At 38.8% G+C, this 72,089-nt stretch overlaps 2 protein-coding genes across 3 annotated transcripts; both read right to left on the minus strand.

Moving 5' to 3' along the window:
* Nucleotides 1-4,062: 4,062 nt before the first annotated feature.
* On the minus strand, nucleotides 4,063-11,946 carry LOC149844600 (reactive Intermediate Deaminase A, chloroplastic-like). Its single transcript, XM_089994915.1, has 6 exons — nucleotides 11,697-11,946; nucleotides 10,889-11,004; nucleotides 10,749-10,793; nucleotides 10,067-10,140; nucleotides 9,935-9,984; nucleotides 4,063-4,311 (listed from the first exon to the last, which is right to left on the minus strand). The coding sequence occupies exons 1-6, from the start codon at nucleotides 11,884-11,886 to the stop codon at nucleotides 4,217-4,219; spliced, it is 570 nt and encodes a 189-aa protein (XP_089851041.1). The 5' UTR covers nucleotides 11,887-11,946; the 3' UTR covers nucleotides 4,063-4,216.
* A 12,311-nt stretch (nucleotides 11,947-24,257) lies between these two features.
* Nucleotides 24,258-29,112, minus strand: LOC149844601 (NEP1-interacting protein 1-like). 2 transcript variants are annotated; one of them, XM_089997257.1, is made up of 5 exons: nucleotides 28,722-29,112; nucleotides 27,461-27,612; nucleotides 26,912-26,998; nucleotides 25,327-25,494; nucleotides 24,258-24,790 (listed from the first exon to the last, which is right to left on the minus strand). In XM_089997257.1, exons 1-5 carry the CDS (start codon nucleotides 28,825-28,827, stop codon nucleotides 24,665-24,667), a joined length of 639 nt encoding a protein of 212 aa, XP_089853383.1. In that variant the 5' UTR covers nucleotides 28,828-29,112; the 3' UTR covers nucleotides 24,258-24,664. The 2 variants fall into 2 exon arrangements, with proteins under 2 accessions (XP_089853383.1, XP_089853385.1); XM_089997259.1 differs by having other exon boundaries at nucleotides 27,461-27,644.
* Between the last annotated feature and the right edge of the window lie 42,977 nt (nucleotides 29,113-72,089).

The raw sequence follows: 72,089 nt of genomic DNA on the forward strand, positions 1-72,089 counted from the left end.
GTTTATTTGGCAAGAGTTGTCAGTGCACTTCACCCTGTGTTGGGGCGCTGCAAGTTTAAAACCTAATGGTAGCTTGTAGCAATTTGCTATTGAAAAAAAATAATGATGATGAATAATGATCTAGTAATCGAGCCTGACTGGTTTAATGGTACTGGGGCACTCGTGCTTGACAGTTTAAAGGTACCTGAGCACTCTGAGTGGGTCTGCAAAATTAATTAAAAAAAGTTTGGTTAACATACCTATTTGAGGTATGAATGATTAGATGTCCACTCCTAATGTGGTATGATTTAAAATTTTTTGAGAACTTGAGTGTCTTTGTGTACTGGGTTCAAATCAGGGGAAAACCCTGACACATCGAGAAATACAAATTAATAAAAGAGCAACCCACTCAGATTCGAGCTTACCTTGGAGAGGGTAGGTGGTATAAAACTCTGAGCGACAACGGCTCGTTGGTCCCCAGTTCTCCAAGTTAGAAGACTCAGACTACCAAATTTGTCCTAAGCGGTAGCTCCATGTTCTTCCGCAGAAGTTAGGGATGCATCATATTTGTGTTGGGCCTTTGGAAGGTTCTCTCGCTTACTGATCGCTCTCTTAGGATTACAGTTTCAGTTAGAACATTCGGGTTAATAAAACACTAATGCATAATAAACCCCCAAATATTCTCTTATGTTACGGTTGCCTTGACCCACGTGTACCTGCGAGATAATTAAAGAAAAACACTAACTCAAAACATCTTGTGTACATAAGTTGAGTAGGGAATTGACAGGTTTGCACTTTAACATATTAATAGTTACTTTTAGCATGTGATTATTTAAATTAGCCTAAAATAAATTTAGTATATTCATGAGTTTGATTTGAATCTGCTATTGTTCACATATGTTAGTTAGATTCTAGAAGTTGTTGTGGTAATACTTTAGTTCATGTTATTTACTTTGCGTTTTTACTTGTCATTAGTTAACTTAACATGAATTAAATTCTTTATTCTTGTGATTGTTGATTTAATCATGTTAGTGCTCATGTATACTAGTTAAAAACTTAAATTGACAATATGCAGTAGTTTAGTCATGTTCAGATTCTCATGCTATGCCTAGTATCATGCCTTATTGTTTGTAATTAAACAAACCCCTTGCATACTTATTACTTAGTATATTTGTTAAATTGATAATATTTACCTACTTAGGTAGTTGTAGTCTAATTCTAATTATCTTACTATTTTTTAAGTGATGAGTAGAGTATTATGAGCGATTGCGGGATGAAGTGCTGGTCGAGATGTTTGATTTATTGTGTTCCCGGGATATCTCAGATTAAATTTCAATGTATTAGAATTTCTGTTACTTGAAAACTCTGATGTCATTATTTATTTAGAATAAAATAAATGTTGTTGCTTGATCATTCCTGTAATGTGCCTGACTGTTTAACTCAATGAAATTGTTGTTTTCGTTGTTACAAAAAAAAATCTCTAAAAATTTGGGTTAAAATTTTGGGGCATTACATACTAAGATGCTGATTTTGAAGGTTCTACTAAGGATTGTCTCTTCGTTTTAGGATTATGTGTTTTTCTTGAATCTTCATTAATCTCTTGAAAGAGTAGAAAACAATGAAGAGTTGCTTTATCTACAGCTGAGATAAAGTATAGAGCAATGATTCAAGATACAACAGAGATTACATGGATTAGATGGCTTCTAGGAAAACTTGATATTTCAATATGTGGGAAAACTATATTGTACTATGACAATATGAGTGTTATTCATACTGCCAAGAATCCAAAGTTTCATTAGAGAACCATGCATATTGAAATAGATTGTCACTTTACTTGGAAAGCATATGAAGATGGAATTATTTTGCTTGAACATGTTGGTTGTAATAATAAATTTTTCGATGGATTTACCAAGAGCCTTTCATTAACGCATTTCAAGACATTCCTCTCCAAACTTGGAATGATTCATCTAGCATCATTCCAAGTTTGAGGGGGAGTATTGAAAAATGAATCTCATGTAATGTTTCTTGTATTTGAGGCCCTTCTTGGGGGTCCGAATGAGCGTCACGCTGGCGCTCATTCGGCTTTTGTGTATGGAAAAATATCTTGGGACCCATGATATTCCTCCGTACACACCCGAACAGCCGAATGAGCGCCAAAATGGTGCTCATTCGGACCCCGAACACGCACCCCGGTGTTCCGGGGGAACATACAACCTGCTCTCAAATCAAAGAGTACTAAGACCACTTATGGGTCAAATACAAGAACACAAAACCTCAAATGGACAAAAAACACATAAAAATATAAATCTTTATTGAGGATATGTGTTTGAGGCAAGCATACCTTGAGAGGGGGAGATCCCCTTTATATGCAAGGAGGCTCAATGGAAATAGAGCTGTTGGGAGCTCCCAACATCTCTATTTGGTCATTTACCAAATCACCTCTATGAAAAGGAGAAATGAAAAAGTATAAAAAAAAATGTGTCCTTAATGGGCTACCCTATTGGGTATTAACCTATATATATATATATATATATATATATATATATATATATATATATATATTCATCCCATACGTATGTGCATCCATGTATGTGAGTACACACATGAATAGACACGCATAACACATACGTATGGGATGAATATTAAGACCTTGCCTAAGCTAATTATGTATCAGCCACGCGCATATATTGTGAATATTAAAGCCCTTGCCTGGGTCAGCTCATTGTGTATCAGCCACTTACATTAAAGCTCTTGTCTAGTCAGTTACCTTTCTCCGTATTTGTTGCTTCTAGACATCATTTCAAAAAAGGGAAAAGAAAAAAATCTTTCCAAAGCATTTCGATCTTAATCCTATAAATTATGTTCATGCAAAAGTTTTTCTGAAAAATTTATGGTCTTACCACTGCTAATTCATGTAAAGTTAGATTTCTGTTACCATGTCAAGCTTACAAATGGATGGACTTGGCTGCTTGCAGGAGGTTGTCTTTTATGAGGAGCCTATAATAGATGGAGAATTTGGTGACGTGAAGGTTGGTATTGCATAACTGCTTGGTAGGAAGGGAATGACCCACATGACTGTGAAGACGGTTACCCTGGTAAGTACGTTTTTAGTGAGATTATTTCTGCTTTTCCATCCCCTTGTTATGGCAACTATTTGTTGTGAGGTCCTTTTGGACGTGAGCAGGAAAATATTTAAGTGGCTAATCACTAAAACATGCATCTTAAATGTTGCAGATGCAGAAACAGAGATTCCTAATGTTTCCCTGAAAGTGAAGCTCCTGATGATAAATGCAAGGAGAAAGAAGGTGCTAATTCTGCAGCTTAGCGACAAGTTACTGATTGTAAAGTCAAAGACACATACTTTGCCCACATTGCCACTGATGGTATAATTAAAGAAACAGGCACTGCCATTGCTATCATTGACATAAAATCTCCTGAAGGTGAAAGCGAAAGTTCAATTTCACTTTATTTTCTTTTACAACTCCAGTGCCCGAAATTTTTGTTACTCTGGAAACAGCTATTTTTCATATTTCTTTTTTGTTTTGATCTCTCCAGGCTTTGACAACAGTTACACATAATAACCAAAAAGTTGAAAGTCATTCTGTCAATAGCTAATAAATTGGGCAGTTTTTATAATTTACTAAAAAATAATATAATAATAATGATCATAATAAAAGATCAAATAGCTAAAAGAGTTCCTGAAAAAGATCACCTACTTGTTGCAATAATGTCTTTCAAACCAATTCTTCTGAAGCACTTTTTTCGATTTATTACTCGAAGAACCCACATATGGGATCGAAGAAGACCTGGTCGTGCTGGCTCAGCTTGCCATACCTACGGTTGTCATCCCAGAGGCACAAAACTCTGAGGCTAGGACCCTCGCCGCCAGGGCCTGTGCTGGGCGTCAGGTTGCACAGGGTGATGCCCACAAGAATCAAACCATGGCTGCCCGTCTGACAGCCAAGGCCCAACCCCACTATGCAAACCTCCTTGGGCTAATTCTTCTGAATCGCTCATGGAGTTTTTTTCCACCAAGACCATGCACGACTGGGACCGTTTTAACCATCCAAAGCTTTCACATGAACAGTATAAAGGTGATGATTACTGGAATTGGTAAATCTAAACACTAGGTACCATAAATGAAGGTGAAAATTCAACAAGACATTGCTAGCTTGTTCATACAGAATTATTAGAACCATGTTTTATAGAACAAGCAACCCAAATTTAAAGCATACTCCTAGAGGGCAGCAATGCACTCAATCTCAATCCTAGCATCCATCGGCAGAGCAGCAACCTGGTATGTTGAACGGGCCGGTGCAGGTGACAGAAAATCTGCATGCATGAAACCATCAACATGTTGACATCAGTGTTCTTTTTCATAACAAGTGGAAGAGGAGGGTCAGAGGAGTTCGAGACAAAATGCACACCGAGTAACTAGGATTGAAGACAAAGCAGCACCAGGATATTCTAGAGCACAAGGAACAACCATAAGCTACTCGAGAAAATAATCTTCCTACATGATCATTCTCATGCAAAGCTGAAGCTGCATAACTGCAGTAGAAATCTTTGACTGTTTCTTATTATAATTGCTACTGCTGATTATCAAATGCTCCTAGTACGGTCTGTTGAGAGAGAATATTTATAGCAAAAGCACATAGAAAGAAAAGGGCAGAAACAATTTGAGTGAATTTATTGTTCTAAATCCCCTACGAGTGCTTCAGTTGATTCTACCCTTCTTATTAAAGACCACTCAAAGTACATCACACACGCACAATTACAGAAGCCTATGGTCATAAAATAAACAGGAAATGAATAAAATACCATGTGAACAAGGTCCGAAAAAATACAACAAATTAAGATACACTACCAAGAAGCTACCAAAAATCTAGACTTATGACAAGAACAAACACTTCAACGCCAGGAAATTCCAATGTTAAATGATGAACCGTCAGTTCATTGGTCATACAACACTATCAAATGGAAGTTCATTTCAGTCGACAACCTGTCTAGATTTTGATAGTATTTTACATAACCTAAAGAACAAAGGAAAGGATTGACTCCCAATAGGATAGAGAAAAGCAGTACAAATTCATTGAGGGTTCTCATATCACGACACGCAGCTCTATGGCCATATATAGACATATAGGAATTAGGTTAAGCTGCTATTTTATTAATGTTGAATTCCTGGTGCACTTGGTGAAAATTTTTCTTCTGCCCGTCTAAATAGACTCGTTCACTTAACCAAAACAAAACTCCTACACTGGCACCTATGTTACAGGGACAGGCCATTTTGGTGGTGTGTCTCCCATGACACGAGTGGACACGTGGGCACGGACATTGACACATACAGATTATTTTAATATTTTTAATGATCTTAAGTATTATTTCAATAAAAACCCAATTTTTAATATTAAAGTATCAAAAAATATAGTTTTTATTTATTAAAAAATTCAAAAATTCCGTATCCTCGTGTCCAGTTTTTCAAAAGAAAATCAAACTTGCATGTCAAGTCCGCGTCACGTGCCCTCGTGTCAATGTGTCTTTGTGACATAGAATGACACTAATGTCAAAGACATGATTTTTGGCCAACTAGGCTTGATATTATAATTTAGCCATGCCTCTCATAATTCTCAAGTTAGCAAACAAGTGTATCTTTCAACAGAAAAAAACATAAACATACTTGTAATTGGTAGCAAGCAACATGAGCTTGTAGATAGCTTCCCATCTAACTTATAAGAACCTTTCTAATGTGTGAAACTAAATCATATTTGCAAAGATGACAATACAAGATGTAAAGCATATGCATACACATTGATGTGATCGGATTGATAAGAACCAAACACACTATTTAAAACTAAATAATAGATAAATTCTATGAATTTGCTTCAACGTATGCAGATCTGCACACCCGATAGTAACAAACTACTCTTACAACACAAGTTGAGCACTAGGGGTGTATTTTCTTCTCACGGAAGAGGGTGCTGCGCTATGTCACACGGACTCGGCTAGGAAGATGCCGCACCCGAGTCGACACGCCCCGACACGGGTGCGGCTTAGGATACGACCCAGACTCGGTCAACGTTAAGTCGGACTCGATCAACGAGTTGAGGCCAATTCTGTCCTCATTTGGACTCGGTCAATGTTGACCGAGTCCAAAAATGTCCATTTTTAAAATATGTTTTGGATCTGGGTTGGGTCTGGATCTGGACCCGACCTAGATCCAAATTTTCTTTCGAACCCTAAAAGGGGTTTACGACAGGGGGAGGGGCTTACCCTGTCGATTTTGCCTCCCCCCATCCCCTGCAGCTTCCTCACACCTGCGATCCACTCTGACGACCGTAGCCGCAGGCGATGCCAGCCATTGTCTCCCCCTTTTCTCCGTCAACAGGTATGCCCCCCATTCCCACTCTCTCCTCTTCATCCGGCAGGAGGCTCCCCCTTCCATAGTTTCTGACAGGTGGTGGAGCCCCTTGCCTCCGCCCCCTGTCGGAAAAAAAAAATGAGGCAGGGTGCTCCGCCCCTGCCTCGTTCTCATTTTTCGGCAGCCCCCCCCCTTCCCTGAACCCTCTGCTCGCAGAAGAGGGGTCCCTGTGCCTCCGATTCACAGAGGAGGGGCTCGGCCCCTCCTCGTTTCCCATTTGTCTGGTAGGGGTAAGAAGGAGGAGTGGGGGTAGGAGGGGCTCGGCTGACAGGCCGAGCCTTGCCCCATCGGACAGAAGGGAAACGAGGAGGGGCTCGACCTCTCCTCGTTTCCATTTTGTTCGGCAGGTGTAAGAAGGAGGAGTGGGGGAAGGAGGGGGGTCGACTGACAGGCCGAGCCGAGCCCCTCCTCGTTTCCCTTCTGTCCGGCGGGGCAAGGCTCGACTCGACTCAGCCTGTCAGTCGAGGCCCCTCCTTCCCCCACTCCTCCTTCTTACACCTGCTGGGCACCCCTACCATAAAAAATAACGAGGCAGCGGGCTCTGCCCCTGCCTCGTTCTTATTTTTCGACAGCCCCCCCCCCCCCTCCCTGCACCCTCTGCTCGCAGAAGAGGGGCTCGGCAAGGTTCAGCAGGGGCTTGAATTAGAAGATTCTATTTTATTTACTTATTTTCTTTTCAGTTTTCACTTTTCAGATATAATGGCAAGTTCTAGCAGTAGTGTCAATACATTTGGTTCAAGTTTTAACCCTGAAATAGAAGATTCTCAACCACTTTGGAGGCTTGTGGCAAAAGGGCTAAAAGCTAGTGGTGGTGGTGGGAATGTGCAGTTTCATTGTAATCTATGTAAGACTGTTTTCACAGGTTCTTATACGCGTGTGAAAGCACATCTTTTACATATTCGTGGTTAAGGAATTAGGGCATGTTCTGGGGTTGACAAAGACATGTTAAAGCAATTAAAGAAAGAACAAGAGGAAGCTAAAAAGAAGAAAATTGCAAAGATCAGAAATGATTCGATTAATTTGTCTTTTCCTATTGCTAGTGATATACAAGAAGAGCTTTTAAAAAAAAGAAAGATGGAAAGCAATAAAAAAATACAAGCGTCATTCAAAAACATGGCAAGAGTAGAAATTGATAAAAATATTGGTCGATTCTTTTACTCAAGCTCAATTCCTTTTAATGTAGCTAGAAGTTCATACTGAAAAGATATGATTACATCTTTGGCTAATTGTAATTTGAGTGGTTATGTGCCTCCTAGTTCAGAAAAACTAAGAACAATCATTCTTGCAGAGGAAAAAAATAGAATTTAAGACTTGTTAGAGACCCAAAAATTTGCATGGAAACGACATGGAGTGTCGATTGTTTTTTATGGGTGACTGATATACAAAGGCGACCACTGATAAACTTCATTGCTTACTCACTTAATGGGCCAATCTTTTTGAAAACTGTTGATGCATCTAGAGAGTATAAAGATGCTGAATATTTAAAGAGATTATTTGTCGAAGTGGTAAAAGAAGTGGGTGAAGAAAGTGTGGTGCAAATCATTACTGACAATGCTTTAGTTTGCAGTCGTGCAGGAATGAATTTGGCAAGTGAAGATATATATTCACATATTTTTTGGACTCCTTATGCAACACACAGTTTAAATTTGACACTTAAGAGTATATGCAATCCATCAAAAGATGATGCACATGCACATGAAATGTGCTTATGGATTGAGGAAATAGAGCATGATGTTCGAAATATTAGAAATTTTGTTGTAAACCATCATCATGCCCTTTTATATTTAATAGGCATTCTGATCTCAAGTTACTGAAAGTTGCTGAAATTTGTTTTGCTTCTCTTATTGTTATGATGAAAATAATTAAGCAACTCAAGAATGCATTGATGATGATGGTGGCTGATCAAGATTGAGATTTTTATCGTACTGAAGATGATGTCAAGGCTCAAGCTATCAAAAAATGCATCTGTGATGATTTTTGGTGGGATAAAATTACATATTTTGTTGAATTTACAGAGCCTATTTGGGATATGTTGACAGAGATGTACCCATGCTTCATAGAATTTATGAAATGTGGGACAATATGATTGAAAAAGTTCAAAGTATCATTTTTAAACATAAGAAGAAAGTTATTGCACTTGATGATTCAGAATTTTACAATCATGTACATTCAGTTTTAGTGAGAAGATGAGATAAAAGCAATACACCTTTGCATTGCATGTTGCACTCTCTCAATCCAAAATACTACGCAAAAAAATGGTTGACAACAGGTGTTGGTCGTGTTTCTCCAAATGAAGATCCTGAGATATCAAAAAATAGAATGATATGTTTGAGAAGACTTTTTAATGATCCTCACATGTTTAAGGTTGTAAATAGTGAGTTTGACAAGTTTTCTACTGGGATATTTGATTCTTTAGCAGCACTCGTGGCAAGGGACGAGGAAAATCCCCTTAATTGGTGGGCAACATATGGATAAGAGACACCAAATCTGCAACGTCTTGCAATGAAGTTGTTATCCCAACCTGCTACATCATCTTGTTGTGAAAGAAATTGGAGTACATATGCTCAAATTCACAACATTAAAAGAAACAAACTCACTAGTAAAAGAGCAGAGGATTTGGTTTATGTTCACTCTAATCTGCGATTAATTTCTCGCCGCACCAAAGAAGAGTATAAGTACTTTTTTTTCTTTGTATTCAAAGTTTGTATTTAAATATTTGTATTCAAAGTTTTAAGTTAGATACTATTATAGTCATTTTTTGATGCAATTGTGGACCATCCAAGAATTGGGATGTAAATCCAGAAGATTTTGACTTGGAGGGAGAACATAATTTGCATACTCTCAACATGGACTACATCGATCCTGTTCTTCCCTCAAATTCAGACGATGAGGCAAATTTATGATAAGTTTTGTTGTTTATCACACTCATAAGCTTCTTTATGTGTTATATTTTGGTAAGTTTGTGTTGTTAAAAATTGTTTTTTTATTTTTTTTTTAAAATTTACAATCTTTATGTGTTAATTTATTGTTATATATATATATAGCCGAGTCCCCGTGTCCGAATTTTTTGAAATTGCGCCGCACCCGTGTCGCACCCGCACCCATGTGACATAGGTGTTGCGGCTTCTGCTGAAAAGGAATTGGACCCCCCCCCCCCCCAAACCGAAACCGTTTCCGCTGAAAAGGGGGGCCCAGCGTGTATTTCGGGCTCCCTTTCCTCGCGGAAAGGGACCCGATGTTTTTTTTATCACTATGGGCCCCACAGAAACACATGCCCATCAATGTGTTTCCGCAGAAAGCTCCCACTTTCTGTGACAAGCAAACACACCCTAGAGCTACGTCAGAGTTTAATGAGGAAACTACTTTATACTAGAGCTTCCATGTATTTATTTCACGCATACAGAAATTACATAAACTGATCCATCATCTAACTGAAAGCTATATGCATTTGAAAATGAAGTTCGGTAATACAAACCATAACATATAAAAAATGTAATCAAAGAATGCACATCTGATATCACCATATATACTCACATCTTGCATAGATTTCATTAACTTTCTTAAAGTCCTTCAAATCAGCCAACCTGCCAAGGAAATGATTCTAAGTTAAAATTTGAGCTTTATCCTGCTGAATCTAATTAACAAACATCCTATGCATAAACATACATAATTGTTGTCTTAACAACAGAAGAATAGTTGATGCCACTTGCTTCTAATATTGCACCCATATTCTTTAATACCTGCAAAAATTTAGAATGTTTTGTGTTATAGTCCCAACTGCACCCAGCAAACAGGAGAAAACCATAATTTCTAGTAAATGAATGCTACAAACTTTTCACACCTTATCCACTATCAAACTTACAAACTTTTCAAATCTTTCTTTTTTGTCCCTTCTCTTTTGCAAGAAAAAACAGAGTAATAGATACCTGATTCCAGTTTATACAACTACTAAAGTATGAAAATGAACACAAATGCTTTAGTCTGAATTTTCACTAAGTGGTTTAATGCAAGAATGATGCCACTGAAATGCATGCAGTAAGGATTCACAATGTATTATTCTGTTGGGAGCTGTAGATATAGGAACAATCTTGAAACAAGGCTTTTCCCATGCTTCATCTTCTTCATGAATCAAACAAAAGTTTCCCCACACATTAGAAATGGAGAAGTTTAAACCAACAGTAGCCTAAACATTATCAAAGCACACATAAATCAACTACAACAACAACAACAACTACAACTACGCCTTCATCCCAAAACAATTGGGGTCAGCGATAGCACACATAAATCAACTGTTATCAGAAAATTGACAGATTGGTTTCCATCATTGGGTTTGTTGGCAATGATTCACCTGCTCTGTTTGATCTTCAATGCTATCAGATACAAACTTCCCCGTCTGCACCCATGTATTAAACTCATTAATGCAGCTAAAAGATGATAATAACATAGTAACTTATTTTTCGCCTCCATTGAGGACAAGTGCAAACAAACCTCAGGGACAAGTCCCAAGACCCCAGATACAAAAAGAAGGTTATTAGCCTTGATCGCTTGAGAATATGGGCCAAGGGCTGCAGGTGCCTTTTCTGTTTGAACAGCCTCCTTTTTACCTGGCAGCAAGATCAGCACGAAAAATTTATTACCACAATATGGGAACAATTTTTTGCCAAAATATATCTAATTTGAAACTGTCACACTAGCATGATGCAGAACAACTCCTTTCAAAACTAAAGACGAGAGAGAGAGACGCGAAGGTCACAAATCATTAGATTTTCCCGTAACTAAGACAGAATCCATCCAACATTTTAAGCTAGCAAGTAGCAACCAAAGATTGATCTTCAACCGCAGCGTCTAACATGTATCACCTTCCATGAGCCTCAATCAAAGGCAAGCAAAAACCTAGAAAATTTGGGAGCAGAAAATCCCCCATCATAGTTGGCGTTGACGATGATTGTTATATGATTTCCTCCAAAAGTACCAAAACCATGTATAGAAACAAGCAAGAGGCCGATTGCACTTCCCTTTATATACGCTTTAATATAAAAGGTCACCCCATGAGCAAAAATCAATGGCACGGCCAAATTAATCAAAAACAACGCATACCCATTTCACAATCACGGGAATAATCAAGAACTAACGCACACCCATTTCACAACCACGGGAATAATCAAGAACGCATACCCATTTCACAATAAGGGAAATAATCAACATCTAACGCATACCCATTTCACAATAATGGGAATAATCAACATCTAACGCATAGCCATGTGATAAAAAAGGGTGGAGAGAGAGAGGGGCAAACCGCTGGCTACGGATGTGCTAAGAGAAGCAAATGGGGTCCTCTGAGATGGGGATTTGGCCAAGAACTTGCCGCCGGCGACGGAGATACAGCACAGGCCGGCGCAACGAGCAACGCCGAGAGGTGACTTCCGGCACAACCCTCTCAGGTCGATTGCAGGCATAGTCATGGACCTCCCCACACACCACGCCATGACTCTCTCTCTCTCTCTCTCTAGTCCAAACTGCCAGTCATCGGATTCTTTTCTCTTGGGAGACGAAGGCCCCCCAGGCCCCAGTCACGCCCTGATTGGCTGCTTCCTACGTGACAAATATCGCCAATATCTTGAAATTATCGCGAGGCCAATACATTAACTAGCTACTTGTTATTTTTAAATATCGCCCATTTTAAGAAGATCGTATTCCCTTAGCTTTATATTAACACCAGGAAAGTACCTTATTATATTTTCCTACTTTTCATATACCAATATTTTCCCAGGATTTTACATAGAAAAGGAAATTTTAATTTATCGCGAGATTTTCTGAAGAACGGGATTTTATGATACTGCTGACCACTGAGAAATAGTGATGTCAATGAATCGGATTTTATCTGATATTCGAATTCGATTCCGTTTAGTTGCATTTGGTATGCCAAAACCATATCCCATTACAATCGGATGTGGATATGTTTTGAATTTTAGCTACCAAATTTGATAATTATCCAAATTTGATGGATATCCGAATCCATTTACATGTAAAAAAATGGATCTGGCATGAGATTTTCACCATCCGAATTTGAATCCGTTTAACCAACATCTTAGTCCAAAATGGTACTGGCCACATCCAATCTGAATCCGAACCGTTTACATCCCTACTGAGAAATAAAAGGACTGTGCCCCCACCAAACCGTGGGGTCCGGGGTCCGTCAGAGTCACACGTTGACTCGGTTGAGTTGAATTGCTAGGTCTGCCAAGACTTGATTGAGCAGACCAAAGTCGGTTCTCAAGCCTTGGATGGGTCGGTCTCCGTCTTGACTTGGGTTAGCCCATGCAAACTGTGCCGATCTGACCCAAGCTAGTCCCTCCTTGGATTTGACAGGTACAACCATTTTAAAGCGTCGATTCACTCACCCAAGCTCTTGTTTAACTTGATTGGAAGTGGAAGCAAGCCTGAACTTAATCGAAACCAATGCCACAAATCTAGTCCAAGGAAAATCTTACCATATTTTAAAAAAAAACTGTTTTTTCTCAAAAAAATACAAAACTGTATAGCTAATATAAAAAAACAAAAAATGGTCATACTGTCCTCTAAAAATGGTGCGTTATCGCAACCCATAAATATGCAAAAGTTCTCCCATGTCCAAAATTATTGATTATTGACTTGTTTAGGACCATTTCACCATTCACAACATATTTGTGCATACTTCTTGACGTTTACACAAATATATTGTGAACCTTCTGATGTTTGGGAAAATATGTTGCGAACCTCTTGATGTTTGTACAAATATTTGTGTGGACTACTTGACATTCACACAAATATATTGCAATATAGTGTGAACCTTCAAATATATTTGTTTGGACCTCGTAACGTTTGCACAGATATGTTGTGAAACTTCGAATATAGTTAAAATCACTAAAGATATTTACAATATATTTGTGTGGATCTCTTGACGTTCACATAAATATGTTGTGAACCTCCGAATATGGTTAAAATCACCCAGGCGATTAACAACATATTTGCGCAGACTTCCTCAAGTGCGCATAAATATATTGCGAACCTCTGACTGCTATTAAAATCACTTAAGAGATTTGCATAATATTTGCATAGACCTCTTGGCGTTCACACAAATATGTTGTGAACCTCCGAATATGGTCAAAATTATCGAGGAGATTCACAACATATTTGTGTAAACCTCTTCACATTCGCTTAAATATGTTGCAAACCTTCAAATATGGTCTAAATCACTGAGGAGATTCACAACATATTTGTGCAAGCCTTCTCACGTTCACATAATTTTGTTGTGAACATCTGAATATGGTCAAAATTATCGAAAAGATTCGCAATATATTTGCACATAGCTCTTCATGTTCGCACAAATATGTTGTGAACCTCCGAAAGATGAGACTCACTGAGAAGATTTGCACTTGCTATAACCTTTTATTCTTATTTGTGTAGATCTTCCAATATTTTCACAATTATCATGTGAACCTCTGAATATGATAAAAATCAGTGAGAAGATTCACATGATTATTGTGCAGACATGTCGACATTCACTCAAATCACCCAAAAATCACAAAGAACTAAAGGAGATTCATAATATATTTGTGCAGATCTCTTGGCGTTCACACAAATATGTTGTGAACCTTTAAATATGGTTAAAATCACTTAGGAGATTCACAACATATTTGTGCAGACCTTCTCAAGTGCGCATAAATATATTGTAAACCTTCGAATGCTATTAAAATCATTTAAGAGATTTGCATAATATCTGCGCAGACCTCTTGATGTTCACACAAATATGTTATAAACCTTTGAATACGGTTAAAATTATCAAGGTGATTCACAACATATTTACACAGACATCATCATGTTCGCTTAAATATGTTGCAAACCATCAAATATGGTCTAAATCACATAGGAGATTTACAACATATTTGTGTAGGCCTTCTCACGTTCACACAAATATGTTGTGAACCTCCGAATATGGTCAAAATTATCGAAAAGATTCACCACATATTGCCCCAGACCTCTTCATGTTCGCACAAATATGTTGTGAACCTCCGAAAGATGAAACTCGAGAAGATTTGCACTAGCTAGCTACAACCTTTTGTTTTCATTTGTGCAGATCTCCCAACATTTGCATAATTATTATGTGAACCCCCAAATATGGTAAAAATCATTGCGAAGATTTGATCTGCCATGTTGACATTCATATAAATCACCCAAGAATCATAAATAATTGGAGGATAAAACACAATTAGGGTTCTCTCGATGAGCAAGGAGAGTCAAAAAATAAAAAAATACAAGTATTTATACGAGTTTGAAATCATGCGACTATAAACTTTTATAGGTTCATAAGATATTGTATGAGAATGTCAAAAGGTTCCCGTAAATATCATGTGAATCTCCTTTGAAAACTATCATTGGTGGGCAGGGAAGAGTACTCGTGAACTTTTTACAATGCAAACACTGAAACAACCACGGTTAACACAACACCTCTCGGCCGTAACAGGATATCTAAACCCGAACAGTGGGTTTTCATCGTGATGAAAATATCTAAACCGGAACAGTGGGCTTTCATCGTGATTAAAAAAAGAAGAAAAAATGGTACCACAATTTGAGAGCAAAACTCAATTCGAAGTTCAAATGTGTCAATATAATAGATCCATAGACAGAGATCGAAGATTCCCCATTCGAGAGGCTTATCAAAATTAGGAAGCTTATTAGAATTAAGATCGTTTACCAACGGACTGCCTTTTATGAGATAACTTTTCGTTATTATTTCTTTTTATTTTATTTTTATATAATTGATGCTTAATTTTCATAATTTTTTCACATATTCTCATTTTGTTGTTGTGTTTTGGTATCCCTATGCAAGCTTCAAGAGTTACGTTTGGCAGCCTCATCAGCAACACAGAGATGATTCAAACTGTACTCCATCTCGACGTTAAACCCAACTCCCATACCCCTTTTTTCATAACAAGGCGAAATCACTTTATGGTTCAGACTACCCATTATAGGCTAAGAGATGTCACCTTGACCATGACCCTGTTTTGATGTCCACAAAGCAAAGCTCCACGAGTACTCTTAATCATAAAATATTTGCCTTGGTCTACTTACAGAATATGATTCTGCAATTGAATGTATTATACTTTATGCTCTAGCTGAAAGATCCCTACCCCAAATCAGTCTGGCTTGAAATGGTTGAGTTGGTGGTTGACATAAACTTTACCTAGCAATGTAGGTTGCTTAGAGTTCAGAGCCATAAATCAATCAAACTTGTTGACTCATTGACTTTGCAGGACTTAAATTTTTTTTATAGGCAAGCTAGGATTAGAACAACACCCCGCCCCATGTGGCAGAGGGATTTGATCATGGGCCTTCAGCTTGACACAAGACCCTGCTTACCACATGGGATACCACCTCGATGGTTTGCAAGACTTAATTCTTTCATCAAGAATCTTCTAATATTTAGACAAGAAAAAAAACAATATCTCTCTTTTGTTATGTCTGTGTTTTGCTAATTGTGAAGTGGAGAGCCAAGAATGTGAGAGGCAGAGAATTCTCGATGTGCATTAGGAAAACTCTATCTGGTACATATACACAAGTGCCTCTGTATTGGGACTGGCTCTTGATAAGGAATACACAGACAATTCCTAAAAATATGACGTGCATACTATATAATGTAACAACATTTGACTCTATCCTAATGAGAGAGGCTATCATCATGAGAGATTATCTAAGCCACACAACTCAACACTCCTCCTCAAACTGGAGAGTGAAGGTCAAGAACACCCAGTTTGCTCGTCAAGTATGAAAACTGATCTTTACCCAAAGCTTTTGTAAAGAGGTCAGCGACCTGGTCCTTCGACTCGATGAACTTCATTTTAATGACCCCTTTGAGTAATTTTTCTCGAACAAGATGACAATCAATGCCAATGTGTTTTGTCTTCCCCTGAAAGACAGGGTTGGCAGCAATTGCATTGTTGCCTGATTATCACACATAAGGTCTGCAAAAAGTGATACATTTACTTTAAGATCTTTAAGCAGATAAGTCAGCTAGATTATCTCACATGTTGCATTAGTCATTACACGGTACTCAACCCCTGTGGAGGATCGTGAAACAACATTTTGCTTTTCCCAAAACTGGACTATCTTCCAAGTAAATACAATACTCGGTGGCTGCTTTTCGAGTCTCTGAGCAACCCACCCTATCTGAGTCACAGTATCCTCCGATGTGTAGCTCTAACATAGCAGACAAAGATCACTCTTAAGGCTGCCTCTAAATGTGGTTTTCTCGGTGTCTGCATGAATCTACTAAGCATGTGAACTGCATACATAGTCGGGGCAAGTGACGGTCAGGTATATCAGTCAATCAACAAGTCTCCTGTAGACTGACAGATCCCGTAACAACTCACCATCAGTGGTTGTCAATGTAGTTTGTGAATCAAATTGTTTGTCAAATTTGTTTCAAATTAAATTATTCTGCTTTGAAATGTTATCACAGGTTTAACCAGATGTATCAAGCAGGAGATGTTTCACAAGTTCTTGCTGCAATGGCTATCTCCAACAATCAGGACCATGCTTGGTTTGGTTTTCTGACACGGGTGCGAACTCTCACATAACTACTGATCCATGTAACCTCAAAAATCTCATTAGATACACTACAAGAAACCTGTGGATTAACGACGACCTAAATCTGCCGCTAATCCGACGCTAAATAATTTTAAGACAGATTAACGTCAGATTAGCGATGAATAACTTTCATCGTGAATTTTTCGATGCTAAGTAGTGCCAGAACTTATCCGACGTTACTTTCGTCGCTAATTTGTGATGGATTAACGACGTACATGATCCATCGCGAGTCCTTTGCTATTTTAAATTAGAGATGGATAATATTTGTTGCTTTTAAAAAAAAATAAAAAAAAATTGCTCTCTGTCGGTGCGTTCTCCGACAGGGAGCAATTTTTTTTTGCACAGAACCGTCACGTTCCTGCGTCAGGACACTCTTCCGCAACGAGCCAGTCACGACTGGAGAAGGGGTCGTAGTGGAGACGGGATCCAGCGACGGAGAGACGGGACGGGCAGTGGAGACTGGCGAGGGGCACCGCCAGGAGGAGCGGTCAAGGCAGGCGGCGTAGCCAGGGTTGACAGGGGAGAACTTCTAGGAGGCATCGAGCTGGACGACGACGCGGAGGATGGAGGTGTCGTTGATGCCCGAGCAGGAGGAGACGGGGATGAAGGGATCGCTGCAAAGCGGAACGCAATCCGAGATGGAGCAGGGACCGCCAGAGTCGGTAAGGATGCTGGCATTAATGGCGAGGATGTAGGCCATGGTGAGGAACATGGTCGTCCCCACTCTGATCTCGGTGGTGAAGCTGGACCTGTGCTCCTCGAGCTTGAAGTAGCGGCCCACCCTGCTCCTGCCCACGCCGTGGTTCAGCCGGCTCAATGCCCTCTTCCAACTGCCCTCTGTGGTGCGAGAGGCCACTGCGCGTCGTCAGAGGAAGGACGGGGCTTCTGGCATCCTGAGAAGCGCCTCAGGTGGGGACGATTTAAATCGAACGGGGGGGGGGAAATGGAGGGAGGGAAAATTTTGAACGAGGGGAGGGAAAATTCCATGCCTTAGGTGGGACGGTTTAAATTGAAAATTAGCGACAAAATTAGCGAGGGAATTTTTCTGTCGCTAATTAGCGACAGATTAACAATTGAAAAATTCCTTCATTAATTCCGTCGCTAATTAGCATTTTTGTAGTGTTTTAGCGACGAAAAAATGTTGTCGCTAATCCATCACTGATTCGCAATGGATTTAGCGATGAAGATGTTTTCGTCGCTAATTTTGCAAATATTTCGAATGTTAGCGACAAATAGTTTTCTCTCGCTAATCTATTGCAAATTTGCGATGAAAAAAATCCGTCGCAAGTTGCCGTCGCTAATTAGCATTTTTCTTGTAGTGATATAAGGGTCTTGAAAAATTATGGCTGGGAATGAAAATAAGTTAGATATAACTCATATTGGTTCAGCTACTATTAAGGTTAATAACAACAAGCTCAACCATGATAATGTTTTGGTAGTTTCAGAAATTAAAAAGAATTTATTGTCTGTGAGTCAGCTAACAATAAACCAGTTATTGATTTTTGAGTTCTATGTTGATCATTTTGTGATAAAAGACAGGGAAACTAGATAACATCAAGGTATAGGAGTAGTGATTTATTTGTGTTTGGACCATCAAATAAGGAGGTTTTCTTCTCCAATAGACAAAGAGTCACCAACAAGAAAATATGGCATCAACCTTTGGGACACCCAAACATAAATACTATTGACTTTTTTCATAGAAAGAATCTCATTTCAGTTTCTACTTGTTTGAATAATGGCATTTACACCAGTTGTGCTATGGCAAAATCTAGTAAACTTTCATTTCATGCTTCTAATTCTATTGGTGTCGATCCATTTGAGAAAATCCATTGTGATTTATGGGGGCTTGCTCTAAAAAACTCTATTCAGGGATTTAAATATTATGCCATCCTCATTGACGATTGTACACATTTTATATGGTTATACCCATTAAAACAAAAAAACTGAATTTTCTTAAAAATTCATGGAATTTCATAAGATGATGTCAAACAGATTTTAGAAAAATATAAAGGTGTTTCAATCTAATGGTGGGGAGTTCTTTGGTGATATATTTTAAAAGTATTTAATGGATCACGAGATCCATCATAGCATCTCATATCCATGAATGCTCGAACAAAATGTACGGGTTGAAAGGAAACATTATAGCACAATTGAATTGGGATTAGCCATGATGTTTCATGCTAGAGTTTCACAAAAATATTGGCTTCAAGCTTTCGGGACTGTTGTTTGCCTCTTGAACATATTACCAACCACATCTCTAAATATGACATCGCCCTATAAAAAACTTGTTGACAAACATCCTAACTATACCTATCTGCGTATATTTAGCTCTCATTGTTTTCCCCATCTCCGAGATTATAACAAAACCAAATTTGATGACAGGTCATTGACTTGCATATTTATGGGATATAGTGAAAGTTCTAAAGGGTATCAATGTTTGTATCCTGAAACAAGGTGCTTCTATATCAGCTGACATGTCATATTTGATGAATATTTGTTTCCATTTAGTGAAATATGAACTCTGAAAAAAATGGCGAGTTGTTTTTTTATCAAATTTTAGATTCAAATTTGATGGATGATGATGGGTATGAGCACTAGCTTTCTTTGATTCCAGCTAAATTGGACTATAAAATCTTGACATCTGTAACTGAACCACAAGAACTTTCACAATCTTTCATACGAAACTGCTGACTCAAATATTTTTTCAATTCTAAAATGGTTGTATCATTGTTTTCTGCTATCACCAGATCATATACATATACCAATATTGCTACAAATATGTTCCCTTTGGATTATGTGACCAAAGAATAATCGGCCTTGGATTGAGAAAATTAGTATTGGATAAGAGTGGTGGAAAGCTTAGAGAACCATTTTTTGGGAGCTTGCTTGAGGTCATATAGAGATTTATTTAGTTTGCAAACTATGTTCTCCCCCTATTTTGCAATTTCTGAAGGAAAATCTATGTAGGCATCTTCATTTAAATCACCATAAAGGAATGCATTATGCACATCTATTTGATGAAGAGCCAGCCCAATTATTTACTGTTGCAATATCTAGTAGACACCTGGCAAAGATCAACTTAGCCATAGGAGCAAAAATCTCATGATAATCAAAGCCTTATTGTTAGGAGTAACCTTTTGCAACAAGGTGAGCCTTATATCGTTGAACGAAGCCATCAAATCAATATTTCACTTTGTATATCCATTTGCATCCAACCAGTTTCACTCCTGCAGGAAGTAAAGTAACTGACCAGGTATTGTTCTCTTCTAAAGCTTGCATTTTCACACTCATGACATCATGCCAACAGTCCTTTTGTATAGCTTGTTGGAAGGAGGTGGGCTCAGTGATAACATAAATGTCTAACAAGAATTTTTGATGAGAGGATGAGAACTTTTGAAAAGAGACACAATTGATCAATGGAAACTGTGTACCTTTTAGATCTTATGTCGAAGAGAGGACAAAACGGGATTCAGATTGAGCATTTGTACAGTAAAATTCTCTAAACATGATGGATGGACGTTTTTCTTTTACAGACCATCGAAGAGAGCTTTCTGTGGTGTCCAAATTTAAGACAAGTTGTTTGTTTTCTTCTGAGAAAGTCAGGTTTTCAGGAATAGGGTTAGGATGTTGGTGAGGTTCAGATTCTTGTTCCATGGAAGAATCATGTATTGGTGCAGGGATTAGCAAAACAACTTAATTGGTTTCCTCATTTATCATATGGTAAGGAAAGATTGACTCATGAAAAATAACATGTTGATTGGTGAACACCGAATTAGATTCTAAATCAAACATTGTATAGGCTTTTTGTCCAAACAGATAGCCTATGAAGACACATTTCTTAGCCCTTGGGTCAAATTTAGATTTGAATTTATTTGTGTTAGTCACATAACACAAACACCCAAAGACTTTGAGATGGTGATACGTGGGTTTTTTATTAAATAAAATCTCATACGGTGTTTTCCCACCCAGTCATGGTATGAGAGTTCTATTTATGAGATATGTTGTCATTAAATCACAATCTCTCCAAACCTAGAATGGTAAGTTTGATTGAAGCACCAGTGCCCTTGCTACTTCCAGCAAGTGCCTATGTTTGCATCCAACTACACCGTTCTATTGAAGAGTTGACACACAACTATGTTGATGGTAAACTCCTTTTTCTTCAAAAAAACATTGGACATCATGAGAAAAAAAAATTGATCCATTGTAAGATCTAACAAATTTAATTTTACATTGAAATTGGCTTTGAATCATATTGAAATTTTTTTCAAAAGATATTTTGTTTCACTTTTATGACACATTAAATATATTCATACGCACGGTGAAAAATCATCAACTATGGTGAAGAAATAATGTGCTCCACTCAAAGAACTTTGTGAGTAGGGTCCCCAAAGATCAACATGCACGAGATCAAATATTTTATTAGTAGAAATCTCACTGAACCCAAAAGGAAGTCTAGTTTGTTTGGCTCAATGACATGCATCACAATAACACAAATGTTCTGCAAAAATTTTAGAATCATAGTTCAAAAATAATTTCATACGAATAGATGAGGGATGACCTAGACATTGATGCCAAGTATTAAGTTGAATCACAGGAGAGGATAATGATGCAACAATGGGGCTTGATACTTTTAGCATGTATAATCTATCTCGTTCCTCACCCGATCCAATCTTTGTATTCAATATAAGGTCCTGAATAATACAAGAGTCATAGAAGAAAGTAACTGAACAATTCAAAGATTTGGTTAACTGACTAAGATGAGATTAAATTTAAATAAAGGAATAGGCAAAACATTTGTGATAGAAATAACATCTGAAATTTTTACTAGCCCTGGTGAAATGCTCCAACGAATGAACCGTTGAGAAGTTTAATATGAACATTAGATGCTTCAGGTTTATTAAAAAATTGTGAGGATGACACAATATGGTCACTAATTGCTCCAAAATCAATAATCTAAGAAGCATAAGAGGGAAAATAAAATGACAAACCTACAAAATATGTTGTTGAGGACTTGACATGGCTGGTCCTACTCACTCTTGGTGAGTGCAACCACCTCATCCCTTACCTTATTACCTTGAGTTGATGCTGCATTGAACGGTTGATGAGAAATCGATTGCTCTTGATTTATACCAACGATGCCCTGGAGGGTACCATGCAACTTGTAGCACTTCTCCTTTATGTGACCGGGCATACCACAATGTGAGCACATAGGTCGTCCACACCGAGTACCCCTATTTTTGTTGCTAAGATTCAATTAAACCGCATTGACATTGACATCAGTATTTTCAGCATGGGAAAAGAGAGCTAATTTGCTGGAGGCTGCTATCGGTACCGCACGAGCTTTCCTAATATGCTCATCTTGTATCACAAGAACATAAATTTTTTCAATGGAAGGCAGAAGGTCTATGAGAAAGATTTGTCTTCTAACAGCTTCGTAGGAATCGTTAAGACCAATAGAAAATTGAAACACCCTTTCATGCTCTTGTTGTTCTTTTAATAACTTAACTGCAGAACATGTGGAAGTTGATAGAGGGTTGTAGGATGACAGCTCATCCCAGAATACTTTCAGTTTGGAGAAATATGCAGCAATCGATATTGAGACTTGGTGGAGACGAACAATAGTGCATTCTATTTGATAAATACGGGGAACAATACTCTGAGAAAATCTCTTATTAAGATCTGATCACACTTCATGAGCTGTATTAGCGTAGATCACGCTATTGGTAAGTCTCATGAAATTGAGTTCAACAACCATGATAAAATCAGCATCTCACCCACTTTGGATAATATGCTGATACACTTTAGGGTTTTAAGACTGAGTCGTCTATAAATCCAATCTTGTTTTTGGCACTCAAAGCCATTATCATGGCTCTACTCCATGCTGCTTAATTATCCCCATCAAGAGGTTGAGATACTAAATAAAACAGATTTGCAGTTTCATCCGATGAATTTGCAGATGCAGGAACAGATTCAGTCATGATGCTCAAAGAAGATCACAAGAACAAAAACTGACTTAATTTATGGTGGGCAACCTTGAGTGCAGAATCAGATGTTGGTCGGTCGATGACAGGATCTGTTGTGGTGCACAACCTTGAGTGCAGAATCAGATGGTGGTCTGCCGATGACAGGATCCGCTGCAACCAAGTTTGCCACAACTGAACCCAGTGATACGCCTGCTGCAACCGAGATATACTTTATTGTCTGCTGAACCAACTTCAGTGGTGGTTCAGCTTTGATATGATGGACCTTTCAATGCCAGGCTCTGATATCATGTGAAGTGAAGAGCCAAGAACGTGAGAGGCAGAGAATTCTGCATGTGCATTAGGAAAACTCCATCCCGTACATATACACAAGTCCCCTCTGTATTGGGACTAGGCTCTTGATAAGGAATACACAGAAACTGTTCTTAAAAATATGACGTACATACTATATAATGTAACAACATTTGACTATCCTAATGAGAGAGGCTATCATCATGAGAGATGATCTAAGCCACACATCTCAACACTAATCAAGTGGGTTCTTAGCTCTAAATGTTATTGATTAGTAATATGTTGACTCCAAATATGGTCTAGGAGCAAAATATCTGCTATGTTACTTGTACCATTGTACAATACCAGGCATTGTTGTCTGTATTGTTGCCCCAGGGGGTTTGGCGTGTGGGGTGGGGCCTTGACTACTAGACAGGCAGTCAAGGTTCAATTCTCATGGGCATCTCACCTCTGCGCAAGCCGATGCGTAGCATAGGCCCCGAGGGCAGGGCTCCTAGCCACGGGGTTTTACGTTGTCGGCACGATGACCATAGGTATGACAGTCTGAGTGAGCGTGACCAGGTCTTCGTGACCGGAGCGCTTTCTTCGGATTATAAATTAAAAAAAAGATGTGGCCTGAATTGGCCGATTGTATTGTGTTTGTATCAGCAAAAAATTGACAAATTATCGAGCTTATTTTTTAAATATTTTTCAAAAGGGTTAACATTTTTTAATATTATTTTAATATTTTGTTGACACGCGTCATCAGCAAGTTAAAAATTTGCCCATTCAGTTTCAGAGTCTGGGACGGCCGATTCAGACCCAATGCCGATTTGACAACAATTTGAGAAAATTATCAAGAGGCAGATGGAGAAATAAGCAAACGATTAGGACGATTTTGAGAAAATTAGACAACTTTTCTGGTGGCAGCGCCCAAAGAAGCAACACATAACCTGTCTTTGGGTTGGGGCAATCAAAAGTATATAATCTTCTATATTTCCGGAAAAGAAAAAGTATACAACTTTAAATGACAAGAACTTAACCAACCAATGTTGGTATTCCACAAAGTAAATGCTCTCTTCTATGCACATTTATACACATCAGACTGTTGAGCAGATGAATGCAAACAGAAAAAGAAGCTTCATGCTTGCCACACTCCTTGAAGGCTCTATCTCTTTTCACCCACATGACTTGAGGCATCTAAGTGGGTGAATTCTTGTGAGCATCCACTGGATGCTATATTTCATTATGATTTGAAAGAAGAAACATTTGTCATCTGCCTCTCCACACAAATGCTGTAATGCATGAGTTAATCAGCCTTTCCAAACAGGGTCTGCAGACATATAAGAAGCTCTTGAAATCTTCTCTTCAGAGTTGAAGGTAGTTCTTAGCCAACATCTTGTCTACAGATTGGGCAAGATCCATCTATTGTTAGCCACCTATCAATACAGGTCATGTGAAAATGATGCCTACATTGAGGTAAACTTCTGGCAGTGTCTCCTTCATCAAGATCCTGTTGAGAGAGAGAGAGGTCAGACATGTGAATGATTCATGAATGTAATTTAGATGAGACTCAATGAGATATCTGCAAACATTGTATCAGATGTTTCAAGTATCTTTTCTCTTTACTATCATAAATCAATAATGACTGGACCTTACTAAATATCTTGTCAGCTTTGAAATCATATGCTCAAGTCAGGCAGAAAAACATAGCACTAATAAAGTCATCTAGAGCATGCAGCTTGATTGACACCAAAACAAGTTTAGCTCTGACTATGAAGCTTTGGTGATGGAGCTCATTAAGCTTTGGTTCTTTCACCTACATGCTAAACTTTATTTAAAGGTGTAAATTTTGCTTCAAGGATAAGCAGCCATACAAATAGACAAGCTTTGTCCTGATTGGGATGACTCAAGCCCTATAGGACCAGAAAGCTAAGCTTGTCAGTGGAGTCAATCAAAAGCTAACTTTGCCATTTAACTATATGCTTATGCTGGCTTCATGAGTAAATTCATTAGAGTGAAAATCACAAGAAATTTAGAGATCAGAACCTGTAGACAAATAGCACACGAGATTCCATCTCCTGAGGCCTCTATCTTCTCTTGGGAACTGATAACAAACTTTGGCAGCTTCTTGACAGAATCTGGCAGCATCCCCCTTGAGATTCCTATGTCAAATATGCTTAGGTGCTCATCTAAGGTTGGTCGGACCATACTACCCTGCACAATTTCAACCATTAGATGGTTAGGTTAGACTAGACATGCAGTGACAAATTGCTCTAATTAAACTCAAGATGATGCAATAATAGATAGACTCCCAAATGTAAGAAGTCAGGGTAGGCTTTGTCAATTGGGGCCCCAGTAATTTGTGGACATACTAAATAAGCTCAAGAGACTTGTTACATAAGCTACAGAGACATATGGGATTAAAAATTAATGAGTTTCTGCTAGCTCCAAAGTTTGGTACCCAAATAGATGCAAAGTCATGGCTGACAATCTTGATACTTGGGCTTGGATCAGCCAAACTTTATAGGTGGAAAATAAGAATAGGGTTTATACTTTATTTGTAAATGCAAAATAAGAAAATTACGGTGTACTAAATGCAGAGTAGGTAAAAAACAATGGTTGTTTGATCCTATTACCTAGAAAAACAAAGATAACCGCAATTTCACTAAAGATACGGAAAAAGTTAACATTATGAATCATGACTCGCCAAAGTCAATTCGCGTAATGAGTCAACATATGACTTGGTTAGGACTTGGCTCAATCATGCATACTATGTTTTAAGAAGGCCATAGGGTACTCATGAATCAGGTCAAGTCAAAAGAGTTCATGGTAGAAACTCTAAAAGGCCTCAGTAAAACCAAGTCTTCCATGTCTCTTGACTTGCAGAGTGGCCGTTCAGAGATGACTTGGATGAGTTAGGGGTGCACACGAGCTGGGTTCGAGCCGAGATTGGGCTGACTCGGCTTGGCTAGAAAACCTGGTTGTTCAAGCTCGGCCCTTTGCCGGGGATCTGCTCGAGCTTGAGCTCGGCTCAGCTCGTGCTGAATACCTTCAATTTAATTTTTTTTTTAAATTGTGTAAAATGCTTTTTGAAAGAGAGGAAAACAGTCGGATTTGAACCCATACCACTTTTAAAGATGACTGATGACTTATCCATTAAGGTAAAATCTCTCTTTTATGCTATAATATGAACAAAATACATATATAAAATCTAATCTTTTTATATAACTATATGAGCCAATCTTAATCAGGCTTACCGAGCTGGACTGCCTGTTCAAGCTCGGCTCGTTTACGTGTACCAAGCCTGAATCCTTGTTCAAGCTTGGCTCGTTTATTTTTTCGAACGAGTTTGAGTCGATCTTAAATGGGTTGAGCCTGTGCTAGCTCGGCTCATTGTACATCCCTAGGCCGAGTCATGGGATGACCGGGTAACTCTGCTAACTACTGTCACAATCACAAGCAGTATTGACTCCAAAGCATGAAATCAGAAACAGGCCAACAAAAAGATTTCAATGGCAGGAGATTTTTTAGTTGGCTTGAGGGACTTGGACAGTCCAAACATGGTGCTTGACATAACTTGAACCTACACACAAGGTGGCTTAACAAATGAGGAAAAGCTCAATTCAAATACCTGCGGTTGATTTGCTGCCAGCAACATTGCTTCACCAACCCATTCCTGGAAAATTTTTCCATTGACCAAGCTGACAAAGATGTCCATCTGATACATATGAGAGAGAGAGAGAGAGAGAGAGAGTATTAGTGTTGCAAGAAAAGTACAATCCCTTGCCCTAGTTAAAACCTGTGTCAATATTGTTGGTGTTCCTGCTCGAGTTTAAAACCTATGTGGTAATATTGTTGTTTGCTTCCAAAAATTCACCAACTTTTTTAAAGGATTATGCTTCTAACAGACACAAATAGACACTCTGAGGTTCACATCTCCAGATGTGCTGTTTCATGACCATTGACCAAGGATTTACCAAGAGCAGAATCATATAATCATTGGTGCAGGTCTGCCTCCAATCATTTATATTGTTTGGTGGTGAACCTTACTGACCAATTTCACAATTCCAACTTTTCTGTTACTTTCTATACAAGCGGGAGTGTTGGAGTTCATGATCTTGGTTCTGCTTAGATTGGAAGTTTAGACATCTCAATTGCAATTTACAGTTGAGAAACTCACCAAGGACCATTGTCCACCAACAGCTGTTGATTGAAGCATCTCAATTGATAGAACAGCACCACTAAAAGCTCCAATTCTAGCACCACGAGCGCATCCAATTTCTTTTGTTTGACCAATTAATGCTCCGGCAGCACAACCTACGAGGGCACCAACTGTGCACAAGCAAAATTCCATAGTCAACCCTCTGCAAGCAAATTACAGGAAGTCTATTTTTCTGAGCTAACAGATACGCAAAGACGATTATATATATATATATATATATATATATATATATATATAGAGAGAGAGAGAGAGAGAGAGAGAGAGAGAGAGAGAGAGAGAGAGCATGTTGAATGAAACATGTTAAATGAGTTTTACGTGCTTTTCTCATTTTATTTTTAAATTTTGACCGTGCAGATATCATCTATGTGCTCTATTTTACATGGATTAGCTATTGAAACATTTGATTCCGATGCATAGATAAGTTTTTATTAAGTTTGAAAATTCGATGGTTCAAAAATTTTGTAAATTTTTGACACTCCAAATATCTTTTTTTTTGTTAGTAAATCGATCATAATTCTTCCAAATTTCTTGTTATAAGAAACAAACAAAATACAAGATAACCTGGGATACTAAATCATGTAAAGATGCAATCATGGGACCGGGGTTGGCGCACCTGTGCCTTACCCGGGCCCAGGTCAGTTCATATTTGCTGGGCCCAAATCCATCCGTTGACTGATCAGGTCCACCATTGTCATGGAAGTGGGACTGGGTTAGGTTGGATGCAAGGTCCCCAAACCTGCCTGAGTTGCCCTAGTGGCAGACGACTTGGGGAGACGATGCTCACCCTTCGTCTCAGGTTCGACTCCTTCCTGGTGTTCAGGTGCCTTTAACAGGTGGACCCTATAAGGGTTTAGGTGACGGTGACCCCACCAGGGGTTTACCTCACAGAGGACGGGACCATTAAATGACTTCCTCGTCAAAAAATAAAATAAAATTAATAGCAGAAGACATGCTTGTTTTATATGTTCATTTTATCTTTACACTAATAACCAGATTATGGATGAGAGAGAGAGAGAGATGGAAAATAAAACAACTGAGAAAGTTTCTCAGGACACCCATGATCAACAGATGCAGCAGATCTCATGAACTGTGAAACTGTGGCGTATGATCTCTTTCCAACCTTTGGAATGCATAATAGTGTAAATCTTACACTGGTTCCTCCATAATCTATTATAGAAAGAAAAAAAAAAAAGAAAGGAAGAAGAGAGAAAACAATTACCCACAGCAAAGAGGCAAGTGAGTCCTGCAAATGCAGTCCTCTTCAGAATTCTGGAGACCAAAAGGTCCACTCTCAGCCCGGAAGAACTACTGAACAGCAGAATCATTTTTTTCTAGTATGGTGAAGCTTGTATCAGTGCTTATAGTCAGACCTTGCCTGAATTGACCTGGTTAAGGTTGTCTTTGGGGTTCTTATATATATTTCTCAGTGTCACTAATCAGCAGAAATTGCAGAGATGAAGAAGGATGCTGTAAGTTAAATTATGTCGCAGAGAACAAAACATGCCTAGGAAGGATGGAGGAAAAGAAACTGAAAGCAAAAAATGGAGGTCAGCTTGCAAGATAGCCAAGGAAGAATTAGAGAGAGAAGTTGAAGGCAAAGGAGAGGGGGCTGTAGTGTGCTAGCCTTGGTATATGGAGATAATGAGAGAGGAATGTTGCATTTATAGCTGTGAAGAATGCACCCCACAAACTGGTTTTGAGTATCAAAAATGACATTTCCTTGGTAAAAGTTCAGACTTACAATTACAATTTACAAAGTATGACCTGTTCAAAAGAAAATTCACTTACCAATAAAAAAATGCTGCATTTTTTTTGTTCCCTTCTGTTTGTTCTCCATCGTATCTCCTCTCTGTAATAGTAACATATGCAAGTCAATGTCAGTCAATGATCCCACAATTAAGCTGTGGCAATCTTATCATAATGAAGCTCATCATTGCAGTAAGCGACTTGGATTGGTCCCCATCCACGTGTAACTGAAATCTTTGATTTCCCATTCCATGTTCTCTGTATTATCATGTGGTTTAAAGTCTTGGTAATCTACACTTAGGATGGCCGATTGGCCACTACTTGAAAGGCTCAGGACAAAGGTAACATGCAAGGAATTGGGATAAAGTGGCCTTCAAAGAAGCTTGAAAGTGTTAGAAAACGATGTTTAGACCTACCGATGGATCTAAAAAACAAACACACACAAAAAAAAAAACAGCCATACGTTTGTGACCGCACTGGGCCTTCTTCTTTATTGGTTGGGATACACAATAAAGAAGATGAGAGTGTTGGGTTCAGCCTGCGCACAATCAGAAAAACAACAGAAAAGGCGTACCTGATGCCGCCATTGGTGAACCGAGATCGGTGGCTGGCGGTGGCGACCAGAGCAGGGGAAGCCGCTGGCGGTGGATGGAGCAGAGGAAGGCTACTCCTTATCATAACTGCGGCCCTTCACGAGCGTAGGCCGCCGTATGTAGTCGATGAGCAGGACCTGTTCCCTCACCCGTATGAAAAAAACTTTTAAATGGAAAGGTAAGCAAAGAAAAACTTGTTGTCTCTCTCGTTTTCCCCTGTATCTGCCTTGTTTGGGGGTTGCTCATGATACCCCCTTTATAGGCATAGAGTGAGAACGGTTTGAGTAACCATTCCTTTTGATTCTGTGCGAGTTTATCAGAAGGAGCATCTTCCGTGGGGATGTTATTCACATCGTGGGTAACCACCACCACTTGCGGTGGTATATCCCAACATTCTCCCACTTGTTTTGACGATAAACCCTTAACCAAAAAACTTTATGAGAATGACTTGATGAATAGATTGGCCTTTATAATCTATTCTATATATCCTTAGTTGAATCTCTAATCCTTATGAGATTCACAACAAACAAGTAATAACCAGAATCAATGAACTGAATGTGATCACTTTATTTATATGCATATGTCAAAAAGAGTTTAACAAGCCCATCCTCAATACATGTTCAGAATATAATCCCGGTGCTAGCCCTTTAGCCCAACAGTCATCTCTTTTGTATGAATATTAACAATATGCACTAGATGATTTTTTGTCCTTTATTTAACAATAAAATACTTTAGCTCCATATGCTTGCATGATGTAGTACTTTTGTTATTGTTCAAAAAAAGACACTCCAACTTCATTATTACAGTAGACCTTCAGTGGCTTCTCAATGAAATCGACTACTTTTAACTGTGATATGAAGTTCTTCAACCATATGGCCTGCGAGGTAATCTCATACAATGCAATGAATTCTGCCTCTATGGTGTGAGCAGCAATGGTCGTTTGCTTCTCACTACTCCAAGAGATTGCGCCCCAAGCAAGTAAGAAGATGCACCCAGTAGTAGACTTTCTACTATCAAGGCATCCTCCTAAGTCCGTATCTGAGTAGCCAATGACCTCGAGTTGATTAACTTTATGATACGTCAAAATATAGTTTTTTGTCTCTTGCAAATACCATAAGACTTTCTTGGCAGCTTTCCAATAAGGTATGTCTGGGTTAGACTGAAATCTACCAAGCACCTCTACTGCGAAAGAGATATCTGAACGATAACAAGTCTGCACGTATTGTAAGCTGCCAACAACTGATGCATATAGATAAGCACTCATTTGTGCTTTATTAACATCACCCTATGAACAATTCCTTAGGCTTAGCTTGTCACCTTTTGATATGAGTGTTGAACTAGGAGAAGAATTCTTCACCCCATATCGCTTTAACACCTTATTTATGTAGGATCTTTGGAAGAGGCCTAGAAAACCTTTTGTTCTATCTCGACGGATCTCAATGCCAAGTACATAAGCAACCTCACCCATATCTTTCATATCAAAATATGGTGCAAAAAACTATTTTATTTCTGAAAGCAACTTTATATCGTTGGTTGCTAGCAAAATATCATCCACATACAACATCAATATAATGAACTTACTCCCACTTTCCTTAAGGTATATACATTGATCAATAATGTTTTCTGTAAACCCAAAACTCACAATGACTTGGAAAATTTTAATATATCACTGTCGGGATGCCTGTTTAAGTCCACATATTGATTTGTTAAGCTTGCAAACCAAACGATCATCTTCAGAGAAACCAAGAGGTTGTTCCATGTATACCTCTTCATTCAGATCCCCGTTGAGGAACACTATTTTCAACTCCATCTGATATATCTCTAAGTCATAATGAGTTACAAGGGCCAAAGTTATCCTCATTGACTCCTTAGTTGAGACAGAAGAAAATGTCTTATTATAGTCAATGCCCTTCATATGAGTGAATCCTTTAGCAACCAATCTTACCTTATGTCTCTCTATGTTACCTTTGGAGTCCTTTTTGGTCTTAAAAACCCATTTACACCCTACGGGTTTTACTCCCTTAGGCAACTCGACAAAATTTCACACTTGATTCTTAGCCATAGAGTTCAACTCTTCTTTCGTGACTTTTATCCAGTGCGAAGATTGTTTGCTTTTAACGGCTTCCATAAAAGTCAATGGGTCATCATCTATATCTATAAAATCACTAGGCTTTTGAAGGTACACCACATAATCAGGATGTATGGCAGATCTCCTAATTCTTGTGGATCTCCAAATAAGTCGTTCTTTAGGCTCAGATTGAACCTGATCATCCTGTTTGTGCTCTTCCGCATTATCCATAATAAGTTCCCTTTGGATTTGTGCATAACAACCGGGTGATCAACCACATTATCATTAGGAATAATATGTGGTATTTTTCAGTGTTTTCTTTAATAGGTGATAAAATTGGATCATGTACTTCCTTAAAACCAAGGTTTTGAAGTGCACTTAATCCTACTGAACCATCTTCTGGAAATTTTACCTTATTCGTTTCAACAATCTGTGGTGAATAAGATGAGCAATAAAACCTGTATCTTTTTTATCTCTCTAGATAACCAATAAAATATTCACTGGTTGTTCTTAGATTAAAGACTTTAATGTGGGGGTTATACAACTTAGCCTCTGTAGAACATCCTCATATGTGCATATAAGACTGATGGTTTCCTATCTGTCTACAACTCGTAGGGAGTTTTAGGCATAGATTTTGTAGGTACCTTATTTAAAATATGCACAACAATTCTTAAGACTTCATCCCACAACTTAATGAGAAGTGTTGAATAATTCAACATAGTCCTAACCATTTCTTTAAGCATACAATTTCTTCTTTCAACTGTACCATTATGGTAGAAACTACCAGGCATGGTATACTGATGCACAATGCCTTACTCTTTTAGAAATCGCGCTAATGGTCATTCCCTTTGCCCCATCTTAGTAAACCTACCATAATATTTGCCACCTCTATCAGATCTGACTATTTTAATAACTTTATCAGTTTGTTTCTCTACTTCCTTCTTAAATTCCTTGAACATCTAAAAAATATCAGATTTTTTAAAGATCAAGTAGAGATACATATATTGTGAATAATCATCAATAAAAGTGATAAAATATTTTTTGCATGTGTAACAGAGAAAAAAAGTCCAATATATTTGTATGGACTATTTCCAAAATCTCACTACTGCGTTTGATACCCTCTTTATATGTGTTTGTATGCTTAACCTTTATACAATCAACACATGAGTCATTATCAGTAAAATCTAGAGATTTAAAGATACATTCATTTACAAGTCTCTTTATTCTCTTTTCAGAGATATGATCCAACCTTCGATGCCAAAACATGTAGGATTTGTCATTAATCATGCTATGTTTATTTCCAACCAATGTGTATTTAGAAGTCAAAGACTCTTGAGTTTGGATCTTTACATTCAATTTATATAAACCATCATAAACTGATGCATAACCAATTTCAATTAAATTTCTGTATATGAATAACTTGGAGTTTTCAAATTTAAAACAATATTCAAATTTATCCAGTTTTAAAATTGAAAAATAAGTTTTTACTATATGATGAAATATAAAAGACATCATGAAGATTTAAATCTATGCCTGTATCTAAAGTAATCCTACAGGTCCTAACACCTTTCACATGTGAACACATCTTATTTTCTGAATAGATGCTCTTCTCATACATTGTTGGTTCCATTTTGCTCAGGAATAACTGTAAATAGTTGAAAATATGAACAGTAGCACCAGAATAAATCTACCAGCTATTTTTAGAAAATTATAATAAATTATATTCATGAAAAATAAATAACAAATTACCTTTATTTTCCAACAACTTTTTGTACTTTATGCAATATGTCTTCTTGTGTTTCTTCTTCTTGCAAAACACACACTTTATGGGAGCAGAGTCGGATTGCTTGCCTTGGGATGTCTTATCCTCTGCTGGCTTCTTTCTAGCATTTCTCTTAAATGCATTCTTCTTCAGTCCTATCTTGGGTGCATGAGAAGCCATATGTGCACTCTGCACCTTCTCTCCTTTCAATATCTCTTTTTCTTCAACACACTTGTACATAAGTTTATTAAACGTCCATTCATTAGTATGTGTGTTATAAGAGATTTTGAAAAGTTCATATTTCAAGAGTAAGGATGCTAGAACTAACTGCACTAGGAAAGAATAAAAAATGGTCAACTTCATGTAATTCAGCTGAGACACTATGTTTCTCATCTCCAAAATATGTTGGCGAATGTTTCTCCCTCCAGTATATTTCATAGATATGAGCTTTGACATCAGGGTACTGACTCTGGCCTTGTTTGAACTCACGAATTGTGCTTCAATAGCACTCAGAAATTCGCTCACTGTTCTGCATTGCGGGATGGCACTTCGAATATTTTTAGTCACCTTAGATTGCATAAGTAATAGGCTAAGTCTATTCGAGCACTCTCACTTCTCAAAAGCACTCTTTTGTTCAGCAGTGCTTTGATCAGTTAGGGTAGCGGGTTCATCTATCCTTTGGGCCAGATCTAAATTCATATACCCTAATATAAAGAGAACTGTCTCTTTCCAATTACTAAAGTTTGATCCATCTAGAAAGAGAATACAACTAGCGCCATCTAAAATCACAGGACTAAAAACTGCATGACAAAAGACATGTATCAAAAGGCATTCATATGAGACAAAACTTAATAGAAAAAGCAAATGAATAAAGGCCTTTAATATGCTTATTTTCAGGCGAGTGTAGGGGGTCATTGAAGCCTTACTTTGGTAAGAGCTCCAACACACGAAATCACTTCTCCTACCAACCATATTTGATAAAACTAAGGTTCTTGTGAAGTTAGACCATTAACACAAGGTACCTTTGGATACATATGTGCGATATATCTCGACACATTTACCTTATTTTACCCTACTTAAATTCCAAACATGATAAAACTTCATTTGGGCATTTATCGTTTCACGAATCTAAGTACAATGTTCATATTAGCTAAAATTGTATGATAGTACTAGAAATTTTTCAACAACATACGTGTATTCAGTCACTTTGGTGACGTGAATACATTAAATCATCTAACTATCCTTAATGTCAATATTGAATATTCATAAAATAATGAAATAACACTTTAAACATGTTGTAACTTATTGCTTATGCCCATAGACCAAAGAAAAAAAAAACAATATCCATATAAAAAAATTGATAAATTGTTGAAATGAAAGATTGAATTGGTCACCAATTTATTGAATTAGTTCTCAATCCTTATGAACCAACTATAAAACCTCTGAACCAGTGGCATAATTCCTTGAACCGGTCTCAAAATGCAAAGAATCGGTCAAATAGACCCCTGAATTGGTCTCAAAACTGAATGAACCAGTCAAAAGACCCCCGAACCGGTCCTAAAAGTGAATGAACCAGTCAAAAGAACCCCTGAATTGGTCTTAAAACTGAATAAACCGATCAAAAGACCCCTAAATTGATCCCAAAACTGAATGAACTAGTCAAAAGACCCCTGAACCAATCCCCAAACCAAATGAATTGATCAAAAGACCCCCAAACCGGTCCCAAAACTAGACGAACTCATCAAAACAAGCTCTGAATCAGTTTAGAATACACTAAACCGGGTCTATAACACTCTGAATCGGTCTCTGCTATAGTGAATCAGTCTCAGTTGTCTGAGAACCAGTTCTAGAGAGACCCGGATCAGTTCAGAAACAAGCTGAACCGGCTAAGCCGGTTCAGGCTATGTTACAGACTATTCGGATCCGGTTCTGTCAGACTAACGGATCCAGAACCATATAATCCAATTTTAAAACCGAATTCTGGATCTACCATTGATAGAACCGGGTCCGACTTACCCAGATCTGATCCAAATAGTGATTTTCAGATTCAGGATCTCAGACCCAAAGATTTGTATCTGGATCTGACCTGGATCGATATCATGGGTCGGTATGGGTCATCAGATATGAGTCTGAACTGCAACCCGATCCAAAAGAACTTAGTGGATCGGGTAGGATTCCAGAAATCCAAAACGGATCACATAGTCCATATCCGAATCCAAAAATATAATGGGTTGGGATGAAAAGTATTTGGATCCATTATCTGAGAACCGGATCTGATCCAAAAAGACTTTTATGGATCAGGTCGGGTAATATGGATCGAATCCACTTATGGACCCAATCCAAACCCAAATCCCTACGAGTCATGGATCCTAACAGAACTGGGGGCCCACCCAAATCCCGGATCCGATCCAGATGAGCCTTATGGATCAGTTCGGGTAGGGCGGTTCCGGATCAAAAAATGGACCCGACCCGAAGACGGTTTAAAATGAAACCTAAAATGCGAAATAGGGTTTATAAAACCCTATTTCGCCTCTTTCCTTCTCTCTCCCTTGATGCAGATCGCCACCACAGGCTCCGGCGGTTTGGCAATCACACAATTGCATGCCGGCGTCCCTGGCGGCAGCCACTACCGTCAGTGGCCCAATGGTCACTGGATTTTGATGGTGGGGCGACAACAACCACAAGAAAAGTGCAGAGGTTCGACAACTCAACAATCGCCAGCAATGGCTCTGACGGCTCTGCAACGCCCTCACGGAGAAGAAGGAAGAAGAGAAATAGTCGATGACATCCTTCCCTACTGAATGCCCAAAAACGGAGGTAAGTCATTTTTTTTGGAAGAGAATGACGTCACAACCGGCATCACCGAAAAGAAGGGTGATGGATCGCCGACCTAGACCCGCTAGATGCAAAACCTCCTTCCAGCCCTTAAAAGAAAAGGGTCGACCCCGTGAAGGTCGACAATAAAAGGGATTTTTGTCGGGTAGACGTCAGCCGTCAATCTTGTCAGAAAAAAACTCTTGTCTGACGAGCATAGGCGCAGTGGAAGCGTTGTGGGCCCATAACCCATTGTTCGGTTCAGCCTGCGCATAAACAAAAAAATAGCAAGAAAGGCATACCTGATGCCGCCATCGGTGAACCAGGATCGGTGGCTGGCAGTGGCGACCAGAGCAACGGAAGTCGCTGGTGGTGGATGGAGCAGAGGAAGGCTACTCCTCAGCCGGACTGTGGCCTTTCACGAGTGCAGGCCACCATATGCAGTCGGTGAGCAAGACTTGTTCCTTCAACCGTATGGAAAAAACTTCTGAATGGAGAGGTAAGCAAAGAAAAAACTGTTGTCTCTTTCATTTTTCCCTGTATCTACCTTGTTTGGGGGTTGCTCATGATACCCCGTTTATAGGCACAGAGTGGGAACGGTTTGAGTAATTGTTTCCCTTGATTCTGTGTGAGTTTATCGGAAGGAGCATCTTCCGTGGGGATGTTATCCACATCGTGGGTAACCACCACCACTTGTGGTGGTTTATCCCAATAGAGGGCTCTTTAAATTAAAGTCTAAGGATTTTACATAAAGTCTATTAGTATTGTTGGATAAAACCAGGAGTCTATGGTAAAATTATAGAACTACCCTCAAACAAAAAGTAGCCTAAACAAGACGGTTAAGCTAACCCATAAGAATTTTATCAATACTCGGTGTGGCTGAAGTCTTTGATAGGCTTGAGGACTCTTATCTATTTCTTTGGCTTGAAAGTGGGGATAAGAATTTGGTTATCAGTGTATGCATCACAGTTGGTCTTTGCTTAGAAAACATGGACCAGATCCATTATGGTGTGTTTGATTCATGAGACAAACTGCATGGATTTTTGTGCATTTAATACACAGGAACTTGTTGGACAAACTGTGTCCATGGCCTACGTTTTAACATGGGCCAAGCAGGGAGGGGTGCACTCATGCGTCATGTTCAAATGTTGCCCAGCAAGTCAAACATACCCTTAAGCAACGTTTGATTAAGTGGACAAAGACCACCTGGACACTTCAGGTGGCATTTGTTCGTGACATGCGAGTCCCATGGTTGCCACAGGCTTATCTGGAAGCTCCATGCGACACCTGGTAGTTCCAACCAGGTCAGCCTTTCGAATCGAGAAAGCAACACAAACACCCCGCACAAGGGTGCATAATCGCAACAGAGCGCAAACAAACTTAAAGAGAAACCGAGAGAGAAGCAACGAGAGATAGAGAGAAAGTAACTCATATTCATAAGTTGCAAGATTACAAAAAGAGAGTAAGATGGGTGGGTGGGTGGGTGGGTGAGGGGGAGAGAGAGAGAGAGACCCGTAACAATTGTTGTTTACAGAGGATCTTACGCCAGAGGCCATTTATGTACACTACAAAGGATCAAAGAGGTATTTACATCAAGAAACAAAGGTGTCAACATGGCGACCTGGAACACTCTCCCCTGCCTAAACTGGCGCCATCCTCGACGCAATCTGCTGTTGGTAGTCTTCAATGGCTTGCTAAAACTAGCAAATATTTCTTGGAGTCTCCCAATTGGCTTCACTCTCTGACAATCCTTTCTATTTCACAAGATATTTCTTCACTTCTCCTAGATAATAGTTGACGTGGTCCATGATGAATTCAATTTCCCTAGAGGTTGATGTTGGGGCTTGCTGAGGAATGGGAGCCCGTTGAGGTAGACTACGACTGAAATCCTCTTCATCTTCGTTGAAGGGCTTTAGATTACACACATGAAAGACAGGGTGGACCTGGAAACTATTAGGAAGGTCTAGCTTATATGCTAACTTGCCAATCCTCTGGATGATAGAAAAGGGTTCATCATATTTTTGAATGAGTACATGATGATGTCCCTAAAAGATAACTGTTATCTCGGGGTATAGTTTGACCAATACTTTATCTTCGACTTGGAACTCGACATGTCGACGATCTTGATCTGCCCATTTCTTCATTCATTTCACAACTTTGTGTAGAAATGCCTTTGCTAATTTCGTCTGATCATGCCAATTCTTGACAAAGTTATACGCAAAGGGCACATTTTCTCGACCTTGAGCGACGATAGAGTGTGGTGTCTGAGGTTGTTGTCCGGTCACAATCTCGAATAGACTGTGTCCTGATGATTTACTCTTTTGAAGATTGTAATAGAATTAAGCAACATCCAATAAATTCATCCAATTTTTCTGATTCGCACTTACAAAGTGCCTCAAATATTCTTCCAGCATCCCATTAATACATTCAGTCTGGCCGTCTGTCTGCGGGTGAAAACTGGTAGAAAAGTGTAATTCTGATCCCAGTAACCGAAAGACTTCTCTCCAAAATTTAACTGTGAACCGGGCATCCCGATCGTTGATAATGCTCTCCGAAATGCCCCAATATTTCATGACATGCTTCACAATGAGTCAAGCTGTATCTTTTGCTGAACAATTGTTAGGACCAGATGCAAAGGTCACATATTTTGAGAATCTATCAACTACAACAAAGATGATATTGTTCCCCTCAACTTTTGGCAGACTGACGACAGAATCCATAGTAATGCTCTCTCAAGGTCGGCTTGGTATGAGGAGAGGCTCTAATAGACCCACAGTCTTCTGATTAATGGCCTTATCATGTTGGCAAATCAAACAAGTATGTATGTAACCATCTACGTCGTTACACATTTGAGGCCAGTAATAAACTCGCTCCATCAACGCCAATGTCCTTTCTTGCCCTGGATGTCCTGCCTAGAGAGAGTTGTGACACTCCTTCAATATCTCCCAATGCAAGGATCCCCATCTGGGTACATATACTCGATTCTCAGTTGTTATCAACAATCCTTCTTGTTCCCAAAATCGTCTTGTCTTTCCTTCTTTTATCAGAGAGAAAAGATATTGTGCCATGGGGTCCTCTTGCAAGCCCTCTCGGATTCTGTTGAGAAGGTCGCTTGGAGGTTCAGTATTCCCACTTTTATCTTCAATCAAAGTCGCCAATCCGGCCTCCCTACTCAGTGCGTCTGCCACTACATTGGACCTTCCCGGCTTGTACTCCATAACCATATGAAATTCAGCTAAGAACTCTTGCCATCAAGCTTGTTTAGGACTGAGTTTTTTCTGTGTTTGAAAATAACTCCTGGCAACATTGTCAGTGTAGACAACAAATGTCGACCCCAGTAAGTAATGCCTTCACACGCGTAAGCAATACATAATGACAGTAATTTCTCGTTCGTGGACTGTGTATCGTCGTTCAATGTTGTTTAGCTTCCGACTCTCGAAGGCGATGGGATGACCCTCTTGCATCAATACACCTCTAATGGCAAAGTCCGACGCATCTGCATGTACTTCAAACAATTTTTCTTGGTTTGGCAGCTGTAAGACCGGTTCTTTGGCCATGACATTCTTAAGAGTCTTGAATGCCTTTTGACATTCTTCTTGCCAATTCCAACTTATGTTCTTCTTCAGCAACTCTGTTAGAGGCGCCACAATGGTTGAATATCCCTCAATAAACCGATGGTAATAATTTGCTAGGCCCAAAAAGGACTATAGCTCAGGAACCTTGGTTGGGATTTCCCAGTCCTCAATAACTCTTACCTTCTGACTATCTATCCTTAGATAGCCCTTTCCAACCACATGACCCAAAAAATTGATTTCTTCTTGGCCAAACATACACTTCTCTCTTTTTACATACAACTCATTGTCCTTTAAAATCTGAAACATCGTGCGCAGATGTCGCACATGTTCCTCAATGTTTTGACTATAAACAACAATATCATCTAAATACACAACTACAAAACGGTCAAGATATGGATAAAATATTTGGTTCATTAGTGTAGAGAAAGTTGTGGGGGCATTTGTTAAACCAAAGGGCATCACTAAAAATTCGAAGGCACCATATCGAGTAACGCATGTCATCTTGGCCTCATCTCCTTCTGCAACTCTGACCTTCCAATATCCTGATCACAGATCTAATTTTGAGAAAACTCAAGCTTCCCCTAACTGGTTGAACAAATCAGCAATTAGGGGCAAGGGATACTTATTCTTGATAGTCAGTTTAATGAGTGCCCTATAATCCATACACGGTCTCTTGGACCCATCATGTTTGGTCTGAAAGAGCACGAGAGCTCCGAAAGGAGCCTTTGATGGTTGGATAATACCAACAACCAACATATTATCCAGTTGTCTTCTAAGCTCTATCAGTTCGGGCAGAGTCATTCGGTATGGTACCATTGCAGGAGGCCTTGCACCCGGTACCAACTCTATCTGATGGTCTACTTCCCTTCATGGTGGCAATTTTCTTGGCAACTTCTGGGGCAAAATTTCTTGAAACTCTTTTAATATCGTAACAATAGGAGCTGGTATATCTTCGGGGGGGTTCCCCTCTATTTCTTCTCACACCGCTACTAGAAATGTTTCATAGCCTCGTTAGAGGCCCTGTTTTATCTGCAATGCAGAGACCATGTGGACGTTCGACGTTCCTGATGTCGAGGCAGGGATCATGCAAGGGGACTCTTCACTCATAAAGCTAAAGACGTCCAAGTGAGGCATGGGCACCACCTTACTTGCCCGTAGGAACTCCATCCCCAAGATTACTTTGAAATCGTCTAACAGAGCAATAGAAAAATCTGTTCTGCTAGTCCATTGCCTAGCCCCAACTTATACGTTTTGAGCTACTCCGAAGATGGGTTGTACCTCTGAGTTCACGGCCTTCATACGACTGGTTTTTCGATTCCATTGCAAGCTCGATCTCCGAGCTTCCTCTTGGACCATGAAGTTATGTGTGGCTCCTGTATCAACCATCGCATTAGTAGTCTTCCCATTGATAGTCACCGTCAAGTACATTAATTTCTTTTTAACCACAAGCACTGCAGAGGTGGACCCCTATAGTGCATTTACCCTCTGTAAAGCCCCCATTTTGACTTCCTCTTCCGCGGGGGTCTCTTCAATCTCGATAGCATTAGCTGCCCTTTGTCCCACATTTCCTTGATTTTGGTTGGGGCAATCCCTCACAAAGTTATTTCCACTACAATACCAACACGGAAGGTTCAGATGTACCAGTCTGTTTCCCAAAAGTCCCTCTTGCCGTGTCTGGGTCTGATTTCTCTGGTCTCGGGGTGGGGTGGGGGGCGATACTGATTTCGCCCTTGGCCTCCTGTGGCATTCCCCTGATCTTCCCTGTGGGTTGGCCTTGCTTGAGGTCCCCCTCGATTAGGAAACTCGAATATTTGCTCAGCTATCGCCATCGCACTTACAAGGTTCGTCGGTTTCATCTAAGTCAATTCTTGTTGATCCCAAAACTTTAGGCCTCTTTTAAGGAAGTAAATGTGATCCATTTCTAACATGTCCTTTATATCGAGCATTACTGTTGTAAATGCCACCACATATTTCTAAATGCATCCTATATGTCTTAGAGCCATCAACTTGTCACAGACAAGTTCTTCAGCATTGTGTGGAAGAAAATATCCCCTTATTTTTTTTTGAAGTTGTCCCACGATTCAATCATAACTGCTTCGCATTCCATGCTTCAGTACTGTGTTCTCCACCATACAACAGCTACTTTAACCAAGTATCTAGTCGTCGTACGCATTCGATCAGCATCATTGTCAATCTCTGTTTGATCAAAGAATTGTTCTACATCCCACAGTCAATTTTCGACGATCCTGACATCTATTTTCCCCTTTATATTTTGACGGCTCAACTGGTTTCAACTTAGGGCGTTCACGATGAACCATCATCGTGTTTCCCCCTTGTGGGTTGTTTCCAAGATTTTTGGCATTGGCCACACCACCAATCCCGTTTCCCAACAGCCTTTTTAATACTCCATATTATTCCCAAAGTTCTCGTATTTCAGCCTCTTGCATACCCAACTGATCTGATAATTCTTGGACTATAGCCCGCAGTTCATCGGTCTCAGCCCTCACATCACCATCTAACTTTCTGAAGTCATCCTATGCACTTTCAATAGTAGTGGCACAGGTACGAATGCCACTTGTCAATTCCGTCATTTTTTTCTCGACTTTGGTCACCCGTTTCTCTATAGGGCCGACCATTTCTTCAAAGCGAAACATTTTTGTCGACTCCACGATGGATTTCTCTTTTTCTGACTTTTTTCCTTTATGGACTTTTCCAACGAGTTCTCCCAACTCCGAATTCATTATTGAGCTCAACTCACGAGGGTTTCAGCAAATACCCTATTTTCTTCCCCCAATTCTCGAGTAGGCTCTGGTACCAGTTGTCATGAGATTATCTGGAAGCTCCGTGCGACGCCTGATAGTTCCAACCAGGTCAACCTTTCGAATCAAGAAAGCAACACAAACACCCCACACAAGGGTGCACAATCGCAACAGAGCGCACACAAACTTAAAGAGAGCAACCGAGAGAGAAACAACAAGAGATAGAGATAAAGTAACTCATATTCATAAGTTGCAAGATTACAAAAAGAGAGTAAAGGGGGGGGGGGGGGGTAACAATTGTTGTTCATGAAGGATCTTAGGCCAGATGCCATTTATGTACACTACGAAGGATCAATGAAGTATTTACATAAAAAACAAAGGTGTCAACATGGCGGCCTGGAACAATGGCATTCCTTTGCAATAAAAGCGGTGGGAACAAAGTGGTCCCTGCCAGAGCAGCTTGGTTCTCGCACATCAAACACATGACAGCACCCTGGCAGGGGCAGGTCGGTCCCGATGCTTCTCGCTGTTCAAACACACCCTTAAAGACCACTGAATATTGTGGCAAGGGTGTTGCTGGCGCTAACTGTAATCTAATGCTAATGGAGTGGTCATCATAATGGCCTTACTCCTCTGCTTGCAAATATCACCGATATTTTGAAAATTTACCGTGATATTTTCTAAGGCAAATATGATACCAACAAAAAAAATTTACATGTTCTAATAACGCGATGAAAGTAATTTAAAAACATCTTCATGGTGTTTTATTCGTGATATTAACACAACAAAACATTTTTGCAATGTTGTATGTTATGTCACCATAATGGCGTTGCTCTTTCATGTTTCTTTATATCACAGATATTTTGAAAATTTATCACGATATTTTCTGAGGACAGTACAATGCCAAACTATATTTTTTATATATGCAAATGTTTTCTCAAGGTTTTCCAAAATATCATTATGTGCACGTTTGTTTGCTTCTCATGTGATTCACAATCACATGTTATTCCACCTTATGTGATTTGAAATCTTGTGAGTAAAGTGGTGCCAATAAATGTGATTCCAAATCTCACTACCCATTTTCTCAGATTTGTCAGCCTGTGAGCAACGTGGAAGATCGAGAATCGTTGTCTGACAACCGTGAGATAAGAACAATTATCATTTGGAGCCAACTAGGAGTATCTTTATAAGATCAATGGACCATTCTTTCCAATAAAAAAAGATAAAAATAAAAGGAAAATGAAACGAAAAGGCTAGCTATCACCAAACTAAATTGAGAAAACAAAAGTCGAAAGGATATTAATTGTTTTAATGAAGATGCTATGACAAGCATTTATATTGAAAGATAAATGAAAATGAACCCGAAAACGATATGCAGCAAACCTACCATTCCATTACTAAATTGAAAAGGATTAAAACCAGCAGTGAAGTATTAAACACCTGAAACCTAGCTGCCTAGTGCATCAAAACCTGGATTGGTAAATCTTGAAAAGATCGTCTTTTACTAGCTCATTTTCTTTTTCTTGTTGTTTCTTTTAGTAGGCTGAGGGAAAACCCAAGTTTAGTTCCACTCATTCACCATCTTTATACTCCTCTTAAATCTTATGAATCTAGTTGTTTTGGTCAAATCTGACCCAATAGATGGAGCTCATGTGTGGCCATTGTGCTGGAAAATATGGAACCTCACTTGGCATTTAAAGGAGAGAGGCCTACAGACGTGGACACTGGCATGCCCAAGAGTTAGGGGTGTCAATGGGTATGGTTTACCCGAACCTGACCCGCACCAAACCCTATAGGGATCTGGTATGATGACAAATAAGAAGACCCAATTAAGATTTGTGTCCAGACCCGAAGGTCCAATTAATACATGGATCCAGGTATACCCGCATTTTCCAATTAAGACCCACAAATTCTCAATGTAAAAATGATAAAAACTAATATTTTACTGGGTTCTGGTTATGGTTTCTCTTATAGTGAACCTGAATAGACCCAGGTCCGGACCCGATACTATATCCAAAAAATTGGGTCCAAGTCTGGTTCAACCTGGGTAAACCAAACCCTATCTGGTAAGAGCACATTGATGTCTATTACAAAGCATTGAAAATTTTTCATCTAGAAAACCATCTTTTTTTAGATCTAAAAGTATTCGATCCTGAGTTATATTTTCAGGATTTACTTTTGCAATGAAAAACTGCCAAACAAAGACCATAGTCTGATTAACTCAGATTGAACTTGTGTTTTAACAATATTAACAAACTGCTCTTATTATAAAGGGTTAATGTTTGCTACCCTCATGGGTAAGGAAGCCCTAGTAAAAAAATTCTAATATTTTTAAATTTTTGATGTTTTCGCGCATCTGACCCTCCAGATGTGATCTAAATGTTTGGGTTAGTGGAAATTGACATTTGGATAATGTTATTCCATTATTTATGTAAGATTTTGTAAGGGTTGAAGAATCAATGGCCTACAATATACCAAATTTTTAACCCTCAAAAAAGAACTTTTAAGTAAAAAAAGTATGATCCATTAATGGCGATTCCTAATATTTGGACTATGTTGAATGCATCCATAGAGTTGGATTTGGTCGAAACAACCTTACAGCTAGTGAGTTCCCTACCCACGAGGTCACCCAATACTTTTTGTGTTATAAACAACATGAGCAAAGCACACTTTTTCTAACAAGGGGGGGTCCGCATGGTTGGTGGGAGCTGTCAGTGCACGTCTCCTTGTGATGTGACATTGCAGGTTCAAAACCCAGTGGTACATTAAATTGTAACTGGTGGAGGTCTACCTAACCTAGCTAGCTTGCCTTAAAAAAAACACTTTTTTTGAAGCAAGTATAAAAAAAAGATACTTCATATGTATCTTAATTGTGAAATTAATGAAGCGTTTGTCACAAACCCATCCATGGGGAGCCACCTTCAAACGGGCAGCCCAGGTTGGAAAGTATTTCCCCATGGGAGAGATGCGACCAGATTTTCTTATGAAAATGAGGATGGACATTTAAGCTGTGGGCCCCTGACGAGGGTGCTTGCTTCAACCCCGGTGAGATCACAGAGGGCCTGTTTCATGAAAAATGGGGTGAAATGAACACCTCCCTACTTCAAGTCACCATTTGACAGTTTCATTGGAAAATCGGTTTTGAAATGTCTTCGGAAACAAGGGCTGTTGCTAAAGATGGATTTCTAGGTAGAAGTTTCCCTAGAATCTTTCAGGGTGAACATGACGCCAGCCCGACCCGGCCCGGCCCTACCTAACTTAGCACACGTTGGGGCTTGACAGGCCCGACCCAAGCCCTGCGAAAGTGCCACCCAGCTCTTGACACATTTGAGCTTAGCCCAGGATTTATCAGTCTATGTTTGGGTTGTTTCAGATCGGGCATTGTGAATTAACTCAAATCCCATTGGCGCATCGGGGCTGACATTGCTTTATCACGGTTGGGGCATATAAGGCTAGGTGGTTGTGTGCTCTTTACCTCGCAAGAAAGCAGGCCTATTAAGTGACCTAGTTCTTGGCGAAGGTTTTCCTCTTCATGAAAAAAAAATTAAACTTATTAATTATTGGGTTGGGGCCCTGATCAGCTCCACTGAGATGCTATTTTATCCCCATCTGATACCTGGCTCATATACTAATTGGGCGAAGTTGGGTCTAAATCTTATTGGGTTTTGGGCTGCTATGACTGCACAAATCTGCCCAATTTTTGTTTGGGTGCCCAAACCAATGTCATGATATCCTTCAACATGAGCAAAATGAGTGTAGCTGAGATGCGTATGCTGAGATGGATGTGTGGAAATACAATAAAAGATAAGATTCGGAACGAGAAGATACGTAAGAAGGTAGGCGTTGCACCCATTGAAAATAAGATGAGAGAGAATCATTTACGGTGGTTTGGACATATTCGACGAAGGCCTAATGATGCTCCAGTTAGAAGAATGGAGAAATGGAAAAATATATTAGTTAAAAGAGGTCGGGGTAGACCTAGGAAGACATGGATGAAGGTGATAGGAAAGGATATGAATGCTTTGAACCTCACCGAGGACATGACATTGGATAGAAATGATTGGAGAAGGATTCATGTGGAAAACCCAGAATGATTTTCTTTTTTGGTTCATATCGCCGACCCCAATTGTTTTGGGATGAAGGCATAGTAGTAGTTGTTGTTGTTGTACCCAAACCAATGTCCACCACTAGAAACTTTGTAGGATGAAAGAATCCAGAAGTTTAACTTTCCCTCATGTTACTAAATTGTAGAAATCGTGGGTATTTTTTATGTGAAAGAGATTTCAGTGAGAAAACATTTTTAACTTTACAAGTGCTAGCAAAGCTATCACAATTTGTTTTTCAAACCAACCACTGGTTCAATATACATCTCACATTGTTTTCTTTCATTAATAGCTGATTTTAACTAACACATGATGCTCACAAGGGCTCCTTACACCTGGTTAGGTGGGTCGATTTAAGGCATTCAAGTTGAAGAATATCATGAGTTGATGATATGGGGGTGTCCTTCCTTTGTCCCTAACTCGAACCTTATGGAAATCTATTTTCTTTTTTGACAGAGAAAGCTGGGGTTAAACATACCCCTACCAGTTATACAAAGATACCATTTGGGGTTCAAACTTGCAAAGTTGCAATCTCCCAACACAAGGTGACATGCACTAACTGCTCCTGCCAGACAAGCGGAGCCCTCGTTATGAAAAACTATTCTCGGTGGGCAAAGGGAGAATACTCGGAGTTTTATACCACAAACGCCAACCCATATGCCTATCGAAAAAAAAATACCAAACCACGACCGAACTGACATCTCTCGGCGCATAACTGGATATCTGAACTATAAGGTTGGATTGTTCTTGATATAAAAGGAAAGACTAGTAAAAAAATAATAATAACTAGAAGAATTGATCTCCTGTGAAGGCCATAGGAAGAACATGTGAAAGATAAACAATCCTATTGTGCCCCCACATTTTGAACTACCATTTTTTTTAGAAAGGCAAGCAGAGCCGTACCTGTGATTTATGGGGCCTGAGGAGGAGGGAAAAAATGGGCCTCCTATTAATAGCAGGATTTCGGGGGCAGAGCTTCGAAATTTTTTGAGCCCCTATTAAAAATGGACTCTCTAAAAATAGGCCCCCTATTAATAGTAGGAGTTCGGGGGCAGCGCCTCAGAATTTTTTGAGCCCCCTATTAATAGTAGGAGTTCGAGGGCAGCGCCTCCAAATTTTTTGGGGCCCCTATTGAAAATGGAATCCCTATTAAAAATGGGCTCTTAAATTTTTTTTTTGCCCAGGGTCCCTGAGGCCCAAGTCTCATTGGCCTCTTGACAGGTCCGGCTCTGAAGGCAAGCTGGGGTTAGGCAGACCCCCTACCAGTTATACAATTATACCATTGGGTTTTGAACCTGCAACGTCTCAACACAAGGCAACGTGCACTAACTGCTCCTACCGTTGGTAAATAATTTGAACTACCTTATCACGTAATAAATTGGAATTAATAGATCAAACCAGACCTGTGCTGCTGAAATTTATCATCATGAAATTCAAATGGTAGCCATGCCTATTATGCTTTGTATGCACGGATGTAGTGATGGCATACTATGAAAGGTGCATTCATAACAAGGTAGTTCTCATGATACTTAAAGTGATAATGACATGAAAGATATATATTTGTAACAAGTAATGAAGTGTCTTGGACGCCCATTGTTCGTTAAACGAATTGACCCAGCTGGGTTGAGCTCACATGAAGCTCGTTTGGGCTCATCAAATGAGCTCCATGAGCCAAGCCATGAGTAACTCATAGCATAAGCAAGTTGGGCATGAATAATGGGTGTTGGGCTCTGCTCGACTCAGACAGGCTTGTCTCGATGGACATACATAGGATTTATGCAGCACTAACACTAAAAACAACATGATGGTTCAACTGATTGGTTGGTATGCTTGCGAAACTGATGCAGGAGCAGAGCGTACGTGATGCAGGTCTTTTGGATCATTTGTGGATCTAGTTTTGTTTTTAGGATCTTTTGAGCAGATTTATTTGAGTTTTAGCATTTGAATTTTGTTTTTGGATTTTATTGAGATATTGGATCTATCTCTGATTCGTAATAGAAATTAGGGTTGTCATCTTTTCCCTTATGGAGTTTTTTTTGGAGGAGCTTCACTGAAACTCTTAATATTTTCCTTTGACTTATGAATTAACTTTATTGCAATTTTCCATTGTTCACTATTTTCTTAGCTTGCCATCGTAGGAGTAAGCAAAATTGATGCAGCACATCTAGGCAAGTTGGATGAAGAAGTGTCAAAAGCTCGAGTCTGGTTGCCCGAACCCAGCTCACGCCTGAACCAAGCCTAAAGGGCTAAAACACCATTTTAGGCTTAGTTTTGAGATTCCAGAATTTATTTTGAACATATTGACTATTATTTTTGTCCAAAAATAGGTTTGGGGATAGTTAGTATTCTTGATTTCTTATAATATTTGTAGCTTAAAATTTTACATTTTAGGTTTATCCGAAATTCAACCGCGGATTCAAATATTAGCTTCATAGGCCGGTTAGGATCTATTTGGGTTTATGGTGAGTGTATGTGGGTTACATGTAGTTTTGTATTTTGGTAGTTAGGACCAATCCACTTTCCCTTGGGTGTGGGTCAAATTTTGGGCCATGATCTGATTTGGGTGCATTTATGGCTTGTTCTAACCATTGGAGAGGACCCACCCCATTAGTCCCTTTGGGCGGTACCACATCTCCCAAGGAAGAGAGATGTTGTCTCTTCTCCCTCCCTTGCTGATAAGAACCCCAAATCATGAAAGGGGGTTCTCATCTTTCTTTTGCTATAGCTTTGCATGCTTTGAGGAAACGCCCATTGAGAAGACCTTGGAGGAGGAGACGACGTCAATAATACTTTTCTGCATGAATTTCATAAGAAATTTATGTCCCCGCTGTGTTTTGAAAATAAACAATTTTAAAGTTATGTGTGTAAACTTGATCATGCTCTCTATAGTTGGAAACAAGCTCCAAGTGCCTAGTTTGAAAGACTAAAGTTTTATTTATTGGATTTGGGCTTCATGCAGTCAAAAGCTTATGCGTTCTTATTTTTACAACACAAAGATAAAGAGAAATTGTTTATTCTAATCTATGTGGATGATATTATCACAACAAAAAGTTCATCTAACGATATCAAGAAGATGATTGATTGTTTTGGTCAAGAATTATCTATTAAAGATTTGGGATTATTACACTTTTTCTTGAAAATAGAAGTTGACATAGAGGAAATATATTATGGTCTTTTTTTTTAAAACAAGCATGGTTCAATGTAGAATGCTGCTAATGTTTCTCTTTCTAAATGTTTAGGTGAACCGTTAGAAGATGCTACTCAATATAGAAGTATAGTTGGGGCTTTGCAATATAAAACTTTTACTAACACTGACATAGCCTACACGATCAACAATACCTACTAGTTTATATGCATCAGCTGACCTAAGATCATTGGGCCCATGTGAAATGAATATTGAGATATCTAAAAGTAACTATTAACTTTGAAATGCATATTAGGTTGGCTGGTTTTTTAGATGTAGACTTGGATGTTCAAACTATCGAAAATCTACAAGTGGCTACTTAACCTTTTTTGGGGTCAAATTTGCTTTCATGAAGTTTGTCTAAGCACCAAATTGTATCATAGTCAAGCACTGAGGCAAAATACAATGCAGTTGCAAGGGTTGTTTCTAAAATAATGTGGCTCAAACAATTATTGAAGGAACTGGATGTGGATTCAAAGGAGAGACATAGTATGGTGTCACAATATAGGAGCTACATAACTGTTAATCCGATGTTAAATGCTATAACAAAGCACATTGAAATTGATTATCACTTTGTCATAGATATCACAAGAAATAGAAGTTTGATTTATTCCGTCTCAAGAGAAAGCTGCTGATATTCTTACTAATGTTCTTCTAGGGCATAGATATAGTCAGCTAAGGGGCAAGCTCAATCTTACCGAAATTAGCTTGAAGGGGAGTGTGAATAGTCTGCAACCATATCTGATTTGCATAAAAGAGTTCAGACTTAGTAAGATGTCAATACGTGTAGATGAGCTTAGATGTGGTTGAGTCAAGTCCAGCTTGGAGAAGGAATCTAGAGGACATCAAATAAAAAACCAGCCTAACAAATTCTCATACTTTGGGAAGGTTAGTGTTGAGAAAGGAGAACTTTCTATAATCAGATGTAATTATTTCCCATATAAAAGACTATATGTGATGAAGTGCTACAAGGACATGTAAACTTTAGAAAATCGATAAAATGAGGAGACTCAAAGTCCGTGAGATACAGTGAGAATAGAGAGAGACTCAAAGTCCGTGGATGTAAGTCTGACTGAACCCCTTTAAAATATTGTGTTTATGGTTTGTCTCTTGACGTTTTTTGCGTTTTTCACCCCAAGGTTTCACATCTATGATAAATGGTTAGCAAAACAGTAGTGGTTTCCTTTGTTTATAAAAAAAGGTCATATTCTTATAAACACTAGAAAATTGATTGAAAATTTTTAGACCCCTTAAATTAATATCTTACAAAAGGTGACCTAACTCACAGAGAAGTATGTTTTGAGGGTTTTTTTTTTTTACAGGAAACCCCCAGGTGGGGCCCCACGACCACCCTACCATACATGGTTTTGGAAGGAATTGAATGCACCCACATGTCACAAGGTAGAAAAAAGCTAGGAAAAAGATAGCATGGGGCATGATGATCCCACAAACCAATATCAATCGTTATCACCAACGAGGTTGGGCATGGTATATTGAATGCATGGGCACCATGCTTTTTGACTAGGAATGATGAAGTACCTACTCCAACTTACATTGCTCACCAAGCTTGGGCAAATTGGCAACCCAAATTTTGTCTTTCACCTTTACGCTGCCACAAGCATAGATATTTCATTCTGAAAAAAAAAAAAAGCCTGATATCAATCTTTCCTATTCCACATTTAATATTGTTGGAGGATCAATGGAACCATTCATGCCAAAAAGATACATAAATGTGCTCCAAGGCTAGTGTACACATCTTCATACAAACAAGATATTTTAATAACCATAATAGCGTTACCTAATTTACATATAGATGCCTAACATATTGCAAATTTAGCCGCATGCATTCGGTTTCAAGTATTAAAGGTAGTTGCCTAACCTCCCAATAAATTGTTCAGGTGACTGCTTGAGTTGCTTTTTCATTCTAAAATTGTTTATGTTTACGCTTATATCCAGGGGTGTCAATGGGTTGGGTTTACCCGGACCTGACCCGTACCAAACCCTATAGAGTCTGGGTATGGTGTAAATAAGAAGACCCAATTAAGACCTCGGTCTAGACCCGAAGGTCCGATTAATACATGGAGGCAGGTATAGTTTATAAAATTTTATGTCAGTCCCGGGCCCAACCTGAGTTCCGATTAAGACCCGCAACTTTTCAATGTAAAAATGATAAAAAAAAATATTATTTTATTGGCTATGGACCGGGTCTGGTTTATGTAGTTCTTATTGGGTCTGGTATGGTTTCTCTTATGGTAGATCCGATTAGACCCAGGTCTGAACCCGATAACATACCCGAAAATCGGGGTTAGGCCTGGTTCCACCTGGGTCCAAACCAAACCTGACCCATTGACACCTCTATTATGTCTAATAACCATTAACTACGGTCGAGCTGTAGCGAATATAACGGTAGTAAATGAGCATAACATTAACTACCGCTGATAGCAAATAAGAATACTGACCGGTAATGGCAAACTATTAACTACGGTAGAGGTTGTAGTTACTGATAACTATTAAGTACAGCCAAAGACCGTAGTTAATGACAGTAGTCACGAATGACTATTAACTATTATTTTTTTAAATTGAGCAGTTAAATCAATTTCACTCCAAAATTAATTTTTTACACGTGAAGAAATATACAACAAGAATCAAGTAACTTATGCCTCAAGGGTTCTTCAACAAATCGAGCAAGCTGGAATGAAAAGATAAAAACTAATACTGCATTCTACACACCAAACCACAGGAAAACAAATATACCTTTGCAGAATAGAAACATAACTCACTTAAATTTCTACTAGAACGACTCTTTCAATGATGTCGTGTGCTTTCTATGATGTGTTCTGATTAAGGATATCTCCCTTACATGATCCATTTGTCAAACAAAGAAGCTATATTACCCATAAAGCCTTCAATATATGAGACATTCACCACAATTTTATAAATCAGTTTTTAATGCAGTACCAGTTACATTTACAACTGATGACAGCCTAACCAATGCCAGACACCACAAGAAACTTGTGCACTTGGAAATCCAGACTCATTCTGTGGAACACATGAAAGATGTCTCAATCCTTAAGTTTATTTGTCCTTTTATCTTCATTCCCTTTGGTTTAAACTTTCCATATTTTTTAATGAACCACGAGAGAGAGAGAGAGAGAGAGAGAGAGAGAGAGAGATTCCAAGAAAATGCTAAGCAAGATAACATCACACTATTCTTTTAAAAAGTATCTCAAGCAATACATCATTCCATCTGAAGAATATACAATAAACTTTTGGCAGATAGGGCATCTTTATGAAATGAAAAAAGAAAAGATAATAACACATACTGCCTCTTTGGATATGATTGCTAGTTCACCAGCCTGAAAACCAAGTTTTGCAAATTAGCTGGCAGCATATCCCTGAAAGCACAAAAAAAACAAATTTAGTCAACATGAAACATATACCCAGCTTTAATATCTCTCTATGAACATGTTCCTTTTCATCCAAAAAAGAAAAATGTTCTAGGCGTTCAAGTGTAAAAAATTATATATCTAAGAGTGAGTATCACAAAGTTTCATGAAGGCATAAGAACTGTAAAAAGATAAACTCTAGAACTCCATTTTCCAAGAGAAATCATTAAAGAAGTTACAAGTTTTGCATAAAAGGAAGTTTCAGAAGGCACTCTAAATAATAAAAAATAAAAACCAAGGTCACAACCCATATTGGTTACACAGCCTAGAAACAACATAGGAATTTCAAAATGTAAAAGAGAACACATTTACCGATAATAAAGTAGCAATTAACAGTTGCTGTAATTCAAGCATATAGCTAGGCATAGCATAAAAACAACACCGACTACTCCCACACAAAAACATAATCAAAGAAAACCTAATAACATAAACCTTGAATTAAGATATTTATTTTCAGATTGTTCCCCAGACAGCCAAGTTACCAGTTAAAATGTTGGTTGTTATTATAAAGGTGAAGGAAGTCAACTGCAACACCAGATAATAGTAGCATGAAACAAGCACTGAAAAAAACAGCTGACACACTGTAACAATGATAAATATATAACATACCACTGATTAGAGAGGGTTGGCCTAATAAAAGCATAATAATGTCCTCCATGCACCCCACCACTGTGAACTAGAACACTGCAACAGAATAGATACATAAAAAATCAGTAGTCGATAGAAATTAAAACAGTACATGAGCACATGGATTGGCTGATGCAAATCATCCAAGCTTTATAAACTAGAGGTATGCTTGAGGATATGGTGTACGCACTCTTTTTTTATCCTAACCTTTAAAAGGGACAGCTAAATAAACCATATGTTGACAAGGGAACAAAACAGAACGAGAAAAGTTCACTGGTGATAACTGCCAACCATTTCCTAAAAATCAAACCACAAGTTTTTCCCATGTACAAAATCAAGGAGTTTTGGAAATGATGATACTGGTTCTGAAAAGTACATTTCACCTAGACATGAGACATGTTCAGCAGCTTAACTCAAAGGCAGTAGCAAACTCATTTCCAAAGAAAACAATATTACAAGGGTATCCACCTGCTCCTCTGTAGCACAATATAGCTAAAGTAACATTCACTTATCTGTAAAACCAGACAAGAGGTTGGATTTCTACCAGAAACTTTCCAGCATGAAAAGAAGGGCAGTTGGCAGTTGAAAATCAGATGCTAACTAATTGAAAACCAAGTATAGATGTTATTCTTGTAGAATACAATAACCTAGGATAGTTAATAAATAAGCACCAGCTTTTCAAAAGCCCGCTTTTCCATCAATGAGGAAAACAAATAAAAAGAATAAGCCCTTTCACTGCAAACACACTATGTAGGTGTAGTTATACATCAGATGGGAGATTATTTTCCTATCAATGCATATTAAACCAAAATATCTAATGCAGCAAAAATATTAAGATGCAACCATAACACCAAATCAAATGATTCAATATGCTAGTTAACGGAATTCTAACTTTTAAGTTTCATGGGCAAAGAATAGTTTGGTGGATTTTTATTTCCAAGGTATCTTTGGCTTGAAATAGGAAAATTCCCTGTTTATTACTAATAGAATATGCATCCTCTTAATTATCCCCCATCCAGAAATGTGCAAAATATTCTAGGACTTGAAGAACTATTATATAGTTTGCAATTGAAGAAGAAAAGAAAGTCAAAATGTGCCCAAATTAGATTTTCATGGAATGAAATAGACTCCACCATGATGGGTTTCTCTGTTTTTGCTCTGCAATTCCAATTATTATTGAAGTATAATCTCTACTATTATAAGCCTGTAAGCAGTAGCCAGCATCAACCTCAGTTATCAAGACTAAATTTCTAGGAAGATTATATGATACATAAATCAACAAAGTCTACTTGCTTTTTTCTTCCTTTGGATCCTTTTATTACATATGCTTATGAGATAAGTTTGATAATGTCTTTTCTAGAGGAGCTCACCATTGATAGGCTAATTTTTATTTTTTTCAAACTAGAAGTAATGCATCGGTAACCATGAAACAAATAATGCTAATATGCAGATAAATACTTTAGTGTATCCATTCAGGTTGACCAGGATCTGTATCTTATCATCATTAATCATTCTTGCAATCATATCTGAAGTCAGGGTGGAGGTTTTCTTTGTTTTCCTCACTATGATGAGCTCTTTTGGTGATTAGAGAATGACCCATATTTTGGTACGAAGGAAAAGAAGAGTTTTTGGACCAGTGAGAACTGAGAAGGGGAAAAGAAAGATAAGCTCGGGTTTTTATGCTTCAACTTCTTTATATACGGCCATTAAGGTACATGGAACTTCTTGATTTGGGCTTCTAGTTTCTGTTTTCTTTTAGTTAAGTGTTTTTATTAATTGAATATTATATCCTGGTTCTCTTAGACATTCTTATTCCATATCCTTTCTTGTTAATTTTTCTTGTATAATGTTGCATTGCCTTCCGGCTGCTTGGATACAACAACAACAACAACAACAACTACGCCTTCATCCCAAAACAATTGGGGTCAGCGATATGAACCAAAAAAGAAATTCATTTTGGGTCTTCCACATGAATCCTTTTCCTCCAATCATTTCTATCCAACGCCATGTCCTCGGTGAGGTTCAAAGCATTCATATCCTTTCCTATCATCTCCATCCAAGTCTTCCTAGGCCTACCCCGACCTCTTTTAACTAATATATTTTCCCATTTCTCCAACCTTCTAACTGGAGCATCATTAGGCCTTCGCCGAATATGTCCAAACCACCGTAAACGATTCTCTCGCATCTTATTTTCAATGGGTGCAACACCTACCTTCTTACGTATCTATTCGTTCCGAATCTTATCTTTTATTGTATTTCCACACATCCATCTAAGCATCCGCATCTCAGCTACACTCATTTTTTGAATATGATGTCTCTTGGCAGCCCAACATTCCGTACCATATAGTAAAGCGGGTCTAATAGTCGTCCTATAAAACTTTCCCTTCAACCGCAATGGCATTCTACGATCGCACAGCACTCCAGTAGCACTTTTCCATTTCATCCACCCAACCTTTATCCTATGATTTACATCTCCATCAATTTCTCCATACTTTTGAATGATGGATCCCAAATATTTGAAATAATCATTCACCGGTATATCTTGCTCACCAAGCTTCACTACACTTCCATCACTACTTCGTTGCTTACTAAACCGACATTCCATATATTCAGTCTTACTCTTACTCAACTTAAAACCTCTAGCTTCCAATGTCTGTCTCCATAATTCTAACTTAGCATTAACCCCAGCTCTAGACTCATCAATCAAAACAATATCATCAGCAAACAACATACACCACGGTACATTTTCTTGAATTGATCTCGTAAGCTCATCCATCACTATCGCAAATAGGAAAGGGCTTAAAGCAGATCCTTGATGTAACCCAACCGTTATCGGGAAATTGGTTGTCACCCCTCCACAAGTGCGGACATTGGTTACTACTCCTTCATACATATCTTTAATTATACTAATGTACTTGAGAGAAACACCTTTCTTCATCATTGTCCACCAGAGAACGACCCTAGGTACTCTATCGTATGCCTTCTCTAAATCAATAAAAACCATATGCAAATCTTTGTTCCTCTCTCTATATCTTTCAATAAGTTGTCTAAGAAGATGTATAGCTTCCATAGTTGATCTTCCAGGCATAAAACCAAATTGATTCTCCGATATCATGACAACCTTCTTCAACCTAGACTCAATCACCCTCTCCCAAAGTTTCATAGTATGACTCATGAGTTTTATACCACGATAGTTTGTGCAATCTTGTATATCACCCTTATTCTTATATAAAGGCACCAAAGTACTCTTCCTCCACTCATTAGGCATCTTATTTGTTCGCCAAATCAAGTTAAAAAGATTTGTCAACTATTCTAAACCTTTCTCTCCCAAGCATTTCCAAGCCTCGATAGGTATACCATCTGGGCCAACTGCCCTTCTTGATTTCATTTTCTTCAAAGCCTCTGCAATTTCTTTCTTTTGAATCTTGCGCATGAAGTCACGATTTATCTCATGAAAAGGAATGGAGAAGTCTCCAAGATCTTGAGCATGACTATCATTAAATAGCTTATCAAAATAATCTTTCCATCTCTCCTTAATCTCCTCATCTTTGACTAAAACCCTTTGCGTTTCATCTTTGATACATCTAACCATACCCAAATCCTTCGATTTCCTATCTCTCATCTTTGCAAGCCTATAAATATCCTTCTCGCCTTCTTTGGTATCCAACTTGTCATAAACCTCCTTATATACCTTAGCCCTCGCGTTTCGAACAACTTTTTTAGCTTCCTTCTTTGCTATCATATACTTCTCCAAATTCTCATTATCACGACTCTTACTTAGATTTCTATAACACTCTCTTTTAACCTTAATAGCTAATTTGACATCCTCGTTCCACCATGATGTATCCTTACCTAGTGGTGCACCGCCTTTAGACTCACCCAATACCTCCTTAGCTACTTTTCTCATACCACCCGCTATCTTATTCCACATTGATTCTGAATCCTCCTCGAGACACCAATCAACTTCCTTAACTACCTGCTCTACAAACATTCCTTGTTTAGCTCCTTTCAGTGCCCACCACTTAATTCTAGGATCTATCCTATGTCTATCCCTTTTGCGGCATTGTCTAATTCTAAGATCTAAAATTAAGACTCTATGTTGTGTAGCTACACTTTCTCCTGGTATAACCTTACAATCGATGCAACAACCCCTATCTCTCTTTCTAAGTAGGAAAAAATCTATCTGACTCGTATTAACCCCACTTTTAAATGTTACTAGGTGAGACTCCCTCTTCCTAAACCAAGTGTTTGCTAAGATCATATCATAGGACAAACAAAAATCTAAAATCCTTTCTCCACTTTCATTTCTTTCTCCTATACCATAGCCTCCATGGATATTCTCAAATCCATCCCTACTAATGCCTACATGTCCATTAAGGTCACCGCCGATGAAAAGCTTTTCTCCATAAGATGTCTCTTGTACTACTCCATCTAAATCTTCCCAAAATTGATGCTTAATGGAATCATCTAAACCTACTTGAGGTGCATAAACACTAATAATATTAATAATATCTGTACCTAATACTAATTTAATAAGTAAAATTCTATCACCCTTCCTACGGACCTCAACTACATTATCTATAAACTGACGACTCATAACAATCCCTACTCCATTCCTATTCCTATTTATTCCTGTATACCAAATCTTATATCCCCAAGGTTCTATCACTTTAGCTTTCTCACCTACCCATTTGGTCTCTTGAAGACATAAAATATCAATCTTTCTCCTACACATAACATCTACTAACTCTACCAACTTACCAGTTAAAGACCCTATGTTCCAAGTGGCTAACCTAATTTTATGGTCTTGGACTAACTTCTTTACCCCCACCCGTCCAACAAAGTGAGGGAACCCTTGCCTATTTGACACCACACCCGGGCGCCGGTGTGACGCGTCGCTTCTGGGCGACGACCTAGCAACCCTTGCACATTTATCACTGCCTCCGGGCCTAGAGAGTACAGCGCGTCCCTCAGTAGGGAACGCCCCAATGAAATTCTCATATTGGTTCATTTTCATAGGATATGACAAAGTTTTTATGCTGGCTGTCACAGGCCTACCGCAACCCTCCTCCTTTATCCGGGCTTGGGACCGGCAGTGTATAACTACACAGGCGGAGTTTTCCGGCTGCTTGGATGTTCAAATATTATTATGGTAACTATATAAGATGTCCTAGGTGTGCTTAGTTGTTTTTTGCTGTTTGCCATGAATTTCTTGTGTTTATGGTTGAAACCTTGTTCCAATAACTTGAGTTACAGTCTGATCTTTTTCCCTGTTCCCTTTCTTTATCTGCTATTGTCATTCTTTCAGGCTATAATCTTCTGTTTTGTGCTTCTTGTTGTCTCTGTAATGGATAAATTTATTTGATCCCATTGGAGCTTATAAATGTAGTTTGGAGCTTATACTAATCTTCTTTGCCCACTGTTTATAATTTCTAATGTTCATAATGGTTACATAATTGTAGTTCAGAGTTTATAATTGTTGTTTGGAGCTTATAATTGTAGTTTGGAGCTTGTACTAATCTTCTTGGTTAGCAGTAAATCTTTTCTAATGTTTGGTAGTACTTTACACATTTTTTGTATATTTTCTACTATCTGATTCATGGTAAAATCAAGTCACAACTATTAATTTTTCTCTATGTTCTTTTACTCTATTCAGGTAGTATTAAATATTACTTTCAATTAGTAATGGACAAAGTTGTGGATATATCTGTTGAAGGTCCAGAAGAAATTAATTCTGAGGATGTTCGTGTTACGCCATCTACAGTATTAGGTGGAGAGAGTTCTAGTACTAAACGGAAAATAAAACTAACCTCTAATGTTTGGAAAGTATTTAAGTAACTTCCAATTGGAGAAGATGGGATAAAGAGAGCTGTATGTAAATTATGTAACAAACCCTACCTAGCGAATAGCAAGAATGCGACCGGAAATTTAAAGTGTCATATGCTTGCATGTCCAAAATTGAAAACTAAAGACATAGGTCAATTATTCCTTGCAAAATCAGAGGGAACTATGTCTTTACAAGTTTCTAAGTTTTATCAACAAAAGTATCGAGAATTGGTAACAACGATGATTCTTAAGCATGAATTGCCTTTCAAATTTGTTGATTATGATGGATTTCGTTCATTGATTACCTATGTATGTGATGAGGCCAAACACATTAGCAGAAACACAGCTAAGGCAGATGTATAAAAAAGAGAAACACAAACTCAAAGATTTGTTGCAATCTATTTCAGGAAGGATATGTTTAACATTTGATTTGTGGACATCTATAACTACTGATGGGTATATATGTCTCACTGCACACTTTGTTGATGAAAATTCAGTATTGCAAAAGAAAATTCTAGATTTTTCTGCAATGCTAACTCCACACACTGGAATAGCTATATCTGAGAAAATTTATACATTGTTGACTGAATGGGGTATAGAGAAAAAAATATTTTTGATTACACTGGACAATGCTTCTACAAATGATGTATCTGTTGAGTTGTTGAGGAGTTAGCTTACATTGAAGGATGTATTATTATGTGATGGTGAATTCTTCCATATTCGTTGTTGTGCTCATATCCTGAATTTGATAGTTCAAGAAGGACTGAAAGAGATGGATGATTCTGTTAAAAAAGTCCGAAAGAGCATAAAATATGTGAAAGGGTCACAAGGTAGAAAACAAAAGTTTTTGGAGTGTGTTAAGCAAGTTTCTTTGAATAATAGTAAAGGATTGAGACAAGATGTCCCTACAAGATGGAATTCAACTTATTTAATGCTTGAAGGTGCTATTATATATCATCGTGCATTTCTTCATTTACAGTTGAGTGATTCAAATTACAAGCATTGTCCGTCGAAAGAAGAATGGGACAAAGTTGAAAAGATTTGTGACTTCTTGAAGTTGTTTTATCGTGTGACATGCTTATTTTCTGGATCTACATATTCTACATCAAATTTATATTTTCAAAAAGTGTTTCTAATCCACTTAAGCATAGTCAAGGGTATGCGACGCTCGGATAGTTTTATTAAATGCATGGCAACACAGATGAATCTCAAATTTGGGAAGTATTGGAAACATCACAGTCTAATCTTAGCTATGGCTACTGTTTTGGATCCACAATACAAGCTACAGTTTGTGGAGTTCTTATACAATAAAGCAGGAGCCTCTTGTGAGGCGATGCAAGTTTGTGAGAAGATATTTGCTCTTTTTGATATTTATATGCAGAACAATCCTAAAGCTTCAAATGTCGAATCTTCAATTTCTCTGGATAATGTTTTAGAACGTGGTTCAAATGATAACTCACTTTTAATGGTAATTACTTCTAATACATATATTTTCATTACTATATTTGTCAATGTTTTTTTTTAATATCTTTTTTTTTGTATAGGAGTTTACTTTATTTGAAAACTCTGGGAGTGCGAATAAAGCACAAAAGTCACAATTAGAATTATATCTAGAAGAGACTCGAATTGATTGAATTCTAAATTAAATGTTCTTAATTATTGGAGAACAAATAAATTTCGATATCCAGATCTTTCTCTCATGGTGTGTGATGTATTGAGTATTCCTATCTCCATAGTTGCTTCAGAATCCACTTTTAGCATTGGTGGTAGAGTACTTGATCAATATAGAAGCTCTTTGAAACCTGATACAGTAGAAGCGTTAATTTGCACTCGAGGTTGGTTGTTGAGAATATGTGGTTTTAAGTTTAAGTCTTCTTAGATTAGAGGTTATTTGAAATTTTAATTTAAGGATGGACTTAGATGTAATTTATTCTTTTTGGCCTCTCTCTATTTAACATAGAGAGTAGCCCTAATAACAGGTTAAAGAGTTCTATTATTGTGCAACTGTCTCTCTCTCTCTCTCTCTCCACCTAGGGTTCGGTGCATCTCATCTATTCTTGAACATGGTATCAGAGCTTACGATCTCAGGAGCGTGATCGATTGTGATCAATCTGCAATCGATCTACACCAACGAGAAAAAAATATATATTGGAACCAGGTGTGTATTATTTTTTTTCGTGAGATCTGATGACAGATCTGGCCCAGATCTGTTATCAGATCTAAGGGGCATCGTGGGTGTGTGTCTTTAGGTCTGGCAGCCATAACCGTTGAGCCCTTGAGTTCCACCTGCCGTGATTTTTGGGTTTGGCAGCTGATAACAAATTTTAGGTGCTGCTATTTGTGATCGAGATGTGCTGCTGCCGTGATTTTTTATCGTGTCCTTTGAAGAAATGAGCTTCCTTTTTTAGCTGTCGTGATTTACATCATCTGTCAATATGGTTTCAGCAGCAGCTGTCGTGATTTCAGCATCTGTCGTGATTTCAGCATCTGTCGTGATTCCCTGCTGGGTCGTGATATTTTTTTTCCATGCTGTGAAAGAAGCATGTTAGTTTCAGTTGTGCTCATGTCGTGGAAGCAGCAAGCGTGAGTCTCTGCTGTGTTGAAAATTATCCTGTTTGTGTGGAAATTTTTTTATGACTGTCGTTCTGTCGTGGAAACAGCAAGCGTGTTTCTCTGCTGTGTTGAAAAATATCTTGTTTATGTGGAAGTTTTTTTTTATTGTCGTGGGATTCTGTGTTGAGTATAGATGTTGGTCGTCGGTTCTTGCTGATGCGTGATTGTCACACACGCTATTTTATATACTGCTTGAAGCCTGTCAAGATTTTATCTCCGGTATGGCTGCTGGGATTATAAAACCTGCTATTCAAGTGGGTAAATCTGATTTTTTTTTTGCTGAAATAGAATTAAATATTCAGTATGGGTGAAACTTTGAAATGTGATTCCAAAATTGAACATATTGGAGAGTATAAGGCTTTTGCCAATCCCTTCTCGTACGACTCTTCTATAAGGTTGAATGAAACTAACTATGCCAGGTGGTCCAAAACTTTTATGATGTCGGTGTCTGGACATCGTAGAAAACATATTTTGTTGGAAGACGAACCCAATGAAAAGGTGGAAAAATACGTTACTTGGGATGAAGATAATGACATAGTTATGTCATGGATCATGAATAGTGTCGAAAGTCGAAACCCATATTGAAGATGGTTTAATTTACTATAATACAACCAAACAGATGTGGGACAATCTTCGAGATACGTATTCACAAGAGACTAATATGAGTCGTATCCTGCAAGTCGAACAGGAGATATATAATTTACAGCAGGGAGATCAGACCTTGGCCCAGTACTATGCATCAGTAAAAGCTGTGTTTGAAAGACTCAATGCTCACAGGCCTCTTTGTTGTTCGAAGCAGAAGGATCATCAAAAACAGACTATGGTTGCTCGGTTTCTTACAGGCTTATCTTCAGAATTCTCTGTTGCAAAAGTCCAAATGTTGACTAGATCAGATGTACTTACTCTTGCTGATGCATACAATCGCCTGAGTAGACTTGCGATATCTCTTTCACAATCACAGCCTGTGACCCAGTCATCTGCTCTAGTTGTCTCCTCTGGTTATGGGCATGGAAATATTCAGAATATCAGAGGACGAGGTCGTGGACGAGGTATGAGAGGCAGAGGAAAGCTTCAATGTATATTCTGTGGAAAATTTGGACATTTAGAAGATCGTTGCTGGTATAAACATGGTCGGCCAACCTCCTCTTCTTCAAAGTCATATGCTCCTAAAGCAAATGTTATTACTCTCGAGGCAACAAATGTACATGATAATATCTCTGCAAGTAACAATATCACCCTCAGTCGTGTTGAATATGATGAGCTGATAGCTCTTCGCCCTTTGAGTTCCACTCCTCCTGTAGCTGGTGTTCCCTACTCAACAGGAAATCATCTTCATCCGACTGACAATAAGTGGATTATTGACTGGTGCATCCAGACACTTGTGTGGAAATTCACTCGTTTTTTCAGATCTAAAGGATATTATTGTTCATCGAGGAGTCTCATTAGCCGATGGGAGTTCCTCTCCAGTTGTTGGTCAGGGAAATATTTCTATATCCTCCTCCTTACAGTTGAAAAATGTTCTTCATGCTCCAAACTTTCCTCAAAGTTTACTCTCTGTTAGTTGCCTTATAAAAGAACAAAATTGTAGAGTAATATTTGATCCGATGGGTTGTCATTTTCAAGATTTGCTGACGGGGAAGAAGATTGGTGGAGGCTATGAAGAAAATGGAGTCTACTACCTACATCATCCAGTGGGTAATGTTCATGCTGCAGTGGAACACTCATTCAGTCCTGTTCAATGGCATCGTCGTCTTGGTCATCCTTCATTGTCAAAGCTTCGTTCGGTCTTTCCTCAAATTCCTTCCACTACATCATTTCAGTGTGAAGCATGTCAGCTGGGCAAGCATCATCGAAGTTCGTTCCCTTCGAGTCAGAGTCAGTCTAGTAATAAAGTTTTTGAACTTCTTCATGCAGATGTATGGGGTCCTAGTAAGATTCCTACTAGGACTCAGTGTCGATACTATCTTGTTATTGTTGATGATTTCTCTAAGTTGTCATGGGTGTTTTTAATAAAGGAACGATCTGAAGTTCTAAGTATTATCAAAATCCTTAATTCTTGAAATAAAAACTCAGTTTGAATCTATTGTCAAGATTGTTCGCACTGATAATGCTCTTGAGTTTAAATCAAAAGTTCTGTTACAATTTTACCAAGATCATGGCATTCAACCCCAAACTTCTTGTGCCTATTCATCTCAACAAAATGGGGTGGCTGAGCGAAAACATCGGCACCTGCTTGATGTTGCCCGGACCATTATGATTCAATCTAATGTTCCTGCGTTATACTGGGGTGATGCGATTACCACTGCTTGTTATCTGATCAACCGCATACCTTCATCTTCTGTGGGTGATCAAATTCCATTACATATCCTAAAACCTAATGCCCCACTCTTCTCTTTCTCGCAAAAAAATATTTGGATGTGTTTGTTTTATACACAAACTTGGCCCTGACCATGATAAACTATGTCACATGGGTGCGGGAGCGGGTGCGGGTGCGGGTGCGGGGATTCGGCACTTCCAAAAAACCCGGGTGCGGGGGTGCGGCAGGGGCAAAAATGTAAAAAAAAAAATTTATATATATATATATATATATATATAATTTTGAAGTTTTAACAGTTTAACATTTAACAGTAAACATTGTCATAAACTCATAATATGATTCATCATGCATGTAGTATATCAACCTAAATATCAAATTATCAATCAAATAAGTAAAGCAATTACATAAATCGACCTAAATATCAATCAAATAAGTATTGCATAAAAGAACTAAATTTCATACCAAAGTATATCCTGATGAAGTAATGGATGCTAATAATTTTCTTCTTCATCATCAAATGCATCATTAGAAGGAATACTGGGCTCAGCTAAATCCATGTTTGTTACGTTGAATTCATGTTCTCCCTCGAAGTCACACTCTTCTGGGTTTACATCCCAAAATTTGGATGTTCCTTGTCTGCATTATAAACCCAATTTGAAAATGATAAATACAATACAAGTATATTTAAATAAAAACTAAGAAATAATCAAATAACTAAGAGAGCAAATTAGTACCTGTATTCATCATTGTTTCGCGAAAGTAATCGAAGATTTGAATGAACATATACTAAATCCTCTGCACGCTTGCTGGTGAGTTTGTTTCTCTTCATGTTGTGGATTTGAGAATATGTGCTCCAATTTCTTTCACAACAAGATAAACTAGCAGGCTGCGATAGCAATCTTAATGCAAGACGTTGCAGAAGAGGTGTTTCTGATCCAAATGTTGACCACCATGTGATAGGATCTATATTATCTTCTTCTCTCGCGAATAATGTTGGTGCATATAATCTCGAAGATGAAAATTTTTCAAACTCTTGTGTAACTTGATGTAGAAGATATGTTTCTGGAAAAAGTCTTGTCATACACATATTTCTATGTCTTGATAGCTCTGGGTCTAAATTTGGAGGGACACGACAAATACCACCAGCCCGCCACTTATTTGCATAATATTTTGGATTAAGAGAATGTGCCATGCAATGCAAATGAGTGTTGCTCTTATCCCATCTTCTGACTAAAATTGAATGAATATGATTAAAAAAATCTGAATCATGCAGGATTTTTTTCTTCATGCATGAAAACTATAGCTTGTATTTTTTCAATCATATTATCCCACATTTCATAAACTCTGTGAAGCATGAGCTCATCCTTATCAACTTCTCTTAACATTTCCCAAATAGGTTGCGTAAATTGAAGGAAGTATACCACTCTGTCCCAAAACTCATCATCAAGAATGAATTTCTTAATTTCTTGAGCCTTCATATCATCATCAACACGATAGAATGTCCAATTTTCATCAGTCATCATGTTAATCAAAGCATTCTTCCCTCTTTTAATCCTCTTCATTATCACAATGATGGACACAAAACGTGTTTCAGCGACCTTCAACAATTTCAAATCAGAATGCCTATTAAATATAGCATTAGCACGATGGTGGTTAACAACAAAATTCCTAATGCTTTTGACATTTCTTTCTAAATCTTCAATCCATGAACATAAAGCATATGCTTGTGAATTTTCTTCTTCTTTGGGGTTGCATATGCTCTTTAGGGCTAGATTTAAGTTGTGTGCTACACAGGGAGTCCAAAAAATATGAGGGTACTCACTCTCCAAACTCAACGCTACACTTTTACAAACCGGAGCGTTGTCTGTAATGATTTGTACCACTTTCTGATCACCCACTTCTTTTATCACTTCTATAAACAATCCCTTCAAATACTCTGCATTTTTATATTCCCCAGATGCATCAACTGCTTTCAAGAATATTGGCCACTAAGCGAACAATCAATGAAATTGATTAATGGACGCCTTTGAATATCTGTCCATCCATCAGACACAATGGAAACTCCATTTTGCTCCCATGAATATTTTTTAATTTCTACCAACCTCTCCACATTTGCCCTCTCTTCTGCAAGAAGTGTGGTTCGTATTTTTTCTGAACTTGGAGGCACATAACCACTCAAATTACAATTTTCCAAGGATGTTACTAAATCCTTCCAATAAGGATTTCTAGCCGCGTTAAATGGGAGTGAACCAGAATAAAAATACCTCCCAACTTTTCTATCTAATTCTTCTCTTCCATATGTATTGAATGTTGCTTGTATCGTTCCCCTACCTCCTAGATTGACTTTTCTTTTTTTTCAGCATCTTCTTGGTAGCTTGTAAATGGAACACTGACTGCAGAAGAATCGGCCATTGCCTTTTTCTTCTCATATTCTTCTTGTATTTTTTTGTATTGCCTTCGCATTGCCTCATCAACTTTTCTGCAAGCTGAAATGCCATGTCCTGGTATCTTCAACAAATGAGCCTTCACTCTTGTGTAAGACCCAACAAAATCTCTTTCGTACAGCTTGCATCGAAATCTTTTGTTTCCACCACCTCCTTCTCCAGTTTTTGCAAGTTTATCTACATGTATCCATAGTGGCCCCACATCATCAATCCCACTGCAACTATCAGCAAAACTAGCAGCATAACTCACATGTTGGGATGAGGATGACGCAAGTCCTTTCCCTTTATCCGTCATTTTTATCCTGAAAACACAAAAAAAAATACATTACAATTTTCAAATCAATTCGAAAACACAGGGAGAAGGGGGGCTCAGCCCCTCCCCTGCCAACCCAACAAGAGAGCGAGAGCGAGGGGGGCTCGGCCCCTCCCCTGTCGACCCAAAAAAAAACAAAACAAATGGGGGAGGGGCTTGGCCCCTCCCCTGTCGACCCAAATAAAAAAAACAGATGGGGCTCGGCCCCTCCCCTGTCGACCCAAAGAAAAAAACAAACAGATGGGGGAGGGGCTCGGCCCCACCCCTGTCGACCCAAAGAAAAAAACAGATAGGGGAGGGGCTCGGCCCCTCCCTTGTCGACCCAAAGAAAAAACCAGATGGAGGAGGGGCTCGGCCCCTCCCCTGTCGACCCAAAAAAAAAACAGATGGGGGAGGGGCTCGGCCCCTCCCCTGTCGGCCCAAAGAAAAAACAAACAGATGGGGTAGGGGCTCGGCCCCTCCCCTGTCGACCCAAAGAAAAAAACAGATGGGGGAGGGGCTGTCGACCCAAAGAAAAAAAACAGATGGGGGAGGGGCTCGGCTCCTCCCCCGTCGACCCATAAAAGAAAAACATAAAGGGGAGGGGCTCGACCCCTCCCCTGTCGACCCAAAAAAAGAGCTAGATGGGGGAGGGGCTCGGCCCCTCCTGTGTCGAAAAACGAGGGAGCAGGGGGGGCTCAGCCCCTCCCCTGCCGACCCAATAAGAGACCGAGAGAGGGGGGGGGGTGCTCGGCCCCTCCCCAGCCGACCCAAGAAGAGAGTGAGAGACATACCTGCGAAAGGAGAGGAGGAGCCGAGAGGAGGAGCTGGGGCGGCGATGGGAGAGCTCGAGCTCAGGGGGAGAGAGAGGAGAGATTAGGGCAAAAATTTTTTTTTGCCCTAATCCTCCTTTTCATCGGGAGAATTTTTTTTTTACGCCCAAATTATGGACAAAAATGACCCTGGGTGCGTTGACCGCACCCAGGGTCGTGTTGACCGCACCCGGTGCCGCACCCGCACGCGCACCCGCGTCGCATCGCGTCAACGCGGGTGCGGCATCTGTTTTGCCGAGTCCCTGTGACATAGGTGATAAACTAGCTGCTCAAGCTACAAAATGCATATTTATAGGTTATCCCAAAAATCAAAAGGGATATCGATGTTATGATCCTATTTCTCGCCGAGAGTATGTCAGTGCGGATGTATCTTTCTTGGAATCCACTCCATATTACTCTAGTACCGGTTCCCCGCTACAGATTGATCCAGCTGAGACTTTTCTATTACCTATACCTCCTTTTCCTTTGGAATTTGTGCCCTCATTATCGAACCAAACTTCATCCTCTTCCAGATTTAATAATCCTCCATTGGTATATGTGCGTAAAGCTCCACCTCCGCAAGTACCTTCATCTTCTTCTTCCCCTGAGGTAAGTTCTACTGACAATAGTGATCTTCATGATGATGATAACAGGCCTATTGCTCTACGCAAGGGGACACGACAATGTACCTTATATCCCATATCTCATTTTGTCTCCGATGCCAGAATTGGAAATCAGATAAAAACTTTTATTTCAACCTTATCTGCTGAAACTATTCCTCTGAACTATCAACAGGCAGAGCTTGATAACCGCTGGAAGCTGGCTATGCAAGAAGAAATGGATGCTTTAGTATCTCAGCATACATGGGATCTAGTTGATTCCCCAGCAGATGCCAACATTGTTGGATGTAAATGGGTATATACAATAAAGTACAAATCTGATGGTTCTATTGAAAGGTACAAGGCCAGATTAGTAGCAAAAGGATATACTCAGACATATGGTATTGATTTCTTTAAAACCTTTTCTCCTGTTGCACGGATGGGTACCATTCATCTTGTTCTCTCAATAGCTGTTCAACATGGTTGGAGCTTGTGCCAATTAGATGTGAAAAATGCATTTCTATATGGGGATCTATCTGAGACCGTTTACATGCAACAACCTCCAGGTTTTGAGGTTGAGGGAGAGTGTCAGAAGGTGTGTAGATTGAGAAAGGCGATTTATGGCTTGAAACAAAGTCCTCGTGCATGGTTTCAAAAGTTGTTTGAAGTGATGTCACGCTTTGACTTTAATAGGTCAGCGGCAGATCATACACTATTTATCAAGAAAACTAACTCAGACATAGTTGTTATGGTGGTATATGTGGATGACATTATTCTTACAGGAGATGATGTGAAAGCTATTGAAGCCACAAAGGCTCATCTTCAAAAACACTTTGTTACAAAAGACCTTGGTTCACTTAGATATTTTCTGGGTATAGAAGTTGCCAGGAGCCGTGAATGGATGGTTTTGTCTCAACGGAAGTATGTTCTTGACTTATTAAAGGAAACAGGAATGTTGAGAGCTAAACCAGCAAATATTCCCATGGACCATAAAGTTCAGTTGTTTGAAGAAGGGTCAAAACCGGTTGATAGCAAAAGTTATCGCTCCCTAGTAGATAAGCTACTGTATGTAACTGTGACCAGGCTAGATATTGCTTTAGCAGTAAGCAAAGTTAGCCAGTTTATGGACAAACCAACTGAGGTACACTGGAATGCAACTATAATGATTCTCAGATATCTAAAATTTTCTCCTGGAAAGGGGTTATTGTTCAGGAAAGGTGGAACTCTGGAGATAGTGGCCTATTTTGATGCTGACTATGCAGGATCTGTAGTGAATAGAAAATCTACCACAGGATTCTGTGTGTTTCTGGGAGACAACTTGATTTCTTGGAGAAGTAAGAAACAAAATGTGGTTTCTAGGTCGAGTGCAGAATCAGAATATCGGGCTATGGCCCAAACAGTTGCTGAATTGATGTGGGTTCGTACTGTTCTTCATGATCTTCAGGTGAAGGTTTCTGCTCCTATGACCATGATGTGTGATAACAAGGCTGCAACATATATAGCGAACAATCCTGTCTTTCATGAGAGAACAAAGCATATTGAGGTTGATTGCCACTATGTAAGAGATATGGTTCAAGCTGGTCATATCACTACCAAATATCTAAAGTCGGAAGACCAAGTTGCAGTCTGCAGATATGTTTACAAAGCCTCTTGCTAGACCAAATTTCTCAAAATGTTGTGACAAGCTGAGCATGATTGATATCTATGCTCCAGCTTGAGGGGGAGTGTTGAGAATAGGCGATTTTAAGTTTAAGTCTTCTTAGATTAGAGGTTATTTGAAATTTTAATTTAAGGATGGACTTAGATGTAATTTATTCTTTTTGGCCTCTCTCTATTTAACATAGAGAGTAGCCCTAATAACAGGTTAACGAGTTCTATTATTGTGCAACTGTCTCTCTCTCGATCTCTCTCTCTCTCTCTCCCTCTCTCTCTTTCTCTCCACCTAGGGTTCGGTGCATCTCAACTATTCTTGAACAGTTTCATGCTAATGGTAATCCATAATCTTATGTTTTTTTTCTTATACAAAGTATCAAATAATTTGTGGAGTTTGATTAGTGGGTTCTATGTTACTAATTATTTTATGATATGTTACTACCTATTTTATGGTATAACAGAAAATTTAGTATTATTGGAGCTGACGGAGGATATTACTGATTTGAACCCAACTGTGACCGCGACTAAAGTTGTAGAATCTGTTGAATGCTCACAACAAAACAACAACAACTACGCCTTCATCCCAAAATAATTGGGGTCGGCAATATGAACCAAATAAGAAAATCATTTTGGGTCTTCCACATGAATCCTTCTCCTCCAATCATTTCTATCCAATGCCATGTCCTCGGTGAGGTTCAAAGCATTCATATCCTTTCCTATCATCTCCATCCAAGTCTTCTTAAGCCTACCCCGACCTTTTTTAACTAATATATTTTCTCATTTCTCCATCCTTCTAACTAGAGCATCATTAGGCCTTCGCCGAATATGTCCAAACCACCGTAAACGATTCTCTCTCATCTTATTTTCAATGGATGCAACGCCTACCTTCTTACGTATCTCCTCATTTCGAATCTTATCTTTTATTGTATTTTCACACATCCATCGAAGCATAAACATCTCAGCTACACTCATTTTTTGAATATGATGGCTCTTGGCATCCCAACATTCCGTACCATATAGTAAAGCGGGCCTAATTGTCGTCCTATAAAACTTTTTCTTCAACCGCAATGGCATTCTACGATCGCACAATACTCCAGTTGCACTTTTCCATTTCATTCACCCAACCTTTATCCTATGATTTACATCTCCATCAATTTCTCCATCCTTTTGAATGATAGATCCCAAATATTTGAAACAGTCATCCACCGATATTTCTTGCTTACCAAGCTTCACTACACTCCCATCACTACTTCATTGCTTACTAAACTGACATTCCATATATTCTGTCTTACTCTTACTCAACTTAAAACCTCTTGCTTCCAATGTCTATCTCCATAATTCTAACTTAGCATTA

Source organism: Nuphar pumila, chromosome 2, assembly GCF_984573655.1.
Source record: "Nuphar pumila chromosome 2, dmNupPumi1.hap1.1, whole genome shotgun sequence".
NCBI lineage: Eukaryota > Viridiplantae > Streptophyta > Magnoliopsida > Nymphaeales > Nymphaeaceae > Nuphar > Nuphar pumila.

Excerpts from the sequence above, each read along its gene's own strand:
- LOC149844600 (XM_089994915.1), bottom strand. The coding sequence starts at position 11,886 with ATGGCGTGGTGTGTGGGGAGGTCCATGACTATGCCTGCAATCGACCTG. Across the intron at positions 10,141-10,748 it reads TTGAAGATCAAACAGAGCAG|GTATTAAAGAATATGGGTGC; the intron begins GTGAATCATTGC and ends AAATTTTTGCAG. Across the intron at positions 4,312-9,934 it reads TAATGAAATCTATGCAAGAT|ATTTTCTGTCACCTGCACCG; the intron begins GTGAGTATATAT and ends TCATGCATGCAG.
- LOC149844601 (XM_089997257.1), bottom strand. The coding sequence starts at position 28,827 with ATGATTCTGCTGTTCAGTAGTTCTTCCGGGCTGAGAGTGGACCTTTTG. Across the intron at positions 27,613-28,721 it reads CACTTGCCTCTTTGCTGTGG|TTGGTGCCCTCGTAGGTTGT; the intron begins GTAATTGTTTTC and ends GCTTGTGCACAG. Across the intron at positions 24,791-25,326 it reads CGTGTGCTATTTGTCTACAG|GATCTTGATGAAGGAGACAC; the intron begins GTTCTGATCTCT and ends CTCTCTCAACAG.